Source organism: Lactuca sativa, chromosome 9 (assembly GCF_002870075.4).
Source record: "Lactuca sativa cultivar Salinas chromosome 9, Lsat_Salinas_v11, whole genome shotgun sequence".
NCBI classification, from domain to species: domain Eukaryota; kingdom Viridiplantae; phylum Streptophyta; class Magnoliopsida; order Asterales; family Asteraceae; genus Lactuca; species Lactuca sativa.
Genome location: NC_056631.2, coordinates 135535225 through 135607313, shown reverse-complemented (window position 1 = coordinate 135607313; position 72089 = coordinate 135535225). Strand labels below are relative to the sequence as shown.

The window sequence follows — 72089 nt, the reverse complement described above, 5'->3', positions numbered from 1 at the left end:
TTAATGTCTAAGTCCATAACTATATTTGGTAAGACTTGACCCGACCCGGCATGGTCCATTTGGGTTGCATACCATCATGCACTTGAATGAGAGAAATAAGACACTTATGGTTATTAATATATTATAAGTTCTAGTATATTAATAATAAGAATAATAAGATTATTTAATTAGTATTGATCAAGAATTAATCTAGGATTAATTAAGTGATCAAAAGAAGACTAATTAAATATATGGGTTGATTGTGTAAATCATCCATACTTGTATAGTGGGCTAATGCTCCATGGATAATCAAGTTGGGCTAAAACCCATAGGATGGTCCATGGATGCTCCATGGTGTATTTGTACCCATGGATCCAAGGAAATGGAAAGCCATGACAATTAAGAGTTTACCCTAATTGTGTAACTATATAAGCATCTTATTATTGAGGAAAAATCGGCCACTAGTAGTATTCAAGAAAGGGCTAGCCGATTTTGGTGAGTGTAGAATTCTCTCAAGTCATTCTAAGTGTTTTGATGATTGTGATTCCATTTGAGGTGTCACACTTGGGGCACTAAGCACTCAAGCTTCATGAAGACTTTCTACATCAAGAGGTATGTATTCTATCTTGTTACATTATTGTTTTGTATGCTAGATTAGGATAATACCTTGGAAGTTCTTATTTGCATGTATAATAGAGAAAACATAGATCCAAGGTATTTAGGGTTGCATGTACACTTAGGAAGTGTTAGAATGCTCAAAACCCAACAGTGGTATCAGAGCCACGGGTTGTTTTCTGTTATATTGATGCAAATATTTTATTTTCAAAGTTGGAAAAAAAGAAAAACTAATTATTTGTAAAATTTGAATAATTTGCTTTATGAGTTGAATTAGGTCAAATTTAATAAAAGATAAAATAATATGATTATTTTATTAGTTTTAAAAGTTTGATCTAAAAAGTTTTATTTTTTTTGAAACCTCCATAAGTTATGGATTTGAAAAGGTTTTAAAAAAAAAAAATTGATTCAAAGTTTTTTTGGAGTTACAAAATTTGGTGTTAATGTTTTAAAGGATTACATAACTTAAGAATAAGTTATGGATCACCAAAAGTTTTTTGTGTTATCTTGTTTTATGAGTGAATTTGGATTAATGATGAAAATTATGTGATAGTTGGTTTTAATCCAAATTAATCTAAGAATTGATTCAAAAATGTGTTTTTGTAACTTGTCCTCAAGTTATATGAAAAGTCACATTTAAGAATCATAAAACTCATAAAAATTGGCAAAGGTTACAAAATGAAGAGTCTAGTTCTAATTAAATGGTTTTATGACTCCATAACTTGTCCTCAAGTTATGGAGGACCAAGAGTCTCTTCATTTAATAAAATAAAAAAAAAAAAAAAAAGTGTAACCTTAATTAATTCCATAAGTTATAAAATAAAGAAAAGTTAATTCTTTTATTAGTTTAAAGTCTTCCATAACTTGTCCTCAAGTTATGGAACTTGAAGAGTTTTTGGATTAAAACTACTTTAAACACATAAGTTATGGAATTAATTAGTTTTGAATAGTTTCAAAACTTGCCCTCAAGTTTTGGAATTTGTAAAGTTTTCACTTATGAATACTTTAATTCCAAGTTAGCCCTTAGAATTTTAAAAGTTAAAATTCAACCCTTATACTTTATAATATTATAAGTTAATAATATATATATGTATAAGAGTAAAGTCAGTCTTACCGCTAGTACGCCTCATTCACGAAGCCGGTCTATAAGGTGGGTATAAGGTTGTTGCCTATAAAATGACAACTTAATGGGTGTCCACTCTCACCCACCGCTTGCTTGACTGGTGGAGGGTCGTTAGCCGAACGGGTTTGATAGGACTTGAATTCTCCCTTCATTAAAAGTATTAATGAAAAAATACTAAGTAACTAAACTCTAAATAATACCCAATCTTAGTTACTTAGGAAAAATGTGAATAAGGTGCTAATCCATGAAATTACACTTTACACTTTGTCTAAGTCGTTAGTGGAGCGTGTGTGGTTAACCGGCACACTAACTTGGACTTAACAAGGTAGGTAAAGGGTGACTTAATATTTATCATAGTATCGATGGAGCGTGTGTGGTTAACCGGCCCATCGATTGAGGGGTAATTTATTAAGGGTACCAAGTGATTTGCATGGTTACTTCACACCTTGTTTTGTGATCCTCGGCATCCCAGTCACAAAACCTGAAGGGCACACTCGAGATTGAAACATGCCTTTGAAAAGTTCAATGAATCTCAAAGATCTAGGAGTTTCAAAACCAATTAAAACCTAATAATACATTTCGTTTATCTTGGTGGAAATTGGTGAATCGTCATTCACCTACCTTCAAATATTTTATAGCTTGGATTACGGCATACCTCTTCTAAGTTATAAAATAGTTTGTTGGGTCCTAGCCTTAATATTTCATATTGGGTGTCATATTAAGGACTTTAAATCAACTATCTTGAATATCTCCCAAAATATGTCTGGTTTAGACACCTATGATCTTCCCAAATCTCTTGAAACAAGGTTTCCTAATGAAGATGATGTCCCATGGATATCATACTTCTTTCTCCTCCTCCAATTATTCTCCCTAACCCACAAGTTCTTGAAAAGTTTAAGGTCACTCAAGCCCTATTGGCAAGGCAAGGTCTAGGTGTGATCACATCTTGGAGATGTAGTCACATATTGACAAGCCGGGAGAGTTGGGTGTCAAAGTCTTGAGAAAGTTGGTGGTTCAACTACTTTCTAAGTCATATAGTGAGTTCTTTTGGAACACCTATGAAAAAGACTATGACAAGACCCTTAATGATCTTATCTATTTGTTAAGATCAACTTCCTAAAACTTTGTGGACATTGACAATGATGACATTGGATATCCAGTAAAGCATTCTCTTCCCAATGGAAAGGGATCGGCCAGAGTCAACTCGGTTGACCAAATGGTAAAGAGAAAAAGCTAAGTCTGTGATAGTCCCGTGTACCATTATCAAAGGGTCCATATGTGTATATTGCCAAAGGAAGGGGCATTGGTCACGAAGCTGCCAAATTTACCTAAGGATGTTAAAGTCAATAAGTTTGACTCTACTTCAGGTAAATTCCACTATCTAACTCTGTTAAGTTTCTATTCTGAGATTCTTGATACATGATGTGACTAGGTCACATGGCGATGTTTTAAGAATCAAAGGAAAAAAAGTGAAGAAACTTAAAGAAAGAATATGCTGAATCTGATCGCGTAGATGGATTTCTATCGCATAGTTTGAAAAATCGGATTCTTGAGCTACTTCTTAGGAGTTATGAGATATTGCCTAGGAATAGATAACAACAAGTTCTCATATGGATTGTAAGGATAAGTTTTTTCCGCAAAGTTTTAAAATAAAAGAAAATTTTTGATTTTATTTATTTTAAAATATCCTTACAATGGCATTTGAGGAAAAATTGTTGCTTATATAATTCCGTTAAGAGCAAGAGTGGAAATATGAAATTGATTCTTTCATTTGTGGTAATGTCTAAATTTACCAAATAAGGAAAGATTCTCATCATCCAAGGTTCAATTGGACCGGAACTTGGAATCATGCAAGTTGTATAGCATGATGGATGAGAACTTTCAAGTTTTGGAAAATTAAGACTAATTACTTGTTCACATGGATGTGTGAGTCAAGTAAAGGACTTAGGGATCGAGTACACATTCTTGTGCACTGATTAAGTCCACCACAAAAGATCGATAAGAAGAATCAATTTAGGCAGAAGGATAAAAGTTTCTCAAATCTGAAAAGATGGGAGAGTACTTTAGTATCAGCTTTTGTGATCATCTTAATGATTAAGAAACCATAGCACAATTAGTTCTCTAAGGAAATCTTAGTGCATTCTTATGACTAAGAAGAGGGATCTTGAATTGTTGAAGTGGTTAAATCAAGAAGATGAGTCATACTTCGTTCCAATACAAGTCTTAGAGTCATACTCCAAGATTGTAACTTGAGTGACATGTCTTAAAGAAGGTTTAAAACACTTGTCAAATGTAAGAGTAAAAGTTTTCTACTCTTGTACATTTGAAATTGGTAAGTTGTGATGTTTTGGATAAAACAAAGACCAACTTAGGCCAATTGTGTGAAGTGTTTGTCTTGATTAGAATCCGCACTATCTCTTGGATATTTGACAAGGGAGTCTTATAGGTCAAGAGGACAGTGGGAGTCTTAAAGGTCTTGAAAGTCTCAAGAACTAATCAAGAGTAAAACCTGAAGTTCTTCACTAGCACACGACTTGAGGTTTATAACCTATCGTGTTGACATAGTCTGTGCCCATTCCAGTTAAAGTTGATTTTGCATATGAGTTCTTAGAGTTCTCAATTTGTTGCACAACAACTTGGAAGCAATGGCAGGCCCTTGAGCTGCCAGGTGGCAAGAAGTTAAGATTGAGTTCAATCCATATGAGTTTGGATTTGTCATTATCCTTGTCTTGTGACTATGGTTTTTGACAATTCACATGGATAAGAACACATACACCAGTAAATCTAAGTGTCATAAGGTTTCTCTCCGATTCATGAAAATGATGGTGAGGAAACACTTTCACTAAGTAGATTTTAGCTAGATAGCAATTGTGATATTTGCATTCTCAAAGTCGTTAGTGGAGCGCGTGTGGTTAACCGGCACACTAACATGGACTTGTGAGAAGTGGCAAAAAGGTCTAAACATTATGATTACGGCATCCCTCTTCATAATTGTTTAGATACACAAGTGTGCTATCTAAGGGAAGGTGTATGATTTTGATAAAGTCTTATCAAAACAATCTAGTATCAGAAATCTGAACTTTGGTAAGAAAGTCAATGAAGTACTGATTTCTAGAAGTCCAGCTGATTTTTGAGTACATGTCAAAGCTAGTGGGAGCATAAGTGATATGCTAATAATCATCATGTTAGTGGGAGCATGATAATTATGTTAAGTATTGCAAGCTAGCAATGTTAATTATAGAAAACAAAAGGTTTTAATTGGGAAAAGTTGTTTTGCTATAATTAAGGGAGAGGAAATTATACTTCATCTCAAATCTATAAGCTTAGATCATGAGGTTTTAATCATTTAGTCAAGGATATATATATGAATTTCATGTTGGAATGACTCAACATAAGGAAATTCTGTATATGAGTCCATTATTTGCGTTCTAAAATTCGATTATGATTACGGCATCCCTTTTCATAATCTGAATTATGAGAACTTGGCAAATTGAAATGGAAATGTTATAGCAAAAGACTGGTTTAGTCTTTATGTGAGACATCATGAATCGTGTCCCATATGCTTCGGATATAGGATCGATTACATGTGCTATAATCATCCGTTCTAAAATTTTCAAAAATGCCTGGGGCATTAAGAAGGGAAAAGGTTTAGAACTGGATATGACTAAAAGGATTAAACAATTGTCGAGGACAATCTAAGGTTTACCAAAGATTGGTTACTCAAGGACAATTGGAAGTATAGTGATAATTCTGGAAGGACCATATTGACATAATCTGTAAGGAGGCAACTCTTGTTCAGAAGTGATAGTCAAAATGGAATCTGGAAATGTTTCAAAGTTAGAATCGTCAATCTGTGTAAGATTAAGGAAACTTAATGCAAGAAGAATATTTCCAAGGAGTTGATCTCCTTTGGAATACTCTGTAATGATTGTTGCCAAGTCTTTATGACTTTGTGCATAATCATTACGAGAGGATCAATGCATATAAGTTTAGAATCTAACAGATTTCAGTAAATGGCATGAATTTGGAATTCCTGCATTTGCGGTAAGGATTTGGGAGTGTGAAAAGAGAATCATTGAAGTTATGTTCAATGGATCTAGTTCACAAAGTAAAGATCATAGACAAACATAGTATGCATACTTAGTGTGTGGCATGACTAGTGTTTAGAAAACATAGTGTACATGCTTTGAGCATGGGACAACTATTGTTTTAAATTCAAGATTAAAGTTGATAGCTGAAACAGTATACAATGAATAATGTGTAATCATATGGTGATAAATAAAAGGTGTTTATTTATGTTCAAAGAGTTGATACCATATTGGATTCAATTATTATTGTGTTTCACTTTGCATGTTTTGACTTCCCGAATAAACTGGATTATTCTTTCGGAATGACTAAGTTATTCAAACTATCCACAGTCGGTCATATGTTGGAAGTAGATATGAATTAAGACTGTCATGATGGGTTGTAGAGGTCTAAGGTGTTGGACAAGGCTACAACAATCATGAGTGCTCATAAGTTCTGAGTATTGGATTCAACCCGCGCTCATTGGAATCACTTCATGGATTTTATCACGAGTGATCATGAGACGATAATATCTTATATTCTTCAAACCTAGAGATATGAGTTGTTACTATGAGTTGGTAGTACATTGATTGCACGAAACCGCATTCGGTAACTCGGTGCTATAAAACGTGCTTTTGTGTATGATTCAACAAGTAGTAGAACAAGCCATATGAGTCGAAGTTTATCCGTTCCTTTTACCTTCGGGATAAAAGCGATATCTGTGGGCCCCTCGATGATTTGATGATGACAAATGGAAGTGCTCGGCCGGGCCAGGACTGATTTGATTTGTTCAATTAGTCAGTTGTCATAAATCGGAAATCGGGAAACAACAAATGGACAGAGAGAATGATTATAATCCATGTCTCAGTCCATATGATATCTAGAATGGAGGAATATATGATCCCTTATCTAATGGACAAGTCACTGACAAAGGTCAGAGTTCATCTACAAGGTCAGAGTTCGACAGAAGCTTTTGAGAGCTACGATTGCCGGTTGGTTCCTGAAGTCATACGCAATAATAGTTTTAGACTTATCCAAGTGGGAGACTGTTGGATTAATGTCTAAGTCCATAACTATATTTGGTAAGACTTGACCCGACCCGGCATGGTCCATTTGGGTTGCATACCATCATGCACTTGAATGAGAGAAATAAGACACTTATGGTTATTAATATATTATAAGTTCTAGTATATTAATAATAAGAATAATAAGATTATTTAATTAGTATTGATCAAGAATTAATCTAGGATTAATTAAGTGATCAAAAGAAGACTAATTAAATATATGGGTTGATTGTGTAAATCATCCATACTTGTATAGTGGGCTAATGCTCCATGGATAATCAAGTTGGGCTAAAACCCATAGGATGGTCCATGGATGCTCCATGGTGTATTTGTACCCATGGATCCAAGGAAATGGAAAGCCATGACAATTAAGAGTTTACCCTAATTGTGTAACTATATAAGCATCTTATTATTGAGGAAAAATCGGCCACTAGTAGTATTCAAGAAAGGGCTAGCCGATTTTGGTGAGTGTAGAATTCTCTCAAGTCATTCTAAGTGTTTTGATGATTGTGATTCCATTTGAGGTGTCACACTTGGGGCACTAAGCACTCAAGCTTCATGAAGACTTTCTACATCAAGAGGTATGTATTCTATCTTGTTACATTATTGTTTTGTATGCTAGATTAGGATAATACCTTGGAAGTTCTTATTTGCATGTATAATAGAGAAAACATAGATCCAAGGTATTTAGGGTTGCATGTACACTTAGGAAGTGTTAGAATGCTCAAAACCCAACAAAAATAACATATGCATCAACAGTAATACTGTTGATTAGGGCAAAAGAAATCATAGACTCCAGGAGAGAATCGAATGAATGATACGCCTGGATCAGTCTAAGAAAAGGAAGCACAGACTCCAAATAGTATCGAATGAACGATACAGCTAGCAAAGTCTAAAACAAAGGGTGGATGTGAACCCGTATGTAACCATGCTAATCGACAATAGAGTATCTGATGACCCTCCAGGTCACACGTAGAGGTAGTGGCATTATGTCACCCATGGGCCTTACCGGCGCGGACTGTAGCTAGTAGTCTGGGTGTGGGAGTGTCAGTCCCGTATAGATCTATACACATGATGTTCGCTCTCCTTCCCGGAGACTCTGGTTACATGACACAATGAAGCGTCGTAGAGGGAAATAGTGTGTCACATTCTAAAGTAAAAGAGAGATAGAGATAGAGAGAAATAGAGATAGAGATAGAGATAGAGATGGAGATAGAGATAGAGATAGAGACAGAGATAGATATAGAGTCTCCTAACTATTCCTATAATAGTTACTAGGGTTCCAGGAACATGAATAATAGAGGGAGGCCTTTACTACCCAAGGCGATGAATTGGCTGAGAGAGAGAGAAAAAGAGAAAGAGAGAGAGAGACCTTTTATGTCCATATATGTATATATGATATATAGTTAATGTTTAAACGACCTTCGCACGGATATCTGATACCCACCAGACCACATCCCAACGAGGAAAAGGAAATAGGGCGAACTAGCTTTCCTAAGTCCTTTAAACATTATTTATATAATTATACAAATATGGGCATGCATTTAACGAAATAAGAACATAGAAGAAAACTTTGGTAAAACCTTTACACTTAAAACAATTTCGATTTGATACCATTTTGTAAAACAAGCTTGAAAACCTTTGGAAATCCTTTGAAAACTTTTCATAAACAAGTTTTCAATATAATTTGATAAAACAATATAAGTGAAGAAAACCTTGATTTAAAACACTGTTGTAACTAGTTTTGAAGTAAAACATACAGCGCAAGAGACCATTTGAGAAAAGACTTACACAATTAAAGACGTTTCGGAAAAACCATTTATAGTATTATACTTGGTAAAACAACTGAGAGTGTGATAAATCCTTTTTCATCCGGGTTATTAATCACATATGATTGATATGATAACTAGCATGTTCTAACTTGTATCCCCCCCATAAAAGCATTTAAAAACGTTTAAAAGGTTAATTCAGGGGTATGAACTCACCTGTTGTAAGTGGATCGGATGGAGGTGTCGGTTGGGTGCTCAGTGCCAAGTAAAGACTTGGATACACTTAGTGACCTATTAACATATGATGACATATCTTTACATACAATTAGTGATTATAATACTAATTAAACACGTATAAGCATCCTAATGTGTGGAAAACACTTTGGTCAAGTGCTAGGAGGCTGTTAGGTTGGAATAAGGAAGTGTATGGCCTAGATAGGGAGTTTACTCTTCAAGAGTAAACTCTTAGAGGAGATTTCGGCCCTAAGACCATATCCCCATGAGTTTACAGCCGTAAACTCATGGGTGGTGTGTTCTTGGATGTTTTAAGGTCTTATATCACTCGTAGAATTAGGCTAGGTTCAAATCTAGGGCATATGAAGGGTTTAAGGCTCCAAATGGACCACTTAAGGGAGTTCACGGCTGGAAACCTAGATTTTACGGCCTTAAACTCTCACTTGGTCATTCCCTTCATGAATTAAGGTCTTAAATGGAAGGGTATAAAGTTCTATGCATTTTTCCAAGTCAAATGGGAAAGTTAGGGCATCATTTGGCCTCATTATGGGAGTTTACGGCCCATGGACCAATTCTTGGGGGGTTTACGGCCGTAAACTCCTAAGTCCATAGTTTCCTTAATGTTTAAAGCCCCTACTTCATTTGTGGTTGATTCTAGACATTTACCCAAGCCTTAGGAGGTGTTTAAGGGCAATTTTAACACCTTAAAACGTGTTCACGGCCCATGAAGAGGGGTTTATGGTCCAAGAGTGTTCTTGGGCCGTAAAATCATGTTTACTCTCCATATGATAAGGTTTTGGTGTTCTAAGCTCGTACATGCAAACCTACAAGTCATATCTAAGCCCTAGGAGTGATTTGGAAGGGTTTTAGGGCTTCAAAACCCCACTTATGGGTGTTTGCGGTCCAAGAGTGTTCTTGGGCTGTAAACACATAACTTTGAGGTTATTGGATGATTAAAAAACGAATTTTCATGTTAAATGAGCTAAACAACAAGTTAGGGTAGATCACTTACTAGTTTGGGGCTTGAAAGAGGCGTTTTTGGATCAAAATCAGCTTTGTAGAGAGAGAGTAGAGAGGGAGTGGAAAGGCTTCAAATGGAGTCCATTCACCCTTATATAGGGGGTTGATTTTGTGGCTCGGAGGAAATTTACCCGATAAAGACGTTAAACGGGGCTTTTGGTCGCACCCGATTAAATGGTCGTAATTTGACTTGGTTGTAACTAAAATTTTTTCAAGGGAATATTAAGGGTGTTTCTAATTTGTGTCAACCCTTACGAAGTCATTATAAAAGTCCCAAATTAATTAACATAATCCAAAAGGTTAACGGACAATTTAATAAAGCGAGTTTTATCAACGGAAGAAAAGGTTAAAATGACGGGATAAATTTCGGGTTGTCACAAACTTGTCCTCAAGTTACATGAAAAGTCACATTAAAGTTTCTTAAAACTCATAAAAGTTGGCAATTGTTACAAAATGAAGAGTCTTGTCCTCATTAAATGGTTTTATGACTCCAAAACTTGTCCTCAAGTTATGGAGCTTCAAGAGTCACTTCATTAAATCATTAAAACGTGTAACCTTAATTAGCTCCATGTGGGCCGTAAACTCACCTGATATGATCAAGTCTTGGCCATTTATCTCCTTCTTTCCATTCCTTGGCTGATTTTACTTCAAAACCTCTCAACTATCATCCCGATCTTCTTCCTAGATCTTCAAAACCAGTAAGTATTCCTCCTTGATTAGTGGATACACCTCTTAATCTAGGATTCTCTCATGATTTCATCCATGAAAATCATGTTTTCATAGATCTTCAAGAAACACCAAGAACACACACTAGTGTTCTTGGCCAAAACTAACCATTTCAAGCTCATGTTTAGGTCTTAAAAACATCAAGATTTAAGGGTTGGATGAGATTTTACGGCCAAGGATCTCCCAAGGCCGTAAACTCCCTTTTATGGTGCAAATTTTCCCTAATTTCCTTCCTTATGCTTAGAACTTGGATTAGAACCCTCCACCAATGAACTAGGGACATTAAACTTCGAGTTGGTACATAATACCATGAGTTTACGGTCGTAAACTCGTGGAGGAATGGTCCCTAGGCCATAAACTCATGTTAATTCTTGAACCTTAAACTCATAAAGACCCTTGTTTAACCTTGGAACACTTAAACACTTGTGACTTCATACCTTTAAGCCTCTAAATATGACCCTTTAGAGAGTTTACGACCAGGAGTAAACTCCATTGGGCCGTAAACTCCATTGAGTGTGGTCCTTGGGCCATAAACTCAATAGCAATGCCCTACACTCCTTAGATGTAACCCTAATGTATTCCAAGCACTTCAATCAAATTGTTATCCACGTTTTAGAGTGTCTATAATTGATTAATTAGTTGTTAATTGACTAATTGGATACATATATGTGTCAATATATGTTAATTAGCATCTGTGTGTGTGCTCAAGTCTTCACTTGACACCTAGCACTTGTCCGACACTTCCATACGTCCACTCACTACAGGTGAGTTCATATCCCTTAATTAACCATTTAAATGTTTTAAATGCTTTTATGGGGGAATACAAGTTGAATCATACTAGTTATTGTATCTGTCACATGTGATTAAAAACTAACATACAAATGGATTTACTACACTTTTAGCTGTTTTACTCAGTATACTACTTCAAAATGATTTCTCAAAACGTACTTATATACTATATCTTTCCTTTCAAACTCTGTTATAACTACGTTTCAAACAAAGATTTTCATGTACTTCAGGCTGTGTTTCAAACAAAGGATTTATTATACTTTAAACTGTTCTTATCAAGCAAATTGCTTTTAAATCGTTTTATAAACGGACATCAAGTCATCAATCCTAATTTATTAAACGTTTCAAAGGTTTTACAAAACTTCTTTTATACTTTTATATTGTCAAATGTATGCATTTATATGTATAGTTATATAAGTAATGTTTAAAGGACTTAGGACTGCTAGCTCGCTTTAATTTCTTTTCCTTGTTTGGATGTGGCCTTAGGGTATTGGTTATTTGTCTGAATGTCGTCTGAATATTAGTTATATTATATTATATTTTATATATATATATATATATATATATATATATATATATATAGAGACATCAAAGTTCTGTCAGTCAATTCAGTACCTTTGGGTAGCAAAGGCATACTTTTGGTTATACACGTACATTACTAGTAACTATAATAGGTATAGTAAGGAGATACTACTTACTATTCCTAGTACAAGGAATCACACAAGAGTCGGTTCATTCATGAGTCGATACTAATACATATTATGAACAGATACTAATACATACTATATGAAGAGATACTATTACATACTATATGAAGAGATACTATTACATACTATATGAAGAGATACTATTACATACTATAGGAAGAGATACTATTACATACGATAGGAAGAGATACTATTACATACTATATGAATAGATACTTCTACATACGATTCGGGACATACCATTCTACACCCGGCTGTTAGCTACAGTGGGAAAATGCACATCGATGGATGTCTACGGTTGTTCGGTTCGACAAGTTGCCACGCCGTGTTTATCCTAGGACAAAAGGATACGATTTCAATAATTATATTATTTTCCTTATTACCTTTATTTTGTGACACATTCACATAATCGATGAGGTAGATTAGATTTTAATAATAATAGTTGTACAGGGGATTCATTTTTGTAGAGGTTCAAACCTTCAAAACAGTCGAGTCTTGGTAGAAGACTACATTTTATACTAGTAGGAAATATAGGATTTTCTAGGGTTTCATACTTATACAAACTCATTCTTCAAACATTTACAAGTCTTTTCTTTAAGTTTTACTAATCAATGAGACTAAAATACTTATGAATTCACCAGCTTAAATGATGATCTACGCTTTCAAAATAACTTGTATTCTCAGGTCACCAGTAGACAGGTACGATAACCAGGTTTTGAGAAGACGGAGCAGTCAAGACTCGTCTTATATTTTGATTACTTATTTTCATGTCTTATTCTATGAAAGAACACACTTGTATTACAATTATACTATTAATGCAATGGATGATGTTGTTGCTTGTTTACTACTTTACACTGTTGTGATACTTTACATGACGTCCTCCACCCCAGAACGTTTCCGCCGTTCTTGGTTTTGGGGTGTGACAGATTGGTATCGGAGCATTGTTTATAGATAATTGAGTATATCAACCCATAAAAGATATACAGACTATAAGTACAATGGGATTAAAAATACTCTGACCAAGAGTTTATACTTTCAAATAATAAAATATTTAACTAAGTATACATACTTGCATTCATACTAAAATCAGTGTCACACTGACAAAAACAAAAGTATTACGATTGTTGAATATCACAAGTAAGCTCGGGGATGTATGGTCAGTCCTGGGAATGGCATAGCCTGATCAACTATGCTGGTCCGAGGAGTGATTAGCATATGCCCAAGAATGGTTGTGATGTGGCAACAAGTCTAAAAACTTACCAACATTACTACAATGAAGACATTAGGAGTATCATGTGTTACTATAATTACTTAGTTTAGAACTAAAAAGATCTTCATTTAGAGATCAATAGTTGCTAAGTGGATACACTAAGGTTATATGTAACTAGGATGACATAGACTTAGAATCAGTGAATTTTTGCTTTACCCCTGTTCCTTGTGAATTTGGAATTAAGGTCACTTATTCGAAGGCCTATCATGTTTTGATTACATATAACTGGTATGCATTTTACAAATAGTGATGTAACTAATGAAGATTATCTTATAATCATCTAGTTAGTTCGTCTAATAATTATTTCCTTACCCCAATTCTCGCGTAGATAACTTGACTGGACTCCATCCCCACGGTGACCTGTACCTTCCGAACGAAGGCAATGCTGGATGGTTCTGAGAAGAACTAGAGGACGATCATCCGATCCCTTTGGATGATCACCATACTGAAGACTTTTCGGATGGTGCTAACTTCGAGCCTGAAGTTGAGAACCTACCCCCAGTAGCCCCCATTCGAAATCCTAACCCTCATCCGGCTTTTCATGGCCTGACGCCTCCTTGGGTAGAATTTTTGGAGACATGGAGCGAAGAGTAAGATCAACCTATGTCGTTTAATGGAGACCGAAGCTTCTACAACATAAGCGAAGGAGGCTCGGCAGACAGAGTTCTGCCAATCCTGGTCCGTAGAGTTTCCCGAAACGAAATTCAGGGCAGGACGGCTCTCCAGCGTATCGCATAGGTTGATGCCAATGCAGGAATGCATACCATCCGCACCAATCGCCTTGAAAATGCTCGTGAGAGATCTGAGAGAGACCATGATGCCCTGCTGCAAGTACTAGATGAAACACGAGCCGAAGTCACATAGCTCCAAGTACGCCAGAGGGTGTACGAAAGACACATGCTTGATATGGAATGTCAACTGGCTGAACTAAGGGTTCGCCAGAGGGATGACCATCACCAGTAGAAGATGCTTTACTTTCCTTCCTTGTTTTAAGGAATCGTTTTCCTGTCTATGTCCTATGTAACTACCTTGTACTATAAGTACTTTTAGTTAGGCCTTTATGTTGTCAGAACTTTTCTACTCCAGATATGATGTAAGACCTACTACAAGGTAAACTTTTCCCAAACTTATTACATCACAAATATCAATGATATTGATAGTCGGCAAATTTATGTATCACTCTTTGATTCAAATACGTTCATCATACTATCGTTGGAGTCTATCCGAAACTCACTCTAGTCAAGTTATTGGGCTATGGTAATTTAACTCAGGGATCACTTCCCATTTCTTGTCGAAAGATGGATAGCAATCGTCTTGTAACCATTCTATGAACTTACTTCTACCCTTTACTACGACTACATCATTGGGATGTAGGTCAAACCCTTAAGAACTTACTTCTACTCCTTTCATGAATGATCGTAATACATCTAGGTTCAACCATAATCGCTCACGAACTCATTTTCTTATCGTGTATCAGAATCATGTCGTAAAAGAAAAGTAAACAACCCATCAACAAAACACCAACTCTTCAGATAGATGCAGCTACCTTTCAAGTTGCAGTCTCAGCTGTCGTGACAGCTGTCATGACTCACCTAAACGCTAACAATGCAAATGTTAGCGAGATGGTTATCAATAATTCCAATCAATGTATCAACCAAGTACATCAACAAGTATCAAACTAGCACGACACCTCGAACCTCAAACCCAAGGGTAATAAACGAAAGTTCAGGGATAGATTTAAAGGCAAGTCACCCCAAGGGACGAACAAGAGACAACAACCTGTGGCAGCCTTTGTGGCCACGACATCTGTAACTCCTACTACCATCCCAACTAGTATCTCGGTTATCCCTAACCCATCCAGACAGTATCTTGGAAACCTACCGAAGTGCAATAGGTGCAGCTTCCATCATCTAGGTAGTTTTCGTCTGTTACACTGCAATAACTACAACAAGGACGGACACACTACCCGCTTCTGCAGGACAAGGATCCAACACATTACTTCAACCACCAATGTCAAAATTTCTCGGGTATGCCATTTATGTGGCGTAATGGGACACTTCAAAAGGGATTGCCCAACAGAGAAGAGTGGCGAGGGAACAGGAGGAGTTTGACCCCAGAACAACAAAAGGCAACAAAGGACCCTACTATAATATAGGTACACTTCCAATCGGCATTATTTAAGGATACTTTCAAACTGTTAAACACTAGTGCAACTAGAGTCTTATCTTTTTCGAGATTCAGCCAGTCAAGGGTCCCTCATGCTGTGTATACTTGCTTTTTGTAGTATACCTTGTTCGCAGCAGTAGTCTTGTAGTTAATCTAAAGTACTTAAACTCTGTTAAAAGTTGCATTGTTGTGTTTTATCTATAACGTCTTTATGATCTAGTCTAATGCCTTTATTTCCAAGTGAGTATGATACTATCAGATAACTTGAGTCAATTCGATCCTCACAATACCAGTTTCATGCACACATCTCTTTCTCCGTAATCGCCTTTCTAGCAAAACCGTCATTCCAAATCTCCGAGATACTCATGTGTGGGATATCTATATTTCATAACCTTCCTGAAGAAAACTCAGCAAACCTCCCCGGAATACCACTCGTACAGTACGTCAAGTTCAATCCAAAGACCCTTAAGGTTGATCTATCGATGAAGCATGTATAGACAAGGGTAGTATATAATCAACGTTCTACGGGTTTAGAATTGATAATTCCGCTTTAACTTCTTTTCCTTGCTTGGATGTGAGCTTAAAGAAGAATCATTTATTCGACTACCTTTTCAATCTTAATTATATACAACTCGTATACACGAGACTGTGATCGATAAACCATGTAGGACTTCTAATATGAACTTCAGGACGGAGACTGCTCAAGACTACGAGTGATCGTACCGACATGCGAACAAACTTAGAATCCAATCAAATGTTACCCCTATAACTAAATCGACCTATAGTCTAGCCCCTACAGAGATGCAAGAACTGTCCGGTCAACTTAACGAATAGCTCAACAATGGATTAATAAGACCGAGTTTCTCACCCTGGAGAACTCCAGTCTGGTTCGTCAAGAAGAAAGACGGAATAGTTAGTATGCGCATCGACTAATGGAGACCTCGACAATATTACCATTAGAAAGCATTACCCTCTGCCTCGCATAGATGAATTGGTTGACCAACCGCAAGGAACTATTTACCTTTCAGAGATGGACCTGAGATCCGAATATCACCAGTTACGAGTGTTAGAGGAGGATGTCCCGAGGACAGCCTTCCGAACTCCATACCGATGCTACGAGCATGTAGTGATACCTCTCGGATAAGACAAATGCACCCGTAGTGTTCAAGAACTTAATGTATAGGGTATGCCGCCCTTACTTGGATCAGTTCGTCGTTGTCCTTATAAATGACCTACTTATCTACTCTTGTAGTAAGAAAGAGCATAGAAGCATCCACGACTCAGCTTACCCCACGAACTCAGTAACGTACATTCTACCTTCCACGTCTCGAACTTGAAAAAGTGTCAGTCCGACGAGACTCTTGTAATCCAACTCGACGAGATCGAGATCAACGAGAGCCTCGCCTTTGTGGAAGAATCGTAGTGACCATGGACCGAGAGGTCAAGCAGACGAAGCAAAGCCGCATCCCATTAGTGAAGGTTTGCTGGAACGCCAAGCGAGGACCTTAACTCACTTCGGAGTATGAATATTAATCGAAACTGAATTATCCTCATCTCTTTACTTGATTATTTGTGCCTACTCCTTTACCTGAACTCTAACTTCGGGAAAAAAATCTCTCTAACGGGGGGATGATGTGACAACCCAAAAATTTCTATCCTATACAGTCAAACACTTCATTGAAAGTCAAACTCATTCCTGCTATCATTTAGCACAATTTAGAGTCTGTTTGAGCGTTCTGAGCCTTATACGCATAAGGGATAAGTGTTGGGGTTTATCTGCTGAGGCTATAGTACAAAGGTCAGGCCTAAAACACCATGAACATGAGTTCACGGCCACCACACTGGAGTTTACGGCCGTAAACTCCATGTGGGGCGTAAACTCACCTGATATGAGCAAGTTTTGGCCATTTATCTCATTCTTTCCATTTCTTGGCTGATTTTACTTCAAAACCTCTCAACTATCATCCCGATCTTCTCCATAGATCTTCAAAACTAGTAAGTATTCTTCCTTAATTAGTTGATACACCTCTTAATCTAGCATTCTCTCATGATTTCATCCATGAAAATCATGTTTTCATAGATCTTCAAGAAACACCAAGAACACACACTAGTGTACTTGGCCAAAACCGACCATTTAAAGCTCCTATATCGTAACTACTCTAGTTCTAACTTTTTATGTACTATATTAAGCATGTTTAGGTCTTAGAAACATCAAGATTTGAGGGTTGGATGAGAGTTTACGGCCAAGGATCTCCCAAGGCCGTAAACTCCCTTTTATGGTGCAAAGTTGCCCTAATTTCCTTCCTTATGCTTAGAACTTGGATTAGAACCCTCCACCAATGAACTAGGTACATTAAAGTTCGAGTTGGCACATAATACCATGAGCTTACGGTCGTAAACTCATGGAGGAATGGTCCCTAGGCCGTAAACTCATGGTAAGGTCAATTCTTGGACCTTAAACTCATATAGACCCTTGTTTAACCTTGGAACACTTAAACACTTGTGACTCCATACCTTTAAGCCTCTAAATATGACCCTTTAGAGAGTTTACGACCAGGAGTAAACTCCATTGGGCCGTAAACTCCATTGAGTGTGGTCCTTGGGCCATAAACTCAATAGCAATGCCCTACACTCCTTAGATGCAACCCTAATGTATTCCAAGCACTTCAATCAAATTGTTATCCACGTTTTAGGGTGTCTATAATTGATTAATTAGTTGTTAATTGACTAATTGGATACATATATGTGTCAATATATGTTAATTAGCATCTGTGTGTGTGCTCAAGTCTTCACTTGACACCTAGCACTTGTCCGACACTTCCATACGTCCACTCACTACAGGTGAGTTCATATCCCTTAATTAACCATTTAAATGTTTTAAATGCTTTTATGGGGGAATACAAGTTGAATCATACTAGTTATTGTATCTGTCACATGTGATTAAAAACTAACATACAAATGGATTTACTACACTTTTAGCTGTTTTACTCAGTATACTACTTCAAAATGATTTCTCAAAATGTACTTACATACTATATCTTTCCTTTCAAACTCTGTTATAACTACGTTTCAAACAAAGGTTTTCATGTACTTCAAGTAGTGTTTCAAACAAAGGATTTCTTATACTTTAAATTGTTCTTATCAAAGAAACTGCTTTTAAATCATTTTATAAACGGCCATCAAGTCATCAATCCTTATTTATTAAACTTTTAAATGGTTTAACAAAACTTCTTTTATACTTTTATATTGTCAAATGCATGCCTTCGTATGTATAGTTATATAAGTAATGTTTAAAGAACTTACGACTGCTAGCTCGCTTTAATTCCTTTTCCTTGTTTGGATGTGGCCTTAGGGTATCGGTTATTTGTCCGAATGTCGTCTAAATTATATATATATATATATATATATATATATATATATATATATATATATATATATATATATATATATATAGACATAAAAGTTATGTCAGTCAATTCAGTACCTTTGGGTAGCAAAGGCATACTTTCGATTATACACGTACATTACTAGTAACTATAATAGGTATAGTTAGGGGATACTACTTACTATTCCTAGTACAAGGAAATACACAAGAGTCAGTTCATTCATGAGTCGATACTAATACATACTATGAAGAGATACTAATACATACTATATGAAGAGATACTAATACATACTATATGAAGAGATATTATTACATACTATATGAAGAGATACTATTACATACTATATGAAGAGATACTATTACATACTATAGGAAGAGATACTATTACATACGATAGGAAGAGATACTATTATATACCATATGAAGAGATACTATTACACACTATATGAATAGATACTTCTACATACGATTCAGGACTTACCATTCTACACCCGGCTGTTAGCAACAATGGGAAAATGCACATCGACGGATGTGTACGGTTGTTCGGTTCGGCAAGTTGCCACGCCGTGTTTATCCTAGTACAAAAGGATACGATTTCAATAATTATATTATGTTCCTTATTACTTTTATTTTGTGACACATTCATATAATTGATGAGGTAGATTAGATTTTAATAACAATAGTTGTACAAGGGAAAAACTTTCATTTTTGCAGAGGTTCAAACCTTCAAAACAGTCGAGTCTTGGTAGAAGACTACATTTTATACTAGTAGGAAATATGGGATTTTCTAGGGCTTCATACGTATACAAACTCATTCTTCAAACAATTACAATTCTTTTCTTTAAATTTTTACTAATCAATGAGACTAAAATACTTATGAATTCACCAGCTTAAATGCTGATCTACGCTTTCAAAATAACTTGTATTCTCAAGTCACCAGTAGACAGGTACGATGACCAGGTTTTGAGAAGACGGAGCAGTCAAGACTCGTCTTATATTTTGATTACTTATTTTCATGTCTTATTCTATGATAGAACACACTTGTATTACAATTATACTATTAATGCAATGGATGATGTTGTTGCTTGTTTACTACTTTACACTGTTGTGATACTTTACATGATGTCCTCCTCCCCAGAACGTTTCCACTATTCTTGGTTTTGGGGTGTGACATTCCATAACTTGTCCTCAAGTTATGGAACTTGAAGAGTTTTTTTATTAAAACTACTTAAACACATCAGTTATGGAATTAATTAGTTTTGAATATTTTCAAAACTTGCCCTCCAGTTTTGGAATTTGATAAGTTTCTCTTCTGAATACTTTAATTCCAAGTTAAGCCCTTACAATTTTAAAATTTAAAATTCAACCCTTATGCTTCATAATGTTATAAGTTAATAATATATATATATATATATATATATATATATATATATATATATATATATGTATAAGAGCAAGTCAGTCTTACCGTTAATAGGCCTCAGTCACGAAGTCGGTCTATAAGGGGGGTATAAGGTTACTGCCTATAAAATGGCAGTTTAATAGGTGTCCACTCTCACCCACCGCTTCCTTGACTGGTGGAGGATCGTTAGCCGAACGGGTAGGACATGGACTATAATTCTCCCGTCATTAAAAGTATTAATGATAAATACTAAGTAACTAAACTCTTATAAATTCTCAATCTTGGTTACTTAGGAAAATGTGAATTTGGTGCTAATCCATGAAATTACACTTTGCACTTTGCTTAAGTCGTTAGTGGAGCATGTGTGGTTAACCGGCACACTAACCTGGATTTAACAAGGTAGGCAAAGGGTAACTTAATTTTTATCATAGTATCGGTGGAGCGCGTGTGGTTAACCAACACATGAATTGAGGGGTAAATATTAAGGGTACCAAGTATATTTGCATGGTTATTCACACCTTGTTTTGTGATCCTCGGCATCTCAGTCACAAAACCTGAAGGGTGCACTCGAGATTTAAACATGCCATTGAAAAGTTCAATGAATCTCAAAAGATCTAGGAGTTTCAAATCCAATTAAAACCTAATATTTTCGTTTATCTTGGTGGAAATTGGTGAATCGTCATTCACCTACCTTCAAATATTTTATAGCTTGGATTACGTCATCCCTCTTCTAAGTTATAAAATAGTTTGTTGGGTCCTAGCCTTAACATTTTATATTGGGTGTCATATTAAGGACTTTAGATCAACTATCTTGAATCTCCCAAAAGATGTCTAAGTTCAGACATCTATGGTCTTTCCAAATCTCTTGGAACTTCACCTCCTCCAATTATTCTCCCTAACCCACAAGTTCAAGGTCACTCAATCCCTATTGGCAAGCAAAGGTCTATGTGTGATCACATCTTGGAGATGTAGTCACATACTGACAAGCCGGGAGAGTTGGGTGTCAAAGTCTAGAGGAAGTTGATGATCAATCACTTTCTATGTCACATAGTGAGTTCCTTTGGGACACCTATGAAATAGACTATGACAATACCCTTAATGATCTTCTATATTTGCTTGGTGCTGCTAAATCAACAATGATTTGGAACACTGGTAAAGCAAATGTGATTGGAAGATCGACTTCCCAAACATTATGGACATTGACGATGGTGACACTGGAAATCCAGAAAAAGCATTCTCTTCCCAATGGAAAGGGATCAGCCATAGTCAACTCGGTTGACCAAATGGTAAAGAGAAAAGCTAAGTCTGTGATAGTCCCATGTACCATTACCAAAGGGTCCATTTGTTAAAATTGCCAAAGGAAGGGGCACTGTTTGCGAAGGTGCCAAATTTACCTAAGGATGTTAAAGTCAATAAGTTTGACTCTACTTCAGGTAAAGTCCATTGGCTAACTCTGTTAAGCTCCTATTTGGAGATTCTTATTACATAATGTGACTGAGTCACATGGTGATGTTATAAGAATCAAAGAAAAGAGAGAAAGCTTAAAGGAAGTATATGTTGCTTCTGATCACGAAGATGGACTTCGATCACATCAGAATTTTGAAGCTGTTACTTAGGAGTTATGACACATTGCTTAGGAAGCCCTGTTAGGTTTGATACAAACAATCCTATGTGTGCATGCAACCCTAGTATTGGATCTATGTTTTCACTATTAGTTATACAGCTTTATGAACACAAAAAGAAACCTGGCATGCTACTATAATTTTCGAAATTCATATATAAAGCTAGAATACATACCTTTTGTTGTTATATAGCAATAACAACTAGTTCCTTGAATTTCCTTAGCTCTTGAAAGCAAGTACCACAAGTGTAGTACCTCTAATGGAGTCACAAACACCATATGCAACTTGGATGAAGAGGAGAAGAAAAGGAGGCACCAAAAACGGCTGGAAACCCTAATAGAAGTGTTCTTCACGTTTTTGGGGCATAGGGGCCCTTTATATACATGTAGGCTATTAGGGTTTACAACTAGGAAACCCTAATTTGACTGCTTAGGCCCTAAGCAACCCATGGACTCCTTAAACATATCCCTTGGACGATTTCTAATGGGCTTCCCATAGAATTCGTCCAACCTATATATTATTAGGTGATCCATAGCCCAATTATAATTATCTTATAATTACAACTTCAGTCCCCAAAGTTTAATTAATCTCTTTTAGCCACAAAATTAATTTACAATTAATTCTTGACTAATATTAATTAAACAATATGATTTCTCCTTTAATATATTATTCTCATAATATATTAATAAATCATATTTAAACCTTTCTCTCCTTAAATCATCCTACATATTGCTATGGTGAAGGCAACCCAAAAGGACCATGCTCATAATCGGGTCAAGTACATACCAAAATAGTTATGGACTTAGACACTAATCCAACAGTCTCCCACTTGGATAAGTCTAATAACTATTTTCCGTATGACTTCAGAACCTGATCAGCAATCGTAGCTTTCAAAAGCCGCTGTCAACTCTGATCTTATCAGATAGCGTGTCCTCTAGATAAGGGATTATATATTCCTCCATTCTCAAGATATCGTATAGACAAAAGACATGAATTTCAATCATTCTCTCTATACTATTTCCCGACTTCCGATTCATGACGACTGATAACAGACTACAATTGAACACATCAACTTAGTCCCGGCTTGGCCAAGCGCTTAGATGTCATCACTAAATCATCGAGAGGCCCACATATATCGCTTTTATCCCACTTTGGGTAAAAGGAATGGATAAACTTCGACTCAAATGCTCGCTTGCATTTACTGATCGAATCACACACAACAATAAGTTTTATAACACCAAGTTACTGGTGCGTTTACTTATTATCAATGTGTAACTGACCAACAAATAACAACTCACACGTCTCGGTTTCAAGAATATACAATATTATCGTCTCACTAATCACTCGTGATAAAACCGTGAAGTGATCCAAGTGAGCGTGGGTTTAATCCAATACTTTAATCTTATCAAAGCACTCACGAACTCTGCAGCAAACTTGTGCCATGTCTAAACACTTCAGACAATCTACAGACAGATTCATGACAGTCTTTATTCATACCTACTCCCAACGTATGACCAACTGTGGATGTTTGAATAACCTAGTTATTCTGGAAGTCAAAACATGCAAATTGAAACATGACAACAATACTTAATCCTATATGGCCCCAAACTTGTGAGAGTAAATAAAACCCTTCTATTTATCCACCATATTGATTACTCATTATTTATCATTTAATGTTTCAGATAATCAACTCATTACTTGAATCATACCAACAATTGTCCCATGCTCTAAACATGCACACTTTGTTTCCTATGGTCCATGCTTTGTGAAATAGATCACCTGAAAACTTTTCCAATGATGCTCATTTCACAATTCCTTAATTCTAATTATTAGTGTAGGAACACAAGGTTCTTGCCACTACTAGAATATGCTAGATTCTAACATTTTACGCAACGATCCTTTTGTAAAGTCATAGCACAAAAGTCACCAAGACTTGGCTAATGAAATTACAAAGTGCTTTCTTAGAAATTGTTACAAGATAATTCCATAGATGTGAAGTCTCACATTCAAAGTACATTCCTTTGAACATCCTTCTTGCATAAAAGTTTCTAATCTAGGCATAGACTCTCAATATCCAACTCCCAATATGGAAACATTTCCACATTTGCCACATGACAACTCATTCTTAATAGAATCTTATCTATTCATAATAATGTCGATATGGTCCATCCAATACTATACTTTCAACTACTTACAAGCGATCAATCCTCAGCGAACTTTGGATCATCCTTTGATAGTTGTTAAATTCTTTCATTCAAAACCAATTCTATTCCTTTTTCCCTCTTAATGCGCTAGGCATTTGGAAAATTTTAGAATGGTAAAATACTATAGCATTTACAATCGATCCTATACCCGAAGCGTATGGGACACGATGCATAATGTCTTACATAAAGATATGATACTTTACCAATCTTTTGCCATAATATTTTATGTGTCATGTTCTCACAATTCGAACTATGAAGAAGGATGCCGTAATCATAGTCGAATTTTAAGAACACACAATGTATCCTTTGACTGAAGATATTAAAATTTCTTAATCTAAGCTTTAGATTTTGAAACGGAGTATAATATTCTCTCCCTTAATTATAGCAAAACAACTTATCAACCCATGCAACTTTGCAAATGGAATCTTTGTTTTTCTATAATTAATATTGCTAACTTGCAATACTCGCCATAACAATCATACAAGCATAACACTTATGCTCCCACTATCATGATGATTATCATATAAGCATAACATTTATGCTCCCACTAGCTTTGACATGTATTCAGAAAACAAATGAACTTCCAGAAAACAATGCCTATTGAATCTCTGAAATTCATATTTCTAATACCAGATGCTTCGATAAGCCTTTATCTAAGCTTCTTAACCTTATACACCTTTGCCTTAGATAGCTCATATGTGTGTTTAAACAATTCATAACTTATGTTACTAAGTTCCAAATGTTGAAACTAATTGCCAAATCTCACAATTCGAACTATGGAAAGGGATGCCGTAACCATAATCGAATTTGAGAATACAATTTTCACAATTGCTATCTTCTTAAAACCTCTCTTAGTGAAAGCATTTCCTCACAGTCATTTTCATGAAGGAGGGAATCTTATGACACTTAGATTTTATGGTGTATGAGTTCCTATCCATGTGAATTTGCCAAAAACAAGGTTTGCGACAAATCCAAACTCATATGGACTGAACTTTCTTAATCTTGATTTCTTGCCCTATGGTAACACGAGTGCCCACCACGCCTTCCAAGTAGTTTAGTAACTTGTCCTTACATATCAATTTACTTTCCATCGAATAAGGCTTTAGTGTGTATTCAAATGAGAACTCATAGAACTCATATACACAATTAACTCAATTGGAAAGTCACAGAAACAAAACAATGTCAGCACGATAGGTTGTAAACCTCAAGTCGTGTGCTAGTGATGATCGATAAGGTTTATTCTTGATTTGTTCTTGAAACCTTTTCAAGACCATTAAGACTCCCACTGACTTCTTGACATATAAGATTCTCTTGTCAAGAAACATTTCTTGACAAACAAATATTCAATAGTTAGTGAAGCATTTATCAAGACAAAACACTTCATCAATTGGTCCTAGTTGGTCTTTGTCTTATCCAAGACAGCACAACTTACCAATTTCAAATGTGCAAGAATAAGAAAACTTTTCCAAATTCCACATTTGATGAGTGTTATAAACCTACTTAAGACTTTTCACTCAATGTCACAATCTTGACTCTAAGACTTGATATTGGAACGAAGTATGATTGACTCTTTGATTTAACCATTTCTACAATTCTCAATTCCTCTTCTTAGACATGCAATTGCACTAAGACTCACTTAGAGGATCAATTGAGACATGGTTCTTAATCATAAGGACTTATCATAAAACACAATAAAAGGTACTCTCCCTTCTTCTTAGAATAGAGAAACTTTTATCTTTCTGCCTACTTGATTCTTCTTTATTCGTTCTACTATTCATTGAAACTCTTTCAATCAACTTAGAATTATACTTAATCTTATAAGTATAACCAATATTTACTAAACTTTAGTAAATCATGACGAATATCTTTGTCACTCTTGTGGTAGACTTGATCAACGTATGACCTAGTGTACTCGATCTCCTAGTTCTTCAATTGACACTTTGCCAAAGAATTAGTCTAAGGTTCCCAAATGTGAAAGTTTTCCATTCATCATACAATGCACATTGCATGATTCCAGGTTTCTGTCCAATTGAAACTTGGGTGATGAGAAACTCTCCCTATTTGGTAAAATTTTGACATTTCCACAAATAACACAATTAAGAATCAAATCCATTATTGCTAATAATAGAAACATTCAAACATTAATTCTTTCATACATGCCATTGCAAGGATAAATAAATAAGATAAAGTCAAAATTCATTTTATTGCGGAAAAATTTTGTCCTTACAATTCAACTCAATTGAAAAACTATGTTATTACATATTTCTTAACAATCTATTCTAACTCCAAGTAGTAGCTCAAGAATCCAATCTTCAAGTAATGCGATCGAAATCCATTTCTTCACGATCAGATTCAGCTCACTTCTCCCCTTAAGCTTCCTCTCTTTTCTTCGATCCTACAAAACATCAAAATGCAATCTTATCACATCATGTATTAAGAATCTAGAATAGGAATTTAAAAGAGTTAGATAATGGATTTTACCTGAAGTGGAGCCAAACGACTTGACTCTCTCATCTCTTAGATCTCTCAGGTAATTTGGGCAGCTTCGTCTCCAATGCCCTTTCTCTTGGCAATAAAAGCAAATGGACTCCTTTGGCACAACACATCGGACAATCACAGACTTAGTTCTCTCTGGACTTCCAATGTTGCCAGTGTCCATTGAAGTTTGGGAGTTTGATTCACTAGACAAATTTGCTTGACCAGCACGCCAAATCATTGCTGATTCAGCAACTATAAGCAAATAGGTGAGATCAATTAGGGTCACGTCGTGGTCCATCATATAGTACTCTCTAACGAACTCACTATATGATTCAGGAAGTGACTGAAGAACCCAGTCAACAGCCAACTCACTTGAAATCTTGACAACCAACATGATTAACCTATCAATGTGTGTTTTCATCTCTAAGACGTGCGCACACATAGGTTTCCCATCTTCGTGTTTACTTGCCAAAAAGGTATTGAGTGAGCTTGAACTTTTCAAGCCTTTGAACTTGTGGGTCAGGGAGAACAATTGGAGGAGGTGGAGGAAGTGAAGCATGACTCTCATTTCCTTGATCGTATCTCGGAACGTCATCTTCATTTGGAAAGCTTGTTCCAAAGGATTTGGGAAGACTATTGTAAGATTCAGACATCTACAAAACGGGAGAAAATTCAAGTTAAGTTGATTAGAATTCTTGATGCAACACCCAAATGAAACATCAAGCTAGGATCCAACACAATACTCTACAACCTAGAAGAGGGATGCCGTAATCTAGTTGCAGAATATTTGAAGGTAGGTAAATGACGATTTACCAATTTCCACCATGAAAAACGAAAAAGAAGTTTAAGTTTTAAATGAATTGAAACTCCTAGATCTTTTGAGACTCATTGAACTCTTCAATGGCATGTTTAATCTCGATTATGCCCTACTATTCGTGACTGGGATGCCGAGGATCACAAACAAGGTGTGAATAACCATACGAATCACGTGGTGCACCCAATGTTACTATCACCTAATCAATGTGCCGGTTAGCCACACACGCTCCATTGATCTATGACAAACATCGAGTCACCCTTCGCTACCAATGTCATCCCCAAATTAGTGTGCCGGTTAACCACACACGCTCCACTAACGTTTGACAAGGGTACAAAGTGTAATTCCATGGGTTAGCATACAATTTCACATTTTGCCTAAAGTAACTATGATTTGGGAATTTGAAAAAACAGCATTTAGTTACTTTGTACTTCATTATACTTATAATGGAAGGTTTCTGTCCTATCCTACCCGTTCGGCTAACGACCCTCCACTAGTCAAGAGTGCGGTGGGTAAGAGTGGATACCCATTCAATCGCCATTTTATAGGCAATTTCCTTAAACACCCCTTATAGACCAGCTTCGTGAATGAGGCCTACTAACGGTAAGACTGACTGTTTACTCATACATATATAATATTAGACTTTTAATGTCATATATAGTATAGGGTGTATTTTACACTTTTAAAATACTAGGTGGTTTAAATTATACTTTTAATTAACCAAAATCATTATGGATTTATTAAATCTCTTTTAATTATACACTTAATTAATTTAATAAAACCATAAGGGTTTAATTTGAACTTTTCAAAATCAGGGTTTTGGATTTTAGACTTTCAAAATTAACTTTTAATCAACAATTTAAATTCCAAAACTTGAGGGCAAGTTTTGAAACTCTTCAAAACAATTAGGTTTTAATCTCACTTAAAATTTTGAATTTGAGACATTTAAATTAAAATTTTAAATATTAAAACTGTTGATTTAATAATTACCATAAATTAAACAATTAATTTAAATTATTAAATCACAAGGGATTATCTAGATCATGAGGATAATTACCAATTATACATCTAAGATATCCAAATCCCTTAAATCCCTCTCAAAATCTCGAAAATAAGGGATGGGATAATTCAAGATCTTTAATTACCATATTTAACAATTAAAAGATAATTACAAGATATGGGATTATCCAAATCCCTAAAATTTAGGATCTAACCTTGGGGAAGGAGGTAATTTCGAAATCCAAGGGTTGGAAAACCCTAGATTTCAAAATCTTGGAGGCTAAGGAAAGGATTTGGGAAACCCTAGCAAAAATCGCCATCTAGGGTTTAGCAACCCTAATTGCGAAAAATACCTAGCCTTTAGGGTTCATTAGCCATAAACCCTAATATGTCAAGTTCATAAATTTGAATAAAAGCTAATAGAAAACAAAAACCAATGGCTCTGATACCACTGTTAGGTTTAATACAAACAATCCTATGTGTGCATGCAACCCTAGTATTGGATCTATGTTTTCACTATTAGTTATACAGCTTTATGAACACAAAAAGAAACCTGGCATGCTACTATAATTTTCGAAATTCATATATAAAGCTAGAATACATACCTTTTGTTGTTATATAGCAATAACAACTAGTTCCTTGAATTTCCTTAGCTCTTGAAAGCAAGTACCACAAGTGTAGTACCTCTAATGGAGTCACAAACACCATATGCAACTTGGATGAAGAGGAGAAGAAAAGGAGGCACCAAAAACGGCTGGAAACCCTAATAGAAGTGTTCTTCACGTTTTTGGGGCATAGGGGCCCTTTATATACATGTAGGCTATTAGGGTTTACAACTAGGAAACCCTAATTTGACTGCTTAGGCCCTAAGCAGCCCATGGACTCCTTAAACATATCCCTTGGACGATTTCTAATGGGCTTCCCATAGAATTCGTCCAACCTATATATTATTAGGTGATCCATAGCCCAATTATAATTATCTTATAATTACAACTTCAGTCCCCAAAGTTTAATTAATCTCTTTTAGCCACAAAATTAATTTACAATTAATTCTTGACTAATATTAATTAAACAATATGATTTCTCCTTTAATATATTATTCTCATAATATATTAATAAATCATATTTAAACCTTTCTCTCCTTAAATCATCCTACATATTGCTATGGTGAAGGCAACCCAAAAGGACCATGCTCATAATCGGGTCAAGTACATACCAAAATAGTTATGGACTTAGACACTAATCCAACAAGCCCACCACAAATAATTGTTAGGACTATTCGTTATGATTTACTACAGTTTAGTAAATATGGTTATACTTACAGGCTTAAGTGTGATTCTGATACATTGGAAAATTTTCGATGTATGGCAGAACGTACGAGAAGAATCAAATTAGGTAGAAGGATAAAAGTTTCTCAAATCTGAAAAGATGGGAGAGCACTTTAGTATCATGTTTTAAGACCATCTTAATGATTTTGAGACCTTATCACAATTCATCCTCTAAGTGCATTCTGATAGTTAAGAAGAGGAGTTATGAATTGTTAAAGTGGTTAAATCAAGAAGATGATTCATACTTCGTTCCAAAAACAATTCTTAGAGTTATACTCTAAGATTGTAACTTAAGTGACATGTATTAAAGAAGGTTTAAAACACTTGTCAAATGTAAGAGTAAAAGTCTTCTACTCTTGTACATTGGAAATTGGTAACTTGTGATGTTTTGGATAAAACAAAGAGCAACTAAGGCCAATTGTGTGAAGTGTTTGTCTTGATTAGAATCCACAATATCTCTTGAATATTTGACAAGAGAGTCTTATATGTCAAGCGGACAGTGGGAGTCTTAAAGGTCTTGAAAGTTTCAAGAACTAATCAAGAATACAACTTGAAGTTCTTCACTAGCACACGACTTGAGGTTTATAACCTGCCAGGTGGCAAGAATTTAAGATTGCACAAGTTCAATCCATATGAGTTAGGATTTGTCACTAACCTAGTCTTGTGATTATGGTTTGACAAACTCACATGGATAAGAACACATACACCATAAAATATAAGTGTCATAAGGTTTCTCTCCGATTCATGAAAATGACGGTGAGGAAACACTTTCACTAAGTAGATTTTAGCTAGATAGCAATTGTGATATTTGCATTCTCAAATTCGTTAGTGGAGCGTGTGTGGTTAACCGGCACACTAACATGGACTTGTGAGAAGTGGCAAAGGTCTAAACAATCGAGACTATGATTACGGCATCCCTTTTCATTGTTCTTAAAATTGTTTAGACACGCCTGTGAGCTATCTAAGATAAGGTGTATGATATTGATAAAGTTTTATCAAAACAATCTAGTATCAGAAATCTGAACTTTGGTAAGAAAGTCAATAAAGTATGACAATTATGAATACATGTCAAAGCTAGTGGTAGCATAAGTGTTATGCTAATAATAGTGGGAGCATGATAATTATGATAAGTATTGCGAGTTAGCAATGTTAATTATAGAAAACAAAAGGTTTCAATTGGGAAAAAGTTGTTTTGCTATAATTAAGGGAGAGAAAATTATACTTCATCTCAAATCTAAAGGCTTAGATTGAGGTTTTAATCGTATTTAGTCAATGATATATATATATATATATATATATATATATATATATATATGAATTTAATGTTGGAATGGCTCAACATAAGGAAATTCTATATATGGGTCTATTATTTGCGTTCTAAAATTCGATTATGATTACGGCATCCCTTTTCGTAATCTGAAATTATGAGAACTTGGCAGATAGAAATATTGTAGCAAAAGGACTAGTCTAGTATCATGTCTTTATGTGAGACATCATGAATCGTGTCCCATATGTTTCGGATGTAGGATCGATTGCATGTGCTATAATATTCATCCTTTCTAAAATTTTCCAAATGCATGGGGCATTAAGAAGGGAAAAGGTCTAGAATTGGATATGACTAAAAGGATTAAGCAATTGTCGAGGACAATCTAAGATTTACCAAAAAATTGTTGCTCAAGGACAGTTGGAAGTATAGTGTTAATTTTTGGAAGGACCATATTGTCATATTCAGAAAAGAGGAAACTCTTGTTCAGAAGTGATAGTCAAAAGGGGAATATGGAAATGATCCCATAGGTGGAAGTTGTTCAACAAATCTGCATAAGATTAGGAAACTTAATGCAAGAAGGATGTTTCCAAGGAGTTGATCTCCTTTAGAATGCTCTGTAATATTTGTTGACAAGTCTTTGTGACTTTGTGCATAATATTATAAGAGGATCAATGCATATAAGTTTAAAATCTAACTGATTTCGGTAAATGATAGGAATTTGGAATTCTTACATTTTCGATAAGGATTTGGGAGTGTGAAAAGAGAATCATTGAATTTATGTTCAATCGATCTAGTTCACAAAGTAAAGATCATAGACAAACTTAGTATGCATACTTGGTGTATGGAAACTTAGTATGCATACTTGGTGTATGGCATGACTATTATTTATAAGAACATAGTGTACATGCTTGGAGAATGGGACAACTAGTGTTTTTAATTCAAGTAAAAAGTTGATAAAACCGAAACAATGAATAATGAGTAATCAATATGGTGATAAATAAAAAGTGTTCTATTTTTATTCAAATGTTTTGATACCATACTAGATTCAATTATTCTTGTGTTTCATTTTGCATGTTTTGACTTCCAGAATAACTAGGTCGTTCTTCCTGAATGGCTAAGTTATTCAAACCATCTACAGTCGTCATAAATTGGAAATCATGAAACAACAAATGGACAGAGAGAATGATTATAATCCATGTCTCAGTCCATATGATATCTAGAATGGAGGAATATATGATCCCTTATCTAATGGACAAGTCATTGACAAAGGTCAGAGATCATCGCCAAGGTCAGAGTTCGATAGAAGCTTTTGAGAGCTACGATTGCCAGTCGATTCTTGAAGTCATACTTGCAACAATAGTTTTAGACTTATCCAAGTGGGAGACTGTTGGATTAATGTCTAAGTCCATAACTATAATTGGTAAGACTTGACCCGACCCGGCATGGTCCATTTGGGTTGCATGGCATCATGCATTTGGATAGACTAAAATGAGAGAAATAACACTTAAGGTTTGTTAATATATTATAAGTTCTGATATATTAATAAGATTATTTAATTAGTATTGATCAGGAATTAATCTAGAATTAATTAAGTGATCAAAAGAAGACTAATTAAATATATGGGTTGATTGTGTAAATCATCCATACTTGTATAGTGGGCTAAGACTCCATGGATTATCAAGTTGGGCTAAAACCCATAGGATACTCCATGGTGTATTTGAACCCATGGATCCAAGGAAATGGAAAGCCATGACAATTAGGGTTTACCCTAATTATGACACTATATAAAGATCTTATTGTTGACAAAATCGGCACTGGAGAATATGTGAAAGGGCTAGCCGATTTTCATGAAGTGTGGATTTCTCTCTATTCTATTCCAAGTGTATTTGGTGTTGTGTGAACCATTTGAGGTGTCACACTTGGGGCACCAGGCACTCAAGCTTAATGAAGACATTCTACATCAATGAGGTATGTAATTCTAACTTGATATATTCATATGAATCAATGTTATTATGCTAGTTAGGATGAATACCTTGGAAAGTTCATATTTGCATGTATAATATAGAAAATATAGATCCAAGGTATTTAGGGTTGCATGTACACTTAGGAGTGTTAGAATGCTCAAAACCCAACAATTGACACCCCACACCTTTGATGTTTGCTACAGCTAGATCGGTCAGTCTAAGGTGACAAATGTCTTAAACAAAACCGAAACTTGAAGAACGCTAGAGCAGGCACTCTGTCATATTAGTATGGTTATAACGACTCACTAAGAATATAACAGTATGTGTTTAGAAAATTACTCAAGTTACACATTTCGATTTTAGACAACGATTGTTTTAAGTACTATAAACAAAGCTTTTATCACACCAGTCTTAGGGTTTCAGACCACCATCTTATACATCGGAAAATATAGGATTTTATGAAGAAAACAATTTTATACGATTTCGAAAAACGATAAACTAAAACACACATGCAACTATACCTAATTAGAAGCAAAGGTTACAACCATTTGATAAGAAAATATGGGATTTTTTGGTTACCAACTACCATAGATTTTTTTATACAAAATGCTTATGAACTCACCAACATATTTTATGTTGGTGCTTTTCAAACGACTTGTATTCTCAGGAAATCAATAGGCAAGTCAGTGACGTGGGAATTCAAGATTATTTTGTCGTAATTTGGAATTTGTTTAATGTTGCCTCTTTTGTGTATTTTCAAGAATATGAACAATATGTAAAAACAATGTAAGTTTGTGATATTGATATATGATGTTTGGATTTGTTATGTTTCATTTATATTCAATTGTTATGATACTGCACAATGAAGTCAACCGCCTCTGGATGTTTCCGTCGTTCTGGTCTAGGGGTGTGACATTAAATGTCGTCCATCTTAAGCAAAAAAAGTTCACATATTTTGAGTCACTGACTCCAAAGTTACAATTTAAGTTCTTGAAGTATTGAGCTCTTGCTACAGTTGGATGACATAATTCTATACAAATCATATAAAAAAATTGTTAGAATAACTAATTATTTTCAGATCTATAAGATATTTATTTTTTCCTTTCATGAAAAGATAATAACTTTTACGATCCTACAACCCTAAGTATGAAAAACAATTTGGATCGTATATGGATTGTATTCGGGGTAGGATCGCTCGGGATCCGATCCTACGATCCTACCTTCCCTTAAGTTTTTTTTAATGGAAAAATTAATTTACCACTTTATGTCTTTTAAATGGAAATATTTTTCATGTTTTAAAATAATTAGTTAAAATTATGTTTTATTCGGTGGGATATTAGGATCTCGATCCCAATCTTGCAAACCCAAAAACAATTATACCTAAGATTCCGATGTTGACAACCTTGTATTAAAGTAAAATATAGTTTTTGAACGAAAACTGAATCTTCGAAATATTTTTCATGTTTTAAAATAATTATTTAAAATTTTGTTCTATTTTGTGGGATGTGAGGATCCCGATCCCGGTCTTTACAACCTTGTATTAAAATACAATATTATCTTACATTTCATTTTAACGATCTACTCTTATATATATATATATATATATATATATATATATATATATATATATATATATATATATTGTGTGCATGTATGCACCAATGAGAATTCATGAAATAATAAAATAATTAAATAAATAAATAAGGGTATAATGGTAATCTTAGTATATTTAATTATGGTAAATGAATAATTCAATTAATATATCCTAAAATAAGGGAATAAACACTACAAGATCTGCATCCCTTTATTGACTATTAAATGGTGGTTATCCTAAAATGGGGATCCTGGATTTTGATAATGTTTTGAAAACTTTGTTGACTATTAAATGGTGGTTATTTAAAATGACATGTGTTTTATGAAATTAAAAATGAAAATTTTGTTTGAAAATTTACGGTGTTACAAGTTGGTATCAGAGCCTTGGTTTGAGGGATTCGGATACACCTTCGGGTATGTCTGGACTCAAACTGAGGATTTGAGAAAAGTTTTCAAAAGGAACGATTTTTCTAAAAATGAGTAACAGAATTTTAAGAGAAAGAGGAAACGAGCAGTGTGTACAATCAGCCAGCACCCGAGCGGTGATTTCCTAAAATACCCTTACGTTGTGTGTTATGAATGATATGTGATATGTTATGCATGCTAGAGATTAGGCTAGGTACTTCATATTTTAGGGCTAGAGTGGCCTGATTTGTGATGCCTTAGCCTAGGAGTTACTGTTATCTATGATTTGATTTTGAGTATGTGTAGAGTATGAGTATCCAGTAGGAATCCTTTTTAGAGAGGGATCTGAGTAAAGGAGTAATCTAGGAGGGATACCTAGATGAGCAGTTGAGGAGCCTACTGAGAAGATAGTCGGATACCCGCGAGGGGTGGAGTTGCTTGAGCTCGGTGATATCTTTTGAGTAGGAGTGTAGCAAGCGGAGTTGTAACCTAGAGTGGTGATACGTGTTGATAGATATTATTCGATGCCCGAATGCTGCTTGCTTCGTGCTTTGTGGAACTCTCAATGATGGGAGTCAACTACTAAGTGAATATGACGATATTCAGGAGGTAAACGGCTGGCATCATTAGGAGTTCTTTAGCAGCTAATGGCAGAGAAGTGTGAGCACCGAGAAAGAGCCTAGGGGTGACCTTGGTCATATGAGTGCGCTGACAGGGTAGAGCTTTTCACTAGGAAGTGAACACATGTAATAGAATGGACGAACGATAAAGTTGAGCAGCTACTTAGGAAATCTGGGATGGTCCGTGTGGAAAGTATGGGTAGATGTGGCAGGTAGTATGGGCCCGTACTACTGAAAGTAGAGGACCCATACTTGATGCAGGGGATATTTTGGAGATTTTAAGTAGCAGATTAAGAGGTGAAGTTATGCTTCAAGTACCATGACTGGTAGCAGATTGAGAAGTGATGTCATGGTTCGAGTACCATGATTGGTAGCAGATTAAGAGGTGAAGTCATGGTTCGAGTACCATTATTGGTAGTAGATTGAGAGGTGAAGTCATGGTTCGAGTACCATGATTGGTAGTAGATTGAGAAGTGATGTCATGGTTCGAGTACCATGATTGGTAGCAGGTTGAGAAGTGATTTCATGGTTCGAGTACCATGATTGGCAGCAGGTTGATAAGTGATGTCACGGTTCGAGTACCATGCTTTGTAGCGGATTAAGAAGAGATGACATGGTTCGAGCACCATGATTTATATCAGACCGAGAGGTGGCCACATGGTTCGAGTACCATGACCGTGGTGGGTGGTTAGTTTTACTGGTTCTACTAGTTATTCCGTTATGTTTGGTTATACTGAGATCAGATATGAAAGGGTATGGGGACAAAGGGCCAATTTGAATGAATTTCGATGGACCATACCTTGAAAGGGAAATCGAGTTAGTTCCCGAGGAATTTTTGGTGAGATGTCATTTGGAGTCGCAAGATTCAAGGATAAGTAGAGGTGGTGTTTTTCTGAGGATTGCGGTCTGAGCTGAGTACTCGGCCGATAGCAGAGATGCCACTTTCTGGGACCAGAGTTGTGCTATTTTCTGTGAGAAGCAGGAGGGATATTGAGCTTCTGGTTTCAGAGTTGGAGGTAGACGCGGTGGGGTAGCAAGGGGTTGTGACCTTTTCACCAGAGTATTTAGGCAGTATGTTTGCTGCGAGGTATTCTTATCCCATAAGAGAGTCATTAGTGGGACTAAAATGAATAAGAACAAAGAGGTGCTTTATTGAGGGTGATGTATTATTATTATTATTATTATTATTATTATTATTATTATTATTATTATTATTTTTTCTTTTTTTTTTGGCAATTCCCGGTGGCTAAGAGGAGTATATCGGGGCGGTGGCCCCCGTGGTCTACGTTGGGTATCGACAATGAGAGTGAGGTGTATTGCTTTTATGAGTATTTCCAATTTGGGAAAACGGGTCAAAGAGTTAGAGTCGAGGTGTGTGATTGTACATCATTTCCGGACCGAGAGTTATATCTAATTCGAAGCAGTGGGGTACCCGACGGTGTGTCGGTTTGAGGCTTCGAGATGAATAGAGGCAGTCACGCTGGGAGGATTCTGAGATTTTTGGTCAAAGTTGGGATATGTGGAGTTTCTTGGTTTCCATTGGGAAGGTCATTAAAGCGATTACGTGACACATTCCAAGAGTCAAGTGTGATATACCTGGTGAAACAGTCTATGGAATAGATTGTTGGTATACCAATTGGTGATGGTTCGAACCCTGAGTGGGGGAGAACTAGGTATTCTATTAAGAGGATCAGCAATCTGTTAAAGTGCGGTTATAGGATTGGTTATGAAGATTTGCGGTGTGGACACATGAAACCTAGGTATTTGGTGAAAGATGTGAGGTTCGATGCAAGATGATGTATGTGTATGTGCTTACGAAAGGGTGAGTGAATCCACGGCGGTTGGTCGTTGGTCAGAGAATTTATTATGGCTAGGGATTTTTCGGGTTTGCAAATATTGAGTTCGAGGAGATTGGGTCGATGAGTTCAGGGTGCAATAGCTGAGATTTGCGGGTATAGGTATAGATCGTGATCTATACTTCAGGAAGGGCAGCTGTGGATTTGTCAACCAATTTCAGAGTCGAAATGAGTAGTTTCGCTTGGGTGGTGATCAGTAGAGGATGCAGCTTCGGAATTTAGTCAAGGTGTTTTCAGTCAGTGATTTTTCCTCCGTGTTTCAATGTGTGAGATGGGAATATTTCGAGGTTCCGAGTGCTTGAGTGGAAGAGGGTATCAGGGTACTATGGGGAGCCGAAGTACTCACTAGTCAGCAAGAGAGTGTCGTGATACTGCGGGGAGCCGCAGTATTCATTGGTTAGCGAGAGAGTGTGGTGATACTGTGGGGAGCCGTAGTATCTACCAGCCAGGGAGATGATGTGGCGATACTGCGGGGAGCCGTAGTATTTGCCAAGCAGTGAGGGAGCATTGTGAAACTGCAGAGAGCCATAGCTTTCACTAGTCAGTGAGAGAGCGTTGTGGAACTGCGGGGAGCCGTAGTTTTCACTAGCCAGAGCATGACGCAGAGGAGTTCCTAGGCTTGGGTAGCCTTATGAGTGAGTCTGTGGGAATTTGGTAGACAGAACATGGGCGAGACTGGGGTCTCCCTAATGGTCGGGAGTCGTTGTATTCTGAGTTAAGGTGTGGTTATCGCATTCAGAAGGAATTGGATGTAGTGATGTACGCGAAAGTTGTGAGTCATGGGGTATGAGTTGAGAGCTTCATTGGGACGAGTGATTCCAATTTCACGTCGAGCCAGAATCTTGAGTTTGATTTGGCTCTAGTGGTGTAATGTGAAGGCAAGATGAGATTCCGAGCTTAGAGGTGGGTTCCTTTTGAGGGGTATTGTGTGTCATCTAATGTTTTAGACCTGTGTGGGTCAGTTCGTTTGTATGGGACGGAATGCGAGATGTATGAAGCTAATGAGTAGTAGACAATAGGGGTCGAGGGTGAGACGATTTCAGTTGGAATTGTAGTATTCGCTTGGGGTAAAGCGAACTTTGTGACTTGTGTGTCAAGATGGGCCGAGATAGTTATTGTGAGAACGAAGCGGGTAAGTCATTTTATTAGGTGTGCAGTGGGTAGCCCTTAAAGGTCCAACTGTCGGGTCGGGAGTTGACCTGGTGTTCAGTGTCGGATGGAACATTTGAGAGGAACTGGGACTTATGATTCAGGGTGCCAGAGGATCATTCCGAGCCGGCTTGACCGCTTTCTTGTGTCTGAGGATAGAGTTTTGAGGATCATTCGTTCAGAAGAGTTATGATAGTTGTTCAGGTAGTGGGTCCTTAGTGGGATTTGACCTTTCCATCCATCTTGAGTTGCAACCGGGCTCGATTAGAGAATCAGAATTGGTAGAGTATTCTTAGAGTATGTTATTCGATGAGCGATTAACATGATGATATTGCGAGGGTGGTCTGGCAGGGAGACAGGCCAGTAGAGTTTTCAAGTTCTGGAGAGGCAGATCGAGTACCGCAGCGGCAGAAGGGTCTGTCCTTCTTCGGATTCAGAAGTTCCTGTTGGGTTTAGGTGTTTTTGGAAGAGATTGTTGTATGATATGGGGTTCTCTCGATGGTGCTTCCTGAATCATTGGGTTCAACCTATGTGATGATAAGGAGCGATTTCGAGGGCGAAATCTATTTCAAGTGGGGGAGAATTGCAACACCTTGTTCTGGATTATTTTGTGATTTAAGGCCCGTGGGCTGTGACACCGTAAAATTTTGAGCAATTTTTCACCTTAAAAAAACATAAAGTATCATTCACATTCATATTTTCTTTTAAATCATTGTATCAACATCATCTCAATATAAAATCCCAAGATCAAAACATATGAACTCCAGTGTGCGTGTGTACGAGTCATGCCGGCGCCTTCCCGCGATCATCGCTAGTACCTGAAACACCACACATAACACTGTAAGCATAATTGCTTAGTAAGTTCCCCAAAAATACCACATAAACACATATCAGCCACTCAAGGCTGTAACTCTGTTGACCCTCTGGTCGTATATCTCCGTGGACCCTCTTGGTCCCATAACTCTATGGACCCACTGGTCCTAACTCTGTAAACTCTAAATCATGCATATCACATATCACAATAAATCACAACACATAATAACATCCAAATACACTGGCATATGACTCTAAAATACTCTGTCACATAACTCTGTTACCATACTAGGTAAAGTATAGTGAGAAGACTCACCTCAAATGTCTCGGTAAATCTCTGACTCGGTAGAAATGTGATCTAGCCCTCCGCCTAATCACATAAAGTAAATACTCTCATAAATATAACTATACTCAACCTCCTCTTAGCATCCTCAGAAGGGTAAAAGACCATTTTACCCCTCTCTTAGCTTAAAGGTCACATTGTTGACCAAACCCTAAAAGTCAACAAAAGTCAACGGTCAAACTTTGACCCGACTCATCGAGTGCACTTGGACGACTCGGCGAGTCTACACGTGTCCACTAACTCTTTAGTCTCGCTTGGCACGTCGAGTTCCTCCCCTTGCTCGATGAGTCGCGCCTGGCATGAATCGCGGGGCCACCCCGACTCCAGTCCTCTAATCGCCCTCTGACTCACTGAGTTATTTCCCCAACTCGGCAAGTCTACTCACTGAGCGATTTACGGGAAACCCTAACCCTACTCACCGAGTCTGATCTTTGGACTCGATGAGTTCATGCCATGCACAAACTCCATATACCTCGTGAGGTCAGATCTGTTCCTTTAATCCATAGATCTGACCTTCCCAAGCAAGATAATCACGTAAAGTTCAGACCTTGACACTCATATAACATCTAGATGGTCTCACTTGGTGATTTAGCCCCAAAAATAACATCATAAGTTCATGGCTCCCAAAATAACTCATAAAGTTCCAAGGGTTAAGGTCTCTGGACCTCTTTGAGTCCAAATCCAAAGCATAAACTCGGGAAGGGACCAATTGCTCCACATATCCATCCTCTAAAGGGGTTAGAAAACCCTAACTCTAAGAAGCAACACCAAATCTGAAGAAGGTCCGAATAAATACCTCAAGATGAAGTCTCTGAACTCTGAAATCACCAGAATCGCACCTCCTTCAGCCTCCTCTTGCCTTGGTCACCTCCTTCTTGCAATAACACCAACAAAATGATCAAAAATGGCCTCTCCTTCCTTACAAACGCTCTAGATCTCTTAGGGTTTCTCTCTGGGGTTTGGTAGCCGCAAATGACGGCCCTAAGGGCCTTTAAATAGGTCCCAAACCCAGGAAATTAGGGTTTCATTAAACAGCGTGGACTCGCCGAGTCCACTCATGAACTCGCCGAGTCCAGCTGTGAACTCGGATAAGAATCCGCGACCATACTCGTCGAGTCTAAACACCAACTCGCCGAGTCCCCTCTCAACCTCCAAAAATAAAGGAATAAAATATTATATCTGGGAATCCGGATGTTACAATTCTCCCCCACTAGAATTAGACTTCGCCCTCGAAGTCTTACTCTGCAAACAACTCTGGATGCTGCTCCCGCATCTCACGCTCTGGTTCCCAAGTCAACTCTGACCTCTTCCGATGCTGCCACTGGACCTGCACCAGATGCGCCTCCTTGTTCCTCAAAACCTTGATCTTCCAATCCCTAATTGCCACCGGCCTCTCAATATAGTTCAGGCTCGCATCCACCTGAATATCTTCTAATGGCACCACTGCCGACTCGTCGGCTATACACTTTCTCAGCTGCGACACGTGGAAAGTATCATGAATCTGACCTAACTCTACAGGTAACTCCAAACGGTAGGCTACCCCGCCCACCCTTGCGATCACCCTGAAAGGACCAATATATCGGGGCCCCAACTTGGCCCTCTTCCTGAATCGAATCACTCATTTCCAAGGAGAGACCTTCAGGAACACAAAGTCGCCGACCTGAAACTCGAGCTCGGACCGGCGTCTGTCCGCATAACTCTCCTGACAACTCCGAGCGGTCAAAAACCTCTATCTGACCTGCTGAATCTGCTCTGTCGTCTGAAGCACGATCTCAGTACTACCCATCAGACGCTGCTCTACCTCTCCCCAGCAAATGGGGGTCCGACACCTCCTCCCATACAACAGCTCAAAAGGTGGCATACCAATGCTCGAATGATGGCTGTTGTTGTAGGAAAAATCTGCCAAGGGCAAGTACGTATCCCAACTCCCGCCGAAATCCAACACACATGCCCGAAGCATGTCCTCGATCGTCTGAATCGTCCGCTCACTTTGCCCGTCAGTTTGTGGGTGGTATGCGGTACTAAAATGCAGTCTCGTACCCAATTCCTCATGAAACTTCTTCCAGAATCTGGAAGTGAAACGTACATCTCGATCTGAGACAATCGAGATCGGCACTCCATGCCACAATACCACCTCTCTCACGTACATCTCTGCCAACCTCTCCGTGGAAGAGCTCGCACTGATAGCAAGGAAATAAGCGCTCTTTGTCAACCTGTCCACAATTACCCAAATTGCATCGACACCTTTCGTAGTCCTTGGCAATTTGGTGATGAAAACCATGGTAATCTGTTCCCATTTCCACTCGGGAATCTCTAACGGCTGCAGCTTACCATGTGGACGCTGGTGCTCGGCCTTAACCCTGCGACAGGTCAAGCATCTCTCTACAAACCATGCGACATCCCTCTTTATATAGGGCCACCAATACTCCCTCTTCAAGTCCAAATACATCTTAGTGGCCTCGGGATGGATCGAGAACTTCGATCGATGAGTCTCTTCCATCAAAATGGTACGCGTCCCGCCCACAGACGGTACCCATATCTGACCCTGAAATGTCATAAGCCCCCGGCTATGGGTAACGAATTCCGATATCAGCCCGACAACTCGCTCTCTCTTCTGGCTTTCTGGCCTCGCGGCCTCAGCCGGGGCCCCACGAATAGCGTCCAACACCGGAGTTATCATTGTCAATCTCAAACAAACATCTCGCATCGGGGCGCCCTCCGCCCTATGGCTCAGTGCATCGGCTACAACATTAGCCTTGTCAGGGTGATACAGGATCTCACAATCGTAATCCTTCACCACATCCAACCATCTCCTCTGGTGCATATTCAGGTTGGGCTGATCCATTAAACACTTCAGGCTCTTGTGGTCCGTGTATATGGTACACCGAACCCCATACAGATAGTGACGCCAGATCTTAAGGGCGAACACCACCGCCCCCAACTCCAGATCGTGGGTGGGGTACCTCATCTCATGAGGCTTCAGCTGCCTCGATGCGTATGCTATCACATGACCCCTCTGCATAAGCACCGCTCCCAGCCCAAATATCGACGCGTCACAATACACTACGAAGTCCTCCATCCCTTCCGGAAGGGCTAACACCGGAGCTTCGCATAATCTCTGGCGAAGTGTCTCGAAGGAGGTCTGCTGCTCTGGACCCCATGAAAAAGCAACACCCTTCCGGATCAACTTGGTGAGTAGCACGGCGATCTTGGAGAAATCTTCGATAATAACCAGCCAACCCTAGAAAGCTCCTGATCTCAGTAGGTGACCTCGGCACCTCCCAACTCATCACTGCCTCAATCTTGGCCGGGTCGACCAATATCCCTTTCTGGTTAACGAGGTGCCCTAGGAACTGAACCTCTCGCAACCAAAAATTCACACTTGGAGAATTTGGCATAAAGCCTCTCCGATCTCAGGACTTCGAGTATCTCCCTCAAATGCTCCTCATGCTGCTCTCTGGTTCTCGAATACACCAATATGTCGTCGATGATCACGATCACCGAGTGATCCAACATCGGTCTACACACTCTATTCATGAGATTCATGAACACTGCCGGTGCATTGGTGAGTCCAAAAGGCATCACCACGAACTCGTAATGCCCATAACGAGTCCTGAATGTTGTCTTCAGGATGTCCTCATCTCACACCCTCACCTGATGATATCCAGACCTCAAATCGATCGTGGAGAACCAAGATACTCCCTGCAACTGATCGAATAGATCGTCAATCCTCGGCAACGGGTAACGGTTCTTGATCGTTAGCTTGTTCAACTCCCGGTAGTCAATGCACATCCGGTGTGAACCATCATTCTTCTTGACAAAAAGGATAGTCGCTCCCCAAGGTGAGCTGCTCGGCCGAATAAACCCTTTCCCAACAGCTCCTGAAGCTGCGAGGACAACTCCTGCATCTCTGGAGGTGCAAGGCGATAGGGCGCCTTGGCGATAGGCGCAACCCCCGGAACCAAATTGATACTAAACTCGACCTGCCTCTTGGGAGGCACACCTGGCAACTCTTCTGAAATACATCCGGAAACTCGCGCACTATCGGAACCTCATCAACTGACCTCGATCTCTCTGAATCAACCCTCGCATCCATCACATATGCTACAAATCCCCTACAGCCCTGTTGTAGACGCTGTCTCGCTCTGGCAGCCGAACAAAATGCTGACCCAACATGTGTACCCTCGCCGTACACCGTAAGAACTCCCCCACTAGGGTCTCGTATAGTCCCCAACTGTCTCTCGCAGTCGATGACCGCTCCAACTTTGCTCAACCAGTCCATGCCCACGATGACACAGACATCTCTCATCGCAATGGGAACCAAATCAATCGGGAACTCAACGCCGAAAATCTCGAGTACACATCCTCGGATCACCTCGGCGGCATACACCGTCCTCTCGTCGGCTATGGAAGCTCTCAGAGGTCGACTCAACGCCTCTCGGCTCATAATACTGATGTGTTGACTGAAAGTCAAAGATACAAAAGACCGACTCGCACCCGAGTCAAATAACACCAAGGCAGGTACAGAATTCACAAGAAAAGTACCTACGCATAACACAAAATAAATACAATATCCCAACATCAAAATAAATACTAGAAAGGATACATACCAGCCACGGCGTCGGGCGCAGCGCGGACCTCCTCCGCAGTCAACTGAAAGGCTCTCCCTCATGCGTTCGGTACCTCGGCCTTCACTGGCCAGCTCTCAGTAGCTCTGATAGCAATAGGGGCAGATCCATGAGGTGCTCCCTGGGCTGTCCCTCGTAACTGTAGACACTCTGCCTTGCGGTGTCCGGTCTGGTTGAAGTGAAAACATACTGCAAACCCCTTGGGGAAATCCTTGGCCATATGGCCCTCCTTGCCACTTTTGTAGCAAGACCCTGCTCTGCACACCCCATCGTGGCTCTTGCCGCACTTGCCACAAGTGCGGCCCTTCTGACTCCCAGATCTCGAATCAGCGGGCTTGGCCCGCTTGGCTGCCGGATGAGACTGCGCTGGTGGCCGATCCCTCCCCTGAGACTCAGCCTCCTCCCTACCTGAAGCTCAGCAAATGTCCGGTACGTTGAGCTCGCCACGAACTCCCGTATATCCCTCCTCAAAATGCTCAGATATCGGCTCATACGTGCCTGCTCGGAGAACACGTGCTCTGGGCAGAACATCACCCTCTCATGGAACACCCGAGTAATTGTTGTAACAGACTCAGTACCCTACCTGAGGGTCAGAAACTCCTGTGCCAATCACTCCCTCTCCACCTGGGGAACGTACTCGTCTCGAAACATAGCAGTGAACCTCTCCCAGGTCACTGCAGCAAGCTCAGCAGGCGTGTAGTGTGCCGTCACAAACTTCCACCAGTCCTTCGCTCCCAAGCGAAGCTGGTTCAGTGCGAACCGGACTCTCAAATGCTTAGGAGATGAGCAAGTAAAGAAACACCCCTCAATGTCTGAAATCCACCTCATCGCTGCAATCGGGTCCTGGGTCCCATCAAACTCCGGTGGCTTTGTGTTGCTGAACTCCCGGAACAGCAACGCATCACCACCCTGCGGTCTAGCCGCAGCTACAGCTGCAATGGCCGCAGCAACAGCAGCATCAGAAAGAGCAGCGTAGCTCTCGTCAAATGTCTCTATCAGGGTGGTCTTGATAGACCCGAACATCTCTGGAATCTCAGCGCAGATGGCAGCAGCCACCTCATCATGAATCATCTGGCGGAGCTCCTCGTCGCTCACACCCCCTCCACTGGTCCCTGGTCTGTGGCGCGTCCCCACCATGATACCTCTCTGAAATACAACAAAAGATATCAAAGACTCGCTCGAGCGTACACACACTCAATACCCCCAATCCTACTTGGTTTCTGGTACCCTAAGGATTCTTACTTGGGTTGCGCACTGACCTGGTGCCTTTGGTAGTACGGGCCCAATACTACCGACCACACCAACTCAGCACTCATTCCAAGTCCTCCTCCCAGAGTCCCAAATTTCCAAGCACTCTACTCTCTTAATTCATGTCTACTCACTACCAGATATCTCATAAGCACCTCGCTGCTATCTAAACACTCTCAAAACATTTCTAGCAGCAAAACCCCTAGACTAAGGCATCATATATCAGGCCACTCTAGTCCTAATAAGAATACCTACTCTACTCTAGCATGCGTATCATAATTCATCATATAGCATAACATAACATATCTGATAGCACTTATTGTACGAGTATTTTGGGAAATCACCGTTTCGGCGCTGGCTGATCGTACACACGGCTCTGCTCTGTTTGTCTCAAAACTCTTTTTACTCTTTTCAAAAATTTTACTTTATCATCAAAATTTTCCTTAAATCCTCAGTTTGAGTTCAGATACGCCCGAAGATGCATCCGAATCCCTCAAACCAAGGCTTTGATACCAACTTGTAACACCGTAAAAATTTGAACAATTTTTCACCTTAAAAAAACATAAAGTATCATTCACATTCATATTTTTTTTAAATCATTGTATCAACATCATCTCAATATAAAATCCCAAGATCAAAACATATGAACTCCAGTGTGCGTGTGTACGAGTCATGCCGGCGCCTTCCCACGATCATCGCTAGTACCTGAAACACCACACATAACATTGTAAGCATAATTGCTTAGTAAGTTCCCCAAAAATACCACATAAACACATATCAGCCACTCAAGGCTGTAACTCTGTTGACCCTCTGGTCGTATATCTCCGTGGACCCTCTTGGTCCCATAACTCTATGGACCCACTGGTCCTAACTCTGTAAACTCTAAATCATGCATATCACATATCACAATAAATCACAACACATAATAACATCCAAATACACTGGCATATGACTCTAAAATACTCTGTCACATAACTCTGTTACCATACTAGGTAAAGTATAGTGAGAAGACTCACCTCAAATGTCTCGGTAAATCTCTGACTCGGTAGAAATGTGATCTAGCCCTCCGCCTAATCACATAAAGTAAATACTCTCATAAATATAACTATACTCAACCTCCTCTTAGCATCCTCAGAAGGGTAAAAGACCATTTTACCCCTCTCTTAGCTTAAAGGTCACATTGTTGACCAAACCCTAAAAGTCAACAAAAGTCAACGGTCAAACTTTGACCCGACTCATCGAGTGCACTTGGACGACTCGGCGAGTCTACACGTGTCCACTAACTCTTTAGTCTCGCTTGGCACGTCGAGTTCCTCCCCCTGCTCGATGAGTCGCGCCTGGCATGAATCGCGGGGCCACCCCGACTCAACCCGCCGAGTCTCAAGAACAACTCGGCGAGTTCCGCCTTGAACTCCAGTCCTCTAATCGCCCTCTGACTCACTGAGTTATTTCCCCAACTCGGCAAGTCTACTCACTGAGCGATTTACGGGAAACCCTAACCCTACTCACCGAGTCTGATCTTTGGACTCGATGAGTTCATGCCATGCACAAACTCCATATACCTCGTGAGGTCAGATCTGTTCCTTTAATCCATAGATCTGACCTTCCCAAGCAAGATAATCACGTAAAGTTCAGACCTTGACACTCATATAACATCTAGATGGTCTCACTTGGTGATTTAGCCCCAAAAATAACATCATAAGTTCATGGCTCCCAAAATAACTCATAAAGTTCCAAGGGTTAAGGTCTCTGGACCTCTTTGAGTCCAAATCCAAAGCATAAACTCGGGAAGGGACCAATTGCTCCACATATCCATCCTCTAAAGGGGTTAGAAAACCCTAACTCTAAGAAGCAACACCAAATCTGAAGAAGGTCCGAATAAATACCTCAAGATGAAGTCTCTGAACTCTGAAATCACCAGAATCGCACCTCCTTCAGCCTCCTCTTGCCTTGGTCACCTCCTTCTTGCAATAACACCAACAAAATGATCAAAAATGGCCTCTCCTTCCTTACAAACGCTCTAGATCTCTTAGGGTTTCTCTCTGGGGTTTGGTAGCCGCAAATGACGGCCCTAAGGGCCTTTAAATAGGTCCCAAACCCAGGAAATTAGGGTTTCATTAAACAGCGTGGACTCGCCGAGTCCACTCATGAACTCGCCGAGTCCAGCTGTAAACTCAGATAAGAATCCGCGACCATACTCGTCGAGTCTAAACACCAACTCGCCGAGTCCCCTCTCAACCTCCAAAAATAAAGGAATAAAATATTATATCTGGGAATCCGGATGTTACATGGGCCTTAATCCGAGTATGAGAAGGTTTTGAGGCGTTGAAAGAGAAAGGTTATGCCCTTTTGGGATGTGGGTGAAGTAGGTTGTGTGATAAAAGAGTTCAGTTTGTGCTTTAGAGCCCAAATGTATTGTTAAGGCGTGGGTTCAGGCTTTTCATGAATTTTGGATCTGAGTTCGAGTGGAATTCAGGAGGAATAAAGTTGATAGAAGTGTAGGGCTTCTCGTTAGCTTTCCGTGGATATAAGGATCGTCGGAAACGGACTTATAACGAAGAAGTTATGGCCTTCATAAGTTTTGTGGTTTCAGACTTAGCCGATTACGCTGGGCGTAATTTAGCGTACGATGGGCGTAATTTGGAGTACGCTGGGGGTACTGACCAGGGAAGGTCGCAAACGTTCTTCAAAGTACGTTGGGCGTACCATATGAACGTTGGGCGTACGCGAAACAGACATGAACGCTATTTTTAGGGTCTTGGACCCTATTTAAGGTCCTTATCTCATAACCTAACCCTAATACCTTCAGCCTCCATCCCCTAAACCCTATAAATCGACCCTAAGCCTCCATTTGAGTGATTCTTGAGCATTTTGGTGATTTAGTGAGTTTTTGGTGCATATTGTGGAAGAAGGAGTTTCTTGAGGAAGCATTGCTTGGCTTGGAGCTTGTGGATCCAAGCCCTAATCATGTTGATCTAGCTCCAGAAAGCATAAAGTTTGAGTCTTGGTGGTTTTCTCATATGGATCTAGTAGGGTGATGACTTATTATGTTTTGGCCTTTGAAGAAGAAGGAGCTTTGAAAGAGAATAGCTTGAGCATCTAGCTTTTGGATCTATGATTTACTCTTGTTGGTACATCTTCCAGAGGTATCAAGTTTGAAACTTGCTTATTGTTGTACTAGTTTTGTTTTGGGTCCATTTTTGGGGTTTTTGGTCCCAAAGATTGAAGCTTTATGATTTGTTAAGCTCCATAGCCTAATATATGTCCCTTTTAAGTGTTTCTAGTGGAAAGGATTCATAAAAATGAGTCCTTGGATGTTGGAATCAAACCATGCATGAGATATGAGAATTTTGGGTAGTAAAGAGTAAGAGTTTTTGTGTTTGGGACTTGATCAGCCATGCAAAGGCTTAAAGTCACGAGCTTTATTGAGTGTGAGCCTTTATGGAATCCAGATCTAAGAGTATAGCTATGGTCTTAACTGATTAAGACCAAAAGAGTTGAAAAAGTAAATCTGGGCGTAGGCTGAGCGTAAATCTAGTACGCCCTGCATACTAGGTTGGTGTCCCCGATCAGGATTCGTGTACGATGGAGTACGTTGAGCGTACCAAGGGAGGTACCCCCCGCGTAACCCTACTATGGACTTTTTGGGCTAAGTCTTATTGGGCCTTAAGTGTTGGGCCTGGCGTTTGGGCTTGTTATGCTTGAGATTTGGACCAGAGGAATATGTATATGTGCCTTGGGCCCTTAAGTTGGGCTTGCCTCTTGGACTTGAGAGTTGGGCCTCGGTAGAGTCCATTTATTATTGGGCCTTGGTGGGCCCAATGGGTTTTGGGTTATTTATAGACTAGTTAGTGGACTACCTTTAGACCTAGATAACGAAGGTTGGGACTTAGATCCTAATTTGAGATCATTGTAGATATGGCTCGGAAGTAGAGGCTGGTGCGCAACGGCGACATTTGTAGGAGCCGTTCATCATTCGAGGTGAGTCTTCTCACTATACTTTACCTTGAGTGGTAGATATGTATGACCGGAAGGTCTTATGTGCTTACATTGAGTATTATATTATTATGTTGTATGTGATATGCTATGCATTATGTCTTTGTGATTTATGCTATGCAGAGTTTATAGACCGGACCGAAGGGCCCAACGATTTATGAGGCCGGAAGGCTTAAGCAGACCGGACCGGAGGGTCCAACGAGCTTTGGACCAGAGGGTCCACAGAGTTAGGGCCAGAGGGCCCACAGAGTTAGGACCGGAGGGTCCACAGAGTTATAGCCTCGAGTGGCTAATATGTGTTATATGTGGTATTTTGGGGAACTCGCTAAGTTTCGTGTTTACCGTGTTATGTGTTATGTGTTTCAGGTTCTTATCAGGATCGCGGGAAGGCGGCGGCTCGATTGTACACACCAGAGAAAAGAGTCACGAATGGGGATCCTGGATTTTGATAATGTTTTGAAAACTTTGTTGACTATTAAATGGTGGTTATTTAAAATGACGTGTTTTATGAAATTAAAAATGAAAAATTTATTTGAAAATTTACGGGGTTACATTTTTTCTAACTCTTTAAATAATTACAGTTGAAACAACTACTAGATAAGTCATGACATGGGAACTCAGTAGTAGCAAGAAGTATGTTCATAAAAATTTCAAGGTTTGGGATTTGCAATGCAAGGTACATTTTTCATTCATTTCCATTTTTCCTTAAAAGACTAAGATAACCCTACTTTTTTGTTGTCCAAAATTTCCATCAGAATAGGGACATACTTTTGGAAATGAACATGATTAAAACCGAAGTACTTTGATTTTTCAGTCGAAGTTGAGTCGACAAATTGTTTTTTTTAGTTCATCGATATCACCTAATGTGGCTTGCTTACTGTTATTAAACTATGACATAATAACAAAAGAAAGGAGAGATTGGGGTTTTTACTGCAACAAAAACAACCATCTGCTCATTTTGCCAAAAGTTATGCATCTGCTTCTCTGGAAAAAGGAAAGAGAAAGTTTGTATATCTTGGTGACTTCATTATCCAAGATATATGAGCTGCAATATGTGCATCTTCATGGGTAGGTAACTATTTGTGCTAACTCATTTTTTTTATTGTTTATCCGATAAACTTTATGATTAATTGCTCGGGGGGAGGAGTTAAGCATTTAAGGGACATGGTTTGAAATTCTTTAATGGTTTCTTTTTTTGTCTTTTTTTTTGGATCTAAATGTCTGATATGCTATTATATGAGCTTCATTTACGGTGTTATTATGTTCTAGAACCAACTGATTCAGATATTAAGGTCCACCTTTGTTCTTACTTTCAAGCTTTATATAATGACGAATAAGACATTGTTATTGACGATTTCAAGGTTTACGCTATTAGTAATACTTGCCATACATTTTGGTCTTTCTATATTTCTGATATTTAACTTGCAAATTCCAACAATCCTTTGATCGTTTGACTTTAATACCGAATTCAATGTATGTTTTCTTATGTACAAAGTGAAATTTGTTGAACTACAAAACAATTAACACGAAATTTTGTTAATAATTTTTTTTATTCAGATCAGGTGCTTTGAATGCAAAAACAAAGGAAGAGAACAAAAGTGTAATGTATTTTTTTTTCTACTTTTTGTAGGTTATATCAAGTAATTTGGCTGGAGAAAATCGGTTTGGGCATGTAAAGATTGGGAAGGTATATCCAATTACCTCCAATGTATTTTTTTTTTCTACTTTTTGTAGGTTATATCAAGTAATTTGGCTGGAGAAAATCGGTTTGGGCATGCAAAGATTGGGAAGGTATATCCAATTACCTACGTAATCATTGGTTCCAACTTTCAACTTTTCTAGAGAGGGATTACTAACACACGGCAACAGAATTGACTTTTCCCGTATTCCAACCGAAAATTTTGATAGATAGATGTTCTTTTACTTCCACACAATGTGGGCTCTTTGTACAAAACAATCTTCACAATGACAAATTATAGATTTAAGATAACCATTTTACTTTTTTTAGCAAGATATATTTTAAAAGTCGAAAATGCCCTTGAAGTATGTAAATACCATCTATATTAAGGCTCCAAACCTTTTGTATGATTGCAGTCTGAAATATTCCTGTTTTGAATATCATCTATGTGTTTCACATATTTTGCTAATGTACAAACCTATTTACATGGGGGGGGGGTGTGCAAACCACGATTCTTGAAACAATAGGGACTATAGCAAAATATTGCACCTCAGAGATTATAATAGAAAAAACAATTTACATGAAAACAGAAATATTACACCAATATCGCCGGAGAAGAAAAAAGAAACAAAAATTGACATGATTTATGGATATTCAGATTGTTATCACTAGCCAACCAATCAGCTAGTAGGTCACAATTATGCAGCACGGGAAACACTATATGATAGTAGAAGGATTTAAATCTGTATATACTAACTGATTGCTTACATTAAATTAAAGTAAACACAACTCGTGGATCCCTTCCTAAACCAAATGTTCCTAGTTCCTACAATCAGCCTAAACCCCAAAGAGATGATGTTAAGTTTCCTTTCAAGATGAGATATTTCACCCAAGCAATAGCAAATAGCAAATAGCATGCAGTAAAAAGATAATATCTGAATTTAGAGTTGTTCTGAAATCGTGTATAGTAACATTACTGAAACAAAATTCTAGAGTACGTAATAAAAAAAAAAATATGCAGCAAAAGCATATGTATGCCTATTTTACCTCCCTAAGCTTTGTTATATTTCTAGACTATCATATTATAAAAGAAAAAACAAAACAGGCATAGGTGAAAATCACATGAAATCAGGATCCTGCTTGCTATGTTGAGGTACGTTATATAAAATAAGACCCAACACAAGGATCACACTTCCAAATAGAAAGAAAGGACTCAATGTTACGCCTTCAGGTAGGTATGGCAACGGAAGGGAAAGTATGTAAATGGTTGTCGGCACTGAAAAATAACCAAATAAACTCCATCAGGTTAGGTTCAGTTCTACAAATAGAATATGCATTTTATTTTCAAAAAGATAATCATTATCATTAATGCCAATATACTTTTTGTTCCGTTGAAAGTCAAACGTAGTACAACTTGTTCTATATGTCCAGGGAAGTGAAGGTTTTGGCACATGTTATATTAATTTGTTATCTTTTTTATTATTTAAATGTCTAGTTTATCCCTAACGAAAGTAGCTAAAAGTTAGGTCTTGGGGTTGCTAGCCAGCCCTAGGTTTTTAGTATTTATATTTCCTCATTTTCCATTTTTTTAATCAAGCAAAATAAATGAAGTCATTTTCTCATTCTTCTCTCTGTCTCAAGGTAACATTGTGTTACCCTAAGTAGGGATGGCAAAGAACCCCATACCCGATGGGGAACCCGAAACCCGCACCCGTTTTGACTGGGGAATCCTCGAGTTGACCGGGGACGGGAAATCCCCGAATAAAAAAGTGGGAATGGGAATGGGGATGGGGATACCCCTAATCCCCGACCCTGGACCGTCCCCGATATATATATATATATATATATATATATATATATATATATATATATATATATATATATATATATATATATATATATATAATACAAAACATATATCTACATTACAATTTACAATATATAAAATTTAATCCAAGCAACATAACTCATTAGCAATTAGTTGGTTGAATTTTTCTTTTTCTTTTATATAATTTAAACTCGTGTATAATTTTTTTTCTATCAGGTTTATCTATTTTACCTCAAATATCACTATGATAATTTTTTTTACTTTATTTTTCATGTATTTATTTAAATTTGGTAATTATTTTATATTTTTTATGCAAATCTATGAATATTTTTATATTTTTGCAAATTCTTTAAACTTATGCTAGTAAAATTGAAATTTAGAGTTTCTTTATGTAAAAGTTTTTATATTAAAAGAGTAAAAGAAATCCCCGATTCCCAGCTAGGATCCCTAGTCCCCGTTGGGGGTGGGGATAGGGGTTTATTTATATTCCTCGATGGGGACGGGGATGGGGATGGGGATTGCTATAAGAATTCGGGGATGGGGATGCAGATTCCATGTATTCCCCGCCCCCGTTGCCATCTCTAACCCTAAGTGCAAAATTCTAAATGGTATCGAAGCAGATTCGATTATGTCCTAACCAGTAAGTACTTTTTCTTGATTCTTTCTTCTTTATTATCATCATGACTGGAATATGATTCAGAGAAATTCTTGCTGCCCTAATCAGCTAACGAAACATAGGAGAATCCACCTCACACCCAGCGAAATCCCAAATTACAACATTCTTCCCACCGGCTATAAACTGAGTAGCCAAAACTAGAATCTTTTGTCACACTCTATCTTGATTTTCATAGGAAGAAAAGGAAAAGAAGAATACATGTTTCCTTCCAACTCAAAACCCTCAGCAGGATCTGCACCTCCTCAAAAGAAGATGAGTCGACCTTGGTGTGATCATTGCAAACGTCCCAGGAACACTAATGAAACTTGTTGGAAGATTCATGGCATGCCTGCCAGCTAGAAACCTACCTAGTTCACGTACTAATATATATGGTAATTAGTGGAACTTTTGAAACCATTAACCAAGGAAATCGGTAAGTATTTCAAAGTAACCTTTGAAAACAAAGGGATAGCCAAAGTTGCATTACACAACAAGGTAGTGGTTTCTCATCTTCATTTGAAACGAGTACATCAGCAGCAAAACCTTGGGTGGTTGATTATGGTACCACCAATCACATGACTGTCATGGAGATCGAAGCTCTTTCACTGAACTCCAGTGTCTAAAGGTAGAACCATTAGAGTTGCAAAGGGATGAGACAAAAATTTTGTTGGTATTGGTACAATTGTCATATAGGAAGATTGTTTGTAACCATGCACGAATATATCCACACTGGTTTTCCTAATGAAAGACAAGTCTGAAGTTTAGATCAATTTTTCAGCAATTTCATAAAATTGTCCAAAATCAATTTGCAACCAGAACTCGGGTCCTCAAATCTGATAACGCAAAAGAATACTTTGACTCTCAGTTGGGAAGCTACTTAAATCAACATGGAATTGTTCACATTACCACTTGTGTCAATACCCCGCAACAAAATGACCAAATGCCCTCGATCACCTTTTTTTCAAGTTTTGTCCCAAATCATTTCTATGGAGAAGCAGTTTTAACTATTGCGTACCAAATTCCCTCTCGAGTTATTGGGTTCAAAACCCCATACCAAAATCTGCAGTCCTTCCCTCACATTCGAACTCTGTCAAAAGTCCCACTCAAAATCTTTGGTTGCACTTCATTTGTTCATAACCATCAGCCCAATCATAACAAAATGGACCCTAGATCGATCAAGTGTGTTCTTCTAGGATATTCCCCAAACCAGTGTGGATATAAATGTTATTCCCCATCCACCAGAAAATGTTCACTTAATGGATGTCACCTATTAAACCAATGTTTAACAATAGTTTATAGTTAAGGGATTAGTTTTGTAATATGTTTCCTATATATATCTTGTACTCTGTTATATTCAACGTAATGAGAAAAAGATTAACCTTAATCAATTAAGGTTTTATATGGTATCAGAGCGTCAATAGCCGACCCTAACCCTAAGTTTTGACACAGCTCTAACTCCGTCCGGCATTCTACAATCAAAACCAAGTCTGTCTTTTATCTCTCAATCAGCATGACGTCATTTACTGTAGCAGAAAAATCTGCTCAATCAGCCCATCGTTGGGCCTTTCTTCTCAATTGGCGAGCCCGTTCGTCCAAAAGATTTAGTTCTAACCATTCTTGCAGGTTTATCCAGTCGCAATGAGTTCTACAGCCTTGTTACCACACTCACAGCTCGCGGGACTGAAATATATGTTGATGATCTCCAAGCTCTTCTTGCAGACCATGAGTTTGTTCATGGCTGATCCAAAACAGGAACACCAAATATATCCCAGGCATATAATGTGCAAGTCGATCAATCTATAGGTTCTAGCCGAACTTCAAGCCAAAGTGTGAACAACTCACTAAATTACATGCAACTTGCAGCTCAAGCCCAAGCTCTTGGCTTAAGTCTCATTCCGACAAATGTAACACCCCAAGCCTTCTTTGGTAATCGGCAGTCATCTTCCAGTGGGTATCGTAGTGGCAATCGTGGCGGTCGTGGAAGAAACAACAATCGTAATACTCATGGAGGCAGATCACGTGGTCCTGATTTTAGTTAGGCAACCACTCAGAGCACCGTGTATGGCCATTGTCAGCAATGCGGGATTCACAGCACAATGCCCTAATCACAAGGGGAATGTTAATACTCAGCCGACTGCTCACTTTAGCACAAACCGGTCACAAGCATCTTCATCCAGTACTCCAAATTGGTATCCAGACACGGGAGCAAACAGTCATGTGATGGCCGATCTTTCTGGTATGGACTTCTCCGAAGCATATCATGGTCCTGACGCTCTTCATGTTGGCAATGGTAAAGGTCTTCCTATTTTACACGTTGGATCCTCTGATATTCACACACCTCACAAAACTTTTCGACTCTCAGATATTTTACATGTTCCATCCATTTCTAAAAATCTTCTTTATGTACAAAAATTTTGCACTGATAATGATGTCTTTTTTGAATTTCACTCCCGTTTCTTTGTTGTGAAGGATCAGAATACGCGCACCGTTCTTCTCACAGGCCCGAGCCATAATGGTCTCTACTCTCTTACCATTCCTCAACTCCAGTCTATCAAACAGGTTGTCTTCTCTGTTGAGCGCGCCTCAACTGATGTTTGGCATCAACGCCTGGGCCATCCTCATCCACGATTACTACAATCTATGTTGAACCTTTTTCGCTTCCTGTTTCTAATAAAACTTTACATAATATGTGTTCGGCTTGTCAATTGGGCAAGTCTTCCAAGTTGTCTTTACCTATTTCTTCTTTTAAAAGTACAAGAGTTTTGGACTTGATTTATAGTGATGTTTGGGGGCCTGCCCCGTGTATGTCATCTGGCGGTCATCGCTACTTTGTTCTATTTGTGGATGATTATTCTCGCTTTATGTGGTTTTATCCTATGTCTCGTAAATCTGATGTGTTTTGAATTATTTAAACATTTTGTTACCAGGGTTGAACGTCAATTCAATACAACACTCTTAAAACTATTCAAACTGATTTGGGGGGGGGGGGGGGGGGGGGGGGGGGGGGGGGTACACACTTTTTGTTCTACCATGGACATTGTTCACCGCATCTCATGCCCTCATACTCACGAACAAAATGGTTTTGTCGAACGTCGAAGCCGACATATTGTTGAAACCGGGCTCTCTCTTTTAGCTCAAGGAAATGTTCCCCATCACTTTTGGCATTATGCCTTTGACACTGCCACCTTTCTGATTAATCGGATGCCATCTCGTGTCTCAATCAATTTCTCCATATGAGCATATTTTTCACAAACAACCAGATTACTTATTTCTTAAGGTTTTTGGATGTCAATGCTTTCCGTATCATCGTCCTACAATGCTCATAAACTTGAATTTCGCTCTACCCCGTGTGTCTTCTTAGGTTATAGCCCGACTCATCATGGCTATCGGTGTCTTGACATTCAAACCAATCGTATTTATGTAGCCCGTCATGTTTGATTTAATGAGCTTGTCTTCCCATTTTTACCCAATTCCATGCCCACGCCATTCTACTCTAAACCTGATCCTCCATCATCTATGACCCAACCAGTTGAGAATCCTTTACCTCCCGAACCCCACACAGTTTTTCCAATTCCATAAATTCCTACATCTGATGACGACTCTCCTATTTCCCTCGGTGAGTCCACAACTACCATGTCTCCATCCACTACTCCCGCTACTGAGATAGCTACTCATCCGAGCACAAGTTCCATACCAGAAGCTACTCCGCCGAGTCCGTCCCCCCCTCCTGTCACTCGCACTCATTCCATGTCTCTCCCACCAAATCCCAAACCTCGTGTTCCTTTTGATCCTTCTACATCCCATGTCACTCGGTCTAAATCAGCGGAAACAGAGCCTTCCTCTTTTACTGTTGCTAACAAATTTGTTGAGTGGCGCAAGGCTATGGCTGAGGAGTACTCTGCACTGGTTCGGAATGACACGTGGAATCTTCCCTTTTTCAGACAATTATAATATTGTTGGGTGCAAATGGGTGTACAAAATTAAGCGAAAGGCGGACGAAACCATCGAACGTCATAAAGCTCATTTAGTTGTCAAAGGATTCCATCAACAACCAGGTATTGACTTTGAAGAAACTTTCAGTCCCGTCGTCAAATCTACCACAATACGGGCGGTTCTCTCACTTGTTGTCTCTCAAGGGTGGTCACTCCGTCAGCTCGATGTTCAAAATGCCTTTCTCCATGGGCATCTTAATGAGACTATCTACATGTCTCAACCACCGAGATTTGTAGATCCTGCTCATCCACATCATTTGTGTCGGCTCAAGCGATATATCTATGGTTTAAAAAAGGCTCCCCGTGCTTGGTTTCACCGGCTCTCTAGCGCTCTGGTTAATCATGGCTTTACCGGCTTTAAAACTGACTCATCATTGTTCATCTACTCTCGGAGTTCTATTGTTCTTTACGTCCTCGTCTACGTTGATGATAATTGTGACAGGGAACAATGCATCCCAAATTGATCGCCTAGTCTCCACTCTTGGATCTGAATTCGCCTTAAAAGATTTGGGTGGCTTACATCATTTTCTTGGGATTGAAGTTATCTCGAGTGGATCAGACATTACCTTGTCCTAACAACAATATGTTCTTGACTTATTGCGTCGGGCGGGTCTCTCCGATGCCAAACCAGCGCCTTCCCCTATGTCATCGACAATGCAACTCACCCGGGAATCTGGTACACCATTTAACGATCCAACGAAGTACCGTCAAATTGTTGGTGCCCTGCAATATGCTACCCTTTCTCGCCCAGACATTGCTTATGTTGTCAACAAAGTTTGCCAATTTAAGCATGCACCGACAGATCATCATTGGTCAGCAGTCAAATGTATTCTTCGGTATCTTCGGGGCTCTTGGACTTCTTATTCGACGCAATTCCACATTGGCCCTTCATGCCTTTTCCGACTCTACAATTAATGTCTTCTCCGACGCTGATTGGGCTGGGTGTCCGAATGATCGAAGATCAACAGGAGGCTTTGCTATATTTCTTGGCACAGATCTCATTTCCTGGTGTTCATGAAAGCAAAGAACAGTCTCCCGCTCCTCCACCGAGGCAGAATATAAAGCCATGGCCGACACTGCGGCTGAACTTACTTGGCTTCAGGCTCTGCTCAGAGAACTAGGTGTTAGTACTCAAGCATCTCCAACACTTTGGTGTGATAATCTTGGTGCTACCTACCTCTCTGCCAATCCAGTGTTTCACGCTTGCACAAAACACATTGAAATCGATTTTCACTTTGTTAGGGAAAAGGTCTCTAAAGGTGAGCTACAGGTTCGGTTTATTTCCACTAATGATCAAGTGGCCGATGTCTTCACCAAGCCACTATCAACACCCAGGTTTCAATTTCTTCGGTCCAAGCTTCAGGTCGTGTCCCGCCCTTAGCTTGTGGGGGCATATTAAACCAATGTTTAACAATAGTTTATAGTTAAGGGGTTAGTTTTGTAATATGTTTCCTATATATATCTTGTACTCTGCTATTCAACGTAATGAGAAAAAGATTAACCTTAATCAATTAAGGTTTTATATCACCTTCTTTGAAGAACCCTACTATTCAGAGAACTCTGTGGAATATCAATTTTTGGTGTTATCCGAATCAAAACCCTTCCAAGTCAAGCCATGACACATAGATACATTCTTCAACACCTATGCCTGTTTTCCAATCCGTCAGAAAAAGATAAGAACAAAGATGCTCAAAATGACTACATTGTCTATACGAGACGCCGGAAGCAACCTATGGTAGTAGAGTAAGTCACGACTAATGCACACAATCATGAATGATGAATCATCCCAGATTTACAAGGTAATATCCAAATCTCAAACCTCTGGTTTGTATGTTCATCCTGATGATTTCAACTTGAATGTTCCAATTGCTTTATAATTTACACAAGGGGAAAGGGAGGAGTTGTACTGCACACCCAATAAGTAACTTTGTTTCATATGATAAACTATCACCAAAATACAAGGTGTTTCCGTGCAAAAGGCTATACACGAGCAAACTTATGGAATTGATTATATAGAGACTTTTGCACATGTAGCTAAATTAAATTTCATTCGATTTTTACTCTCGCTTACTGCAAATCTTGATTAGCCATTGTATTAACTCCATGTAAAGAAGTCATTCTTAAATGGAGAATTAGAAGAGGAAGTCTACATGAGGTTTAGAATCACAAGAAAATAAAGGAGTGGTGTGTAAGCTATGGAAGTCCATGTATGTGCTAAAACAATCACCACGAGCTTGGTTTGAAGTTTGAACGACCGACTCAAGTGATTAAGAGTTATAGATTTATTCAGGGGCAAGCAAATCACACGATGTTTGCGATAGATAGACAGATAGGTTGCAATCATGATTGTCTTTGTCGACGCCATCATTAAAACCGATAATTACAAACACATCGATGAGCTGAAACTGGTCTTGGGAAGGGAGTTCAAAATCAAAGATCAGGGCCAAATTAGATATTTTCTGACAATGGCTCTCACACAACAAAAATACACCTTAGACCTTTTGTTAGTTAGGGTGTAAGCAAGCTCGCATACCAATGGAGCCTGGAAAAATATCCCGAACAGAAAATAGAGAAGAGTTGGCGGACAAAGGTAGATATTGGAAATTGGTTGGAAAATTGATCTACCTTGCACATACGAGACCAGACATTTCGTGCTCCAACAACACAACATATGGAAGCAGTTTTCTAGATACTCTGTTACTTAAAAAAGAATCCAGGATCTGGATTGTTCTTCAAAAAGACTACTGAGTGGGAAGTTAAAGTGTATACCAATGCTGATCAACTATTGGATATTGTACCTTTTTTATAGGTAAATCTTGTCACCTAGCGAAGCAAGAAGAAATCAGTCATAGCTAGAGGCCGAATACCATGCAATGTGTCGAGGAATCAGTGAGGGAATTTGACACGGAAGGATACTTAAGGAACTTAAGATTCCAAAAAGCACAAAAATGACCCTTTTTGCAACAATAATGTTGTCATTGAGATAGCTAAAAACTCGGTACATCATCATAGAACCAAACACGTGGAGCTCCATCGTCACTTCATCAAAGAAAAGCTTGGAACTGGTATACACTTATGTTCCTTCCAACTTCCAGATTGTTGACATTCTTACCAAGGGCCTTCCCAAGAATAAATTTGATAGTATGAAGAGCAAGCTGGATATGATTGATATTCATACCTACCTTTAGGGGAAGTGAAGATTGTATGTAACACACGTTATTTTAATTTGTTCTCTTTTTTATTATTTAAATGTCTAGTTTAAATAATAAAAAAGAAAGTAGCTAAAAATTAGGTCTTGAGGTTGCTAGCCGGCCCTAGGTTTTTTAGTATTTATATTTCCTCCTGTTTTGTTTTTTTTAATCAAGTAAAATAAATCAATTCGTTTTCTCTTTCTTCTTTCTATCTCACGGTAACATTCAGAATTCTAAGGGAAGAAACCTATTTCTTCTGTTAGAGAGAGAGAGAGAGAGAGAGAGAGAGAGAGAGAGAGAGAGAGAGAGACCTGATAGCACAATTGCTAGTGAAGAAACGACAGCAGAAGAAATTTTGACGAGGTTGAGAACCGATATGTTGAAAGCAATATTGTTGAGTATGTAGAGTAATGGTAACAGTGGTGAACCCTCGCAACCTGAAACCAACAATCATGTAAATAAATGATGTTTAAAGCTTATTTGAGAAAATGAAAGGAAAAAAGAGAAGAGGGTGAATCTGTTAACAGATTGGGGATAGCCTCACTCCTTAGTTTGTCCATTAAGTGATTCATTGTTACTCTTACCGTTACTTTTACTATAAGTCTTAGGTGGTGTTTTGTTTTAACTTAATGAACTCAATATATATACATACACACACACTTAATGAATAAATAAAGACTAAACATGGAAAGTGTAAGGGGGAGGGACGTGACACTTTCCACAATTGCCCTAGTCTTCGTATGATCAAATCACAGATTTGTCATACCTAATGATATCGCTATTATCTCTCCAACTTTCATCCCTCATCCTCCCAAAATCATGTGTGTTTTGAATGTATTCTTATCCATTCAGGACTTGATAGTAAAAAAGCCAGGGCCTTAGTGTTGCTTCATAGCATACTTTCTACAGTAAGATCCCTTTTGCATTTATTTGCACAAATTTTAAGAATATCACCTGATGAACTAGCGTCGATGTTGAGAAAGCAACCAGCTCCAGTCTTTATGTATGAAGGAAGCTCGTGAAGTGGTATGCCTTTCAGATTTGATAACAAGGGAAGAAACAAAAGCACAAAAAGAGCCTACAAATAAATCATCATCAGCAAAAATAATTTGATATGTTCCCCACCCCCCCCCCCCCCCCCCCCCCATCAGACTATGTGTAGTCTGTTACACGGGACTACTGGACAAGCTTTATAGAGTTATTCTCGATGTTTTTTCAGACAGGAAATTGAAAGTGAGTCCCTGTCCCACCTTCTTTCACTTTTTTGGTGGGAGTGGGACAAAAAAAAATGTTATATTTGTCCCATTGACCTAAATGCAGTAGAACCTGTTCACTCTTGTCCAGAGTAACAAACAACACAAACAAACAGGGCCTCAATGCCCTACAACATGCATAAATTAATTAATGACTGATTCATTATAAAATCAGCTTTCAATGTACTCGATACAAGAAATACAAAGATATGAATTGTCATTAATATTGGGTTATTAACTTTTTAGTAAGCTTCTTTTTGCAAAGAAAAGGCTCTTGGGAAAATGCAAAAAGAACATTACACTTGATTGGCATAAATGAGTGATTTCTAGACAAAGACTCTTAGGGGCATTTGGTTTGCAAAATGTTTTTGAAAGGATGGATTCTGTCAAATGAAGATATTATAATCTGCCACATGTTTGGTTGGTAAGAACTGGTATGGAATCCAATTCCATTTCGTTGGCGTTTTAGGTTTAATTTGTAAATAGTTTAAAAGAATTATACCATTAGACGACCAAAATACCCTTTATTGATTTTTTTTGCAATTTCGTTCTTGTTTTATAAAAAACATTTCTGAAGATGACATAGAGAGACTCTTATTCTTGTCTTTATACTTTGAAAATACATACAAGAACCAGCCATTCGTGCAACTCTGGTGTGTGTTATTTTTGGCTTTCACACCAAGAACAATGGTTAGTTTGTATCAAGATTCGAGAAGCCTTTGAATGAAGGGTAATAAAGCTGGTTAATTTTAGTATATTTAGAAAAGTGAACGCGTACGGAAATATACAGAATGCTGATATGGTTGATTTGTGTTTGTAAGGCGGTATTTAATTTTAAGTAAGTACCTGGAACCCTGAACCAAATGAATTAACAACAAATATATCGAGCAACTTCCCCTGTAGAAATCAAAATGGAATGTGAAATTCATAATAAGCAAACAAGCAATAATAATATGTTTCTTCAAACAAGGGGAAACAATTGTACCTTTAGACGGGTAACAGCATCAATAAAAACGTACTCCTGCCCATTGCCCAAACAACAATCTAAAGTTAATTACCATTTTCATATGATATATATATATATATATATATATATATATATATACACCTTACCTTAATAATGGTTGCACCAGCCTGGAATGCACTTGATACTACCATCATTATTGGCCACAGCATCCCAACTCCCGATAGCATTTGACCACTTTCTGATCCGCTATTTTCAAAGTCATATGCTATTTTTAGTTGACAAAATTGCAAAAATGGTCCCTGTGGTATGCAAATGTTTCGGGTTTTAGTCCAAAGAGTGACTTTTTTGGTTTCGTAGTCCTTTTGGAGTGGTTTGTATGTGAAAATGGTCCCTCCGAAAATTGAAATGACTATAATACCCTTGGGGTATTTATTTTTCATTTTTCTTTCATTATTCTTAAATTTTAATATTTATTTATTTATTTTAACAATTAAAAAAATAAAAAAGACTCTCTCTCTCTCTCTCTCTCTCTCTCTCTCTCTCTCTCTCTCTCTCTCTCTCTCTCTCCCTCCCTCCCTCCCTCCCTCCCTCCCTCCCTCTCTCTCTCTCTCTCTCTGTGTGTGTGCAAATACAAACTCAAGAACACATATTCATATTCATGAACACATACACACTTCAACTACCGTCTGCCACTACCACCGTGTCCTTCACTTCCTTTTTCTGTAAATTGATTTTTTTGTTAACCTCCACCATCTCCTTCTCCACACACACGAAATCAAATCTGATGAAGGATTTTCAGATGAACACCTTCAAGAAAAAAAAAATCAGATCGAGTGCGTGGGTCTCCGATCTCCTCCTCGGATGACAAGCTCCTCCTGTTAAAGCAAGTCCTAACGCCGTCGACGCCTGGTAGGTCTTCTCTTTTAGCGAAGACAAGCTCAAGGAGATGATGATTTTCAGATCTGAGGACCTCGTTTTCAGATCCGAGTATCTCGTTTGCAGATTTGGTAGCGGTGACGAGCTTAAGGTTTTTTCTTCTCCGGTGGTGGTGGCAATGACGATGATGGAGCTGAAGATCTGGTTCGTCTTCTCCGGTATTTTTATGAAGATGGTGGCAATAATCAGAATCTTTGCCTGAGAAAGGGGGTAAGGGAGACCGAGATCAAGATCAAAGTTCCGGTAAGCTTGATAATCAGAATCTTTTCCTGATTGTCTTCACATCAAACTCACTCACACACACATACTTGAGTCGCAGGATTTGGTTGTACCCTATGAGTTTGAGAAATTTGGTTTTAATTGTTGATGCAGAATCGATTTTCCTGGTGGGTTCATCCCAATGACATGATTTTGAAGTGTATGAGTTAATCTATGTTGTATGAATCGAGTGTTTGAGAAGGGAGAAATCAGATTTATGATGCTAGGAACGATTATTTTCAAAAAAGAAATCAGATGCTTGTTGTTGATGGATATGATTGATTCTAGACATCTTTTTAGTTTTTGGTTTGATTGTTTCTTGAAGATCGGAAGATAAAAGGGGTGAATACTTCTTGATTTTTAATTTCTTGTTTTGTGAAAAGGACGAGAGAGAGAGAGAGAGAGAGAGAGAGAGAGACCTTTCATTTTTTAATTATTAAAATAAATAAATAATTATTAAAACTTTAAAAAAATGATTTTAGAAATAGAAAATAAATACCCAAGGGTATTAAAGTCATTTCAGTTTACCGAGAAACCAAATCCACAACCAAACTAGCTCAAAAGGACCACGAAACCAAAAAAGTCGGAGTTTGGACTAAAACCCCAAAAAAATGCATACCACAGAGACCATTTTTGCAATTTTGTCTTTTTAGTTTTCAAACCACAGACATATATATGCACATAAAAGTCCAAAGACATCGTGTGTGTGTGTGTGTTACTCAGGACATGACATGACTGATGGCCCTATACTGTGTGTTTGGGACTAAGACTCGGTTTAAAAGATGTGAATACCCTCTCCTCATCATCAAAAATAACCCTAGAGATCAGCTTGTCCGGTTTTGTCTAGTCTTCTTCTGGTTTCCATGTAACAAATGTAGCCTAATAAATTAAGTTTCAAAGTTGAAGATGGATAAAGGGCATGGAATAATGACGCAACAGTTCTGAACATGCTAAATAATCAATTCCAGCATATCAAAATACAGTGGAAATATGCTGTGCAATCATTCCATTGTTTTGATGATTACTTCTAACTTGTGAACAAACAGATAAAAACCACCAAAAAATTGTTGGTTCTAGAAATAAAAAATTATGATACCTTGCAATAGCTGTAACCACTCCAGCAGCAACAAGTAGACATCCTGCAATTTTATTCCATGAGTACCTTCTTCCTAAAAGTAGAGCAGAAAAACCCAGCTGCCACAACAAAAACGTCTGCAACAACACAAGCTTAGGCCTTGTTACGTTATATTTCTCATCAAGTGTTATCTGGATAAATGATGTTTACAAAATATTCGAGAATATGACAGCACACTGTCACTAGGTAGGGCAAATGGAAGGAAAAAATAAATTTGTAAAAAGTTGGGACTTAATGGAGGAAAGCCTTATTCCACATCCACTGCATTAAGTCAAAAAGAAACATTCAAATATAGCTTAGCGGATTGGATTGGATTAAGTCGCGTTTGTCCCCTTTCAGTCTGCTAATTCAAAAAGAAATAGAACATCTAAGAGATACTATGCACACATCTTATTCCCGATGTGAATGGTTACACAAATAAAACTTAACTTGCCAAGAATCTAAAAGTTGTCTTAGACCATATAGTGCATTGCATGGCTTATTAGATAGTAAAACTAAAAATGTGAGGGACTCTTTAATCATGTACATGAATCACAAGTAGTGAAACCATTTGATACCGATACACTGCCGCCACCCACCACCACCAATCAATTTTTCAACAAGACTTTAAAAAACAAACAATTTTTTTTATGAAGACTAAAGACATGATGGACATTTTACCTCTTCAAAAACAAAGTAACAACACCACCTTAGTGTCATCAAGCATTTCAGGAAATTTAGATTTACTGATATGAGTACCAAAAAGGATTTAGGCTATCTCAAATACTAGTTAGGAGGTACAAAGTGCATGCTTGTATAATCTTGTTTGAACCGGACACGGACCAAGGAGTCACAGCCCCTGAAGGTTAATGTTTAAAACTGCTGTAGTGTCACTGTCAACCACCGCTTACTGCTATTATTGATGTTTATCCATTTGGATGGAAACATTGGTATATATACATAATCTGAAATCTGAACAAACAAGCCTTACACGAATTTAGTGATTTACTTCACGTTACGTTCTGTGTGTATGCCTGTGCCGGCTAAACTCGAAGTTGTATTTGAAGGTGACACCCAAACATTAAAATGTCAAAATACTACTTATGAAGAGTGTCTAACACAATCCAATTTGATATCCAGGTTTTGATCATCACTACACAAATTCCCCAACAAGCAACTCATCTTTTTATTATAATAAAATTCCATTAAGCCTGGACAACAGACAAAGGGGAACTGGAAGGAAAAAAAAAGCCTCTTTTTTTCTGAGTTTCTCTTTAGGAATTCTACCATATACATAACATAACTAGCTGATAGGTCATAGGTAATATGTCTAGTCCACATTAAGTCAAAAAAAGACAGCACAGCACAAGATTTCTTCAGAAACTGACAGACAGTACCTGATTCAATATTGGTATAGCTGGTCCAGGGAGCATGGCTGTAAAAGATACATTCAGATTTCAGTTAACCAAACAAATACTTTCGTTTCCCACAGTATCCTTAACGAGACAGTCAGATTTGGTTGATGGACAACATTTAGTCCATTTAACTATCCATCAGTATCTAATATCTGTATGGCTGGTTTTTTACAACCATTTCAAGGAAATCAGTATTTCCCCAACCAAGTCCTAACTTTTTACTAGACCAAATGCATATTTACTATCAAATACTTTGCAAGGGTAACACTTTTTAGCCAAAGAAGAAACCAATAATAATACCTGCAGCGTACATCCCAGCAACAACTCCTAGGGCTTCTAGCATACCAATTACCGCAAACCGCCATTTTGGAAGGATCATCATCTCGTCTGTTACAATTCCGGCACGATGCCTTATATACAGTATAGAAAAATAAATCGCCACATACCTACATTAAACAGAAGATAACATTTGCAACCAGATTGACTGATGTTAGGAATCCTTCTGTCACAAAGAAAAAAAAAATTACCCGAAAGTGTTGACTTGAGCTAAAAAGAAAGGGTACTCCTTCATAGGCACGAGAGCAAGTTTATAGAGCACGCGATTCCCAATAGCTAACACTAGGGTAACTGCAGACCAAAAAATAATTCTACCGTTTGAATTTGATGGAACTTGTGATTGTGAACTCTTGACCGAAGATCGAACCACAAATTTAGAGTCTGATTGGTGTCGAGTTGGAACCATCTTTCTGTAACTGAAGTCGGATCCATATGCATTGCCATTGACCCAGCGTAAGCGCATTGGAGAATAAAGATGAAAAGATGATAACGATGATGGCTTTCTAGGGTTTTGGAGAAGATAATTTGGGATGTCAAGTTTTGATGCATTGTTGAGCTTCAAAGTGATATTAGGGTTGAATAAAATCGCCATTGATTTGAAGTGCAGAGGAAGAAGATTCACCTACTTCGTTGTTTTATAGATTCTGTTTGCTATATTTCTATCCAGAGAAATTCACGCTTGTTTTCAACGTGAATGAAAACGTGTAATGCTTCTGCCAGTAACACGTGGCCGCAGAGTGTGATATTTTTAACTACGTTCATGGGAAAATGATTTAAGATGGTAAGTACCTTTTATCAGTGTTTACATATTGATAATTTCTTATTTTTTGTACATAATAAAGCAACTAACTTGTTTTAACTGTTTAAATTACATCAATATTATCGGCTAATATCTGTTTTAACCGGTAACTCAAAAGGAAAATGACTTAGGAGAGTAACTACCTCTTATCCGTGTTCACATATTGGCAACTTCTTATTTTTTGTACATAAGAAAACAACTAACTTGTTTTAACTGTGTAACATCCCAAAAATCATGACCAAAAATTTCGTTTTTAATTTAATACTAAAACCATAATTGTCAAACCATTAATTTAATACTCCGGTATCGGGCCCCGCCCGACATCAGGCCTCGCCTGGCATCGAGCTCCGCTCGGTATACAGATCTGTCTCTCTTAGGCCCCACCTGTCACCAGGCCCTGTCCGCTAAACACATACAATCATATAACATGCTAACACATAAACAAACATACTCTACTGTATCACTGTCCTAAGAAACATACTCTGCTAATAATGAGATATGGAACTTCGTCCGTACCCAGCTAGTTCCAGCCAGGGCTTCAGCAGTGCAAGGTGACTCTCCTCATTGTGTGAATGGGTCTAAGGCCACAATGCCAACCCATGTAGTCTATGAGTAGGAAGACCCGGGGGTTAGCCCTAAGCATTGTATGCTAGTATGTTATTCCAGACCAAGGTCTGATGTCGGGCAGGTGCCCGAGGAATGTTTGCATGTTAGATTATACTTATTGACTATGTGATACTTATATGTGCGTGGTAAAGAGGTGACTCATCACTAGCTGAGTACGGACGATGTTTCGTATCTCATTATTAGCAGACTATGTTTCTTAGGACAGTGATACAGTAGAGTATGTTTGTTTATGTGTTAGCATGTTATATGATTGTATGTGTTTAGCGTGTGGGGCCCGGTGACAGGTGGGGCCTAAGAGAGACAGATCTGTATACCGAGCGGGACTCGATGCCAAGCGGGGCCTGATGCCGGGCGGGGCCCGATGCCGGAGTATTATATTAATGGTTTGACAATTATGGTTTTAGTATTAAATTAAAAACGAAATTTGTTGTCATGATTTTTGGGATGTTACACAGTTAAAACAAGTTTGTTGCTTTTCTTATGTACAAAAAATAAGAAATTGTCAATATGTGAACACGGATAAGAGGTAGTTACCCTCCTAAGTCATTTTCCCTTTGAGTTACCGGTTAAAATAGGTATTAGCCGGTAATATTGGTGTAATTTACACAGTTAAAACAAGTTAGTTGTTTTATTATGTATAAAAAATAAGAAGTTGCCAATATGTGAACACCGATAAGAGGTAGTTACCCTCCTAAGTCATTTTCCCATCGTTCATTTGGAATACCTTTCCGGTTTTGGGTAGTTCCATTTGGAATTTTTTTTATTTTTTTATTGTAAGGTTAAAGGTAGTGCTACGTTTCAAATCTATATTTATATATACTTATAAAGAATTATTTTTCTTTTTCACCTCATTTATTTAAAACTCTCATGGTTTTTTAATTTCTTTACAATAATATTATAAATAAGTTAAATAATGTTCTATAAACAAGAAATTATAATTTATTACAATGTCTTCATTCAATATCGATGGTGAGAGTAAACAAGAGAACATTTCTTTTTCTATAAATAGGAAAGGTTGTGAAATGTTTCAAATAGACCAAACCATGAGAACTTCTTTATGCCTACCTTTGTAGGATTTTGAGGGTATTATTTTGTGAGATTGTCTATATTGACAAGAGTCTAAAACCAAGATATAGGAAATGGATATCATTGCTAAACAGCACATCAAACGGTGAGCTTAACTTTTCTAAACTAACCATCTGCAGGAAAATCACTAAAATTTTGTTTTTGCAGCCTTTTTTCTCCTTCGCATACAAATGGTGATGTTTTTCCTTTGTGAGAAATTATAGCATCTTAAATGCTTAGATTTTATTTGAGTAACAAATGCTTTGAATTCCATCACAAAGTTTATTTTTCAATTTTAATATGTTGGCTTTTTTAAGTGAAAATTCACTCGATTGTTAACACTTAGCATACATCAAAGATGGATTGTTTCAGCTTCTTTGAACATAATGGACCAACCATAAAATATTACTTTCAGTTTCACTTTTAATTAAGAAAAACATTGTGGTTAGAAATTTTGATATCACATTGATAAATTTAATGACAATTGTTTTAAGTCCTTACAAAAGTTATTACACCCATGAGTTTTTGTCGTGACTATATTAAAACCACAATACCTAAATTAACCATATATTATATCTTATGTTTGACCAAATTAAGTCTTAAGTTGAACTGTTATCCATAATATTTATTTTCTTATTTTTTACAAAATATTGATATAACTAATAATAAAATTTAATATCACTCAATGAAAATTAACACTTTCTTAGCTCATTTAATGATAAAAAACAAAGTAAAAATTTTTAACTACCTCAAAATCTTATTAATATTGTTGTTATCTTTCTGATTTTATGAATCCTATTGAATTTAAATAATCAAAGTAAAATGACTGCTTTATTTTGATTCTTCAATTTTATACATTTTATTTAAATTATATGTTTCTAACATATTGATTATGATATTTTTGATGGGGTTTACATGCACTAACACGGATAAATCATTATACACTTAAGGGTACATGCAACCTATTAGATCTAACCATAACACTATTAAAGTAACATTGTTTTGAACAACAATAACCCTATAAGCCCTAGTTATTTTCGAAATTAATAAACAAGTTAGGGATTACATATCTTTTTGATTGTTATAGTAAACAATCTAACATATCCTACTTGAAATACTCTTGGAAGCAAGCACCAGACATCTTGTGTCTCTGATGCTTCACACTCAAACCCTAATAACCAAGGAGACTTGAAGAGAGAGGAGATGATAAGGTAATTTTCGACTATCCTTCTAAAGGAATGATTGGTCGAAAATATGAAGACAATATGTCCTATTTATAGCTGATAAGAAAACCTTAGATAACCTTTACTTGATTAGAATAATAATATCTTAAATCAGGTAATTATCTGGTTTCCTAGTTTTCTCCAAGGGATATTGTAGAACCCTAAAGTTCCTTCCAAACCATCCACCTCTTGCGAAAGGTTCTTGAATGCCTTTTCTTCAACTATTGAACAATTATAGCTTAGGTCCTTGCATTTTTAATTAATCCAATTAATCCCAAAACTAATTCTAATTAGTTTATGGTTAATTCTTAATTAAAAGATACGAGGGCGGCCCAAAAGGACTTTGTCAATAGTTTAAGTATATACCAATTCATAATATTTATTTTCTTATTTTTTACAAAATATTGATATAACTAATAATAAAATTTAATATCACTCAATGAAAATTAACACTTTCTTAGCTCATTTAATGATAAAAAAAACAAAGTAAAAATTTTTAACTACCTCAAAATCTTATTAATATTGTTGTTATCTTTCTGATTTTTTGAATCCTATTGAATTTAAATAATCAAAGTAAAATGACTGCTTTATTCTGATTCTTCAATTTTATACATTTTATTTAAATTATATGTTTCTAACATATTGATTATGATATTTTTGATGGGGTTTACATGCACTAACACTGATAAATCATTATACACTTAAGGGTACATGCAACCTATTAGATCTAACCATAACACTATTAAAGTAACATTGTTTTGAACAGCAATAACCCTATAAGCCCTAGTTATTTTCGAAATTAATAAACAAGTTAGGGATTACATACCTTTTTGATTGTTATAGTAAACAATCTAACATATCCTACTTGAAATACTCTTGGAAGCAAGCACCAGAAATCTTGTGTCTCTGATGCTTCACACTCAAACCCTAATAACCAAGGAGACTTGAAGAGAGAGGAGATGATAAAGTAATTTTCGACTATCCTTCTAAAGGAATGATTGGTCGAAAATATGAAGACAATATGTCCTATTTATAGCTGATAAGAAAACCTTAGATAACCTTTACTTGATTAGAATAATAATATCTTAAATCAGGTAATTATCTGGTTTCCT

The 72089-nt window shown here is 37.9% G+C and overlaps 1 protein-coding gene across 3 annotated transcripts; it reads right to left on the bottom strand.

Annotated features, from left to right (window-relative positions):
• Nucleotides 1–39277: 39277 nt before the first annotated feature.
• On the bottom strand, nt 39278–67938 carry LOC111891108 (protein CLT2, chloroplastic). Of its 3 annotated transcripts, none has more exons than XM_052767552.1 (10): nt 67455–67938; nt 67228–67373; nt 66910–66947; nt 65495–65610; nt 63351–63450; nt 63223–63258; nt 63084–63134; nt 61939–62062; nt 61296–61421; nt 39278–39430 (listed from the first exon to the last, which is right to left on the bottom strand). In XM_052767552.1, the coding sequence occupies exons 1-10, from the start codon at nt 67853–67855 to the stop codon at nt 39396–39398; spliced, it is 1173 nt and encodes a 390-aa protein (XP_052623512.1). In that variant the 5' UTR covers nt 67856–67938; the 3' UTR covers nt 39278–39395. The 3 variants fall into 3 exon arrangements, with proteins under 3 accessions (XP_052623512.1, XP_052623511.1, XP_052623510.1); XM_052767551.1 differs by lacking the exon at nt 39278–39430 and adding an exon at nt 46212–46349 and having other exon boundaries at nt 67455–67937; XM_052767550.1 differs by lacking the exon at nt 39278–39430 and adding an exon at nt 52223–52594 and having other exon boundaries at nt 67455–67934.
• Nucleotides 67939–72089: the final 4151 nt, after the last annotated feature.

What these genes read in the sequence shown, in the direction of transcription:
- LOC111891108 (XM_052767550.1), bottom strand. Translation starts at nt 67,855, where the DNA reads ATGGCGATTTTATTCAACCCTAATATCACTTTGAAGCTCAACAATGCA. An exon ending in CTATACCAATATTGAATCAG is followed by an intron (nt 65,611 to 66,909) that starts GTACTGTCTGTC and finishes GTGTTGTTGCAG; the next exon opens with ACGTTTTTGTTGTGGCAGCT. An exon ending in CATCGACGCTAGTTCATCAG is followed by an intron (nt 61,422 to 61,938) that starts GTGATATTCTTA and finishes TGTTGGTTTCAG; the next exon opens with GTTGCGAGGGTTCACCACTG.